Here is a 72089-nt window from a genome sequence, read left to right as displayed (position 1 = left end):
AAAAAAGTAGATCCCCATGGAATGGGGAATGGTTAGTAAATTGTAGCATATTAATGTAATGAAGTATTACTATGCCATAAGAAACAACAGATAATAAGAACTCAAAGAATTACGAGAAGACCTATATGAATGGATGCAGAAAGATGCAAGCAGAACCAGAAAACATTATAGACAATGACAAAACAACATAAATGAAAAGAATATCAAGAAAAAGTCAATAACCTAGATACTGAGTAATTATAATGACCAAGTGCCAGAGAAGAGTTGAAAAATGTACTTCTCTCCTTCCCAGAGCCAGGGCTATGAGTGTAGAATATTTTATGTACTGTCAGACACAGTCAATGTATTCATTTTGCTGAACTGACTTTTTTCTTTCTTTTTTAATTTTTTTAAATAAAGGATGTCTCCATGAGTGGGGGAGGAGAGATATATTTGGAACAGATATGATTTTTTATCTTTTGTAAAGCAAAAGACATCAATAATAATAAGAAAATTTTTTTAAAACTTGCTGTGGAGTCTCTACTATGTCAAATTACTTATCTAGGACAGCTAGATTATGCAGTGAATAGAGTACTGCCCCTGAAGTCAGAAGGACTTGAGTTTAAAAACAGCCTCAGACACATCACAAAAACTAGCTGTGTGACCTCGGGCGAGTCATTTAACCCCAACTACCCTCCAAAAAGCAAAAAAAAAATTTACTTATCTAGTCTGTACACGTGTTCTCATAAGAGGGTCTTCAGATTTCTGATCACATATTAGATCCAAAGTTGGTCCCTTGAGACCACATTCAATAACCTCATCTGTATCTCTACTTCAGCTACCTGCCACTGCTGTGCGATGGCTCTGTACAGCATGTCCTATTTAGGAATCAAATGTTTTTTCACCAGGTATATATAGCAACTCTCACCAAAATGATTGCAATTTGTCATATTGAAAGCCTTGATCTGCACCTACACATGTCAACTTTTTCTCATATACACATTGGACACTAACTTCAAACTGTCCTTTCCTTTGTAAGACAGTCTAGAATTTTCTCTCTCTTCTTCAGTGACGTGTTTCGTCATTAGTTAACAGGTATTCTCTCTGACTTTTAACCAGAAGGTACCCCTTATTCATTTAGTTTACAGAGGACAAAGAGGGCTCCTCATGTTTACTAAGTGCTTCACATCTTCCCAGATGATTCATCTGCCCATTCAAGGATGTACTTTTGTCTTCAGGCCCATTAGGCACTCCTAGTGTCAAAAAGCTTTGGTGAGCACTTAGCTCAATGGCCTAATACCAATGCTGTGAAGTTTCAACATTTCTGTAGCTTAAACTGCAAATCAACAAATAGCAATCTTTAAGTAAACAATAAGAAAGTTATGTAGCTGTATTGTAAAATAAGAATATTAAATCTTACTCAGCGTAAATTCAAGGTACCATGCCCCTTGTAAATTAAACAGCAAACTTCTATCCTAGCAGACTAGACTGTTAGAATAAATTCCAGGTATATAGTTGTAAAACTAAACAGTAAATAGTGAAACTGGTCTTATTGATTTAAAATTTATTTTAAAATAATTATAATTACAGTGTTCCTAAACTATTGGTGCTGATTAATAAAAGAATAAATGATTTCTAATTATAGAAGTAATATATAAAATTATTTTAATCATTTTAAGATTATCTTTTTACTTTACTATAAACATGAATAGTGATATGAAAGGTTAATAACAAATCCAAATTTATAAGGAGTTGATTGCACAAGCTGGCTTCATTTACCCAATAACTTATTTAAGAAAGCAGTAATCTAGGCTAATAACCATATTAAGTCCTATATTGCAGACACTGGGGTGAAAAAATTGTAATCTCTCTCCCCTAATTCAAAATATATCATCCATGAATTGTTTAATATTGGTTAGTATTTTGATCCCAGGAGACTATTTAGCATCCCTTTAGATCTACATTTGATGCAACCATCTGTCTATCACATGTCTCTATTCAGCCTAAAAATAGAAACAAAACAATACAGTGAATGATTTAGCTAGTAAAACAAAAACTAAAAAAGGGTCACTCAGTGTTTACTATGTAGCATCAACATTTTGCATAAGAATTGCATAAGAAACCAGTCCGGATAAGAATAAACCACCAGATTAATTATGGATACTGCTTTAAAGATTTAAAATAAATCAGCATTGTTAAGCACATGGTCTGTCTAATGGAAATCAGAGAAAAACGAGATTCCTCACAGTTAAAAACCAGCAGACTTCTGCCAAACAGTATCAAATGTCCCAAGTGATTTCTGATAAAGTATTTGTTAACAGCCTTAAGGGGAGGTAGAGAAATCAGGGAGCTATCTGTCATGGAATAATAAAAGAAAAAAAATTATTTATTATGGAAAGGTAGAAACTGAAGAAAGCATCAGGTCAAGATAAGTGACTACAATTTTAAAACCTCACTTTAATTTTCCTTTACTACAAAGATGGGAGCTAGAGACCAGATGGAATGCTTTAAAGTAGAGGAATGTCAAAACTAATTAAATGACAAACTCATCTGGATTAGTTAAAAGTCCAAATTGTAGGATAAATTATGAATTAAATAAATAAAAGGAATACAGTATGTATTACAACACATGGACAAATGGTTCTTAAGTAAAGTTTCTATGTCTGCTTCAATAAACACATAAAATTTATTTGTAATAAGCAAGATTTAAGGAGGAACAAATTAATGAAAAGACCAATCCCCAACCCTAAATCAGTGGATCCCATGGACAATTCTTTTTTTAATTAACTAATTAATTTTTAGTTTTCAACATTCACTTTCTTTTTCTGTTTTTTGTTTTGTTTTTTTTTGCTTTTTGGAGGGCAATTGGGGTTAAGTGACTTGTCCAAGATCACATGGCTAGTTTTGTATGTGTGTTAAGTGTCTGAGACCAAATTTGAATGCAGGTCCTCCTGACTCCAGGGCCGGTGCTCTATTCACTGCGCCAGCTAGCTGCCCCCTCAACATTCACTTTCATAAGATTTTGAGTTCTACATTTTCTCCCCTTCCCTCTCCCAATCCTACCCCAAACAGCATGCATTGTGACATAGACTAGACATATATATTCAAATTAAACATATTTTCACATTAGTCATATTGTAAAGAAGAATTAGAACCAATGGGAAAAACCAGACTGTTCTTTCTGTAAGCAAATATTCTCATTTTTGAACAGCAGAATTACCCACAGATGTGTCGCTTTGCTATTGAGATAACACTTGCTTTCTTGTCATTCTCTCTGGGTTACTGTTTCACCAGATGCTGTTCTTCAAATAGTCCACTTGGAATTCTGGATTGGCTAATGATACAAATTAGTATTGTCAACATGCTATGCCAGTCTATCCCAATCATTTTGATTCTCCAATCCTAGCCATCCAGTACCACCAAGTTAGATGCAACCTACTTGCTTCTACTGGGCAGCTAGATAGTAGATTGGATAGAACACTGGGCTTGGAATCAGGAAGACTCATCTTCACGAGTTCAAATCTAGCCTTAGACACTTAGTAGCTATGTGGCCCCAGGCAAGTCACTTAAACCTGTTTACCTCAGTTCCCCATCTTCAAAATGAGCTGGAGAAGGAAACAGCAAACCACTCCAGTATCTCTGCCAAGAAAACTCCAAAACATGCTCACAAAGAGGAGGACATGATTGAAATGACTCAACTACAATTGGTTTCTACTATCTTCTGAAACTTCATCCCTATTTGGATCAGGCCTCCTTTTCCTCAGACCCGCTCCAACATGGTCCATTCCTCTTCTAGCCCATTGCTCACTCCCCTGTGCCATTTTGAATGCAACTCTTTATTGAACAAACTCCCCTTAACAACATCAGATTATTAACTCCAAAACTCCTTTGACCTCCTTGATTTAACTGAAACATAGCTTTCTCCAGAGGCTACCACAACCTTTACACTCCTCTCACTCCACCAATAGGATATATTTGAGATTCTTCCTCCTCTAATCTGTTTTATTCTTATTCCTCCTATAAAGTCCAACTCAAAATTCACCTCCTCCAGGAAGCCTTCCTTTACTCCCCTATTTTGTAATGACCTTCCCTGCTTCCCCCAGTTCTCCCATAATACTTACGTCTCTTGTGTTATTTTGTATAATACTTATCCGTGTGTCATATTTTTCTACCAGACTGAAGGCAAGGGCAATGTCTTAACAAGATTTTGTATTATTTTGTATTTCCCTCGTTCAGTTGTTTTAGTTATGTCTGACTCTTTGTGACCCCATATGGAATTTTCTTGGCAGAGATACTGAGGAAAACAGAGTTAAGTGACTTGCTCAGGGTCACATAGCTACTAAGTGTCTGGGGTCAAATTTGAACTCAGGAAGATGAGTCTTCCTGACTCCAGGCCCTGCACTCTATCTACTGTGCCACCTAACTGCCTAATAATCAAGGCTAAATTATGGTATATTCCATGAGGAAGACATTTTTGCTATTTGGTCTCATTCCTGAAAGGCAGATATTAAATGTCCTTCATCTTATTTAAGAAGATTTTCTTCAACACATTTTGTACTTTTCTCTCAGAAATCTAACAATACTAAAATCAATTGTGGAACAGGAGCAGCACAGTCAAATTTCTTAAAATAATGAAGGCTAGGTGTGGCAGTATGTGCCTGCAATCCCTGCTACTGCAGAAGGCTGAGGCCAATGGATCACTTGAGTTCAGGGGTTTTAAACTACAGTATGTTAAACCAATTGGGTGCACACTCTAAGTCCAGCACTAATATGGTGAGCTCTCAGAGGAGGACTACCAGGCTGCCTAAAGATGGGTAAACTGGCCCATATCAGAACCAGAGCAGATTGAATTTCAAGACAATCAGCATTGGGAGCAGGCTGGGAATAGCCACTGCATTTCCAGCCCGGGTGAGATAGTGAGACTCAGGAAAAAAAAAAAAGAAAAATCACGAGGCACCATTGCATTTCTAAAGCACTGGCATCATAGGAACCTTGCCCTGCTATTTCAGTGTGTTGTTTAGCACAGGCAACATGTATGAAATAGGTGAAGCCTCCTAATGCAACAGCAGTACAAAGTCCACATCTCACAGACACTTACCAGAGTGGTAAGCACCACAGCAAGATTCATTGTGTTATTCATTGTGTTATTGATCTGACCTTATAAAGACCTTCCACCAACATTTTGTTTTTCAGTGTCCAAATACAGCATTGGCCTTTTGCCATTTTCATACAGCGGTAGTAAAATTTGTTCTCTTGAGTAAGCAAAACATACTCTCTTTAAACCAGCTTATTATTTGCACAGAAAGCCCTTTCATCATAAATGGTGCAAGGGTAAATTTCAGCAATGCACAGCAACAGGGCAAATTTTCATAAATAATGATGGCTAGCACTTATATGGCACTTCGAGGTTCATAAAAGGCTTTACAAATATCATCTCATTCGAGCCTCACAACAACCGAGGGAGGTGGGTGCTATTATTATCTTCATTTTACACAAGAAGAAACACACTGAGGGAAGGAGAAATTAAGTGATTAAGAACTAAGTGTCTGTGGTCATAGCTGACCCCAGGTCTTCCTAATTCTAGCTGAAGCACTGTATCCACTGAACCACCTAGGTGCCAAATTCCAAGTTAGTGGGCTATGAATAAATAAAAATCAACCATAATATGTTCAATATTGCAACTTTAGGAGTGGTCCATGCACATTATTTTAGCATTTAAGTAAAACAATGTTATAATGTAAATCTTTTTACCTAAAAATGATATTTTCTTTAGGGCATTTAGCTGATTTTTTTCTATTCAGTAATCAAATGAAATAATATATACATATGAATATACATATATATGTATATATACATGCACATATATGGAAAATGTTTTATAAACCTTATAGTGTTATATAAATATTAGATATTATTATTGTTGTGGTGGTTGTTATTGTTGTTTTCCACTCATCAAGTTTAAAACCTTGATTATAAAGTAGGTGTTTTGTGAGTTGGATTATTTCAAGTCAGCATTGTTATATATAATAATGTGTGCTTAAATAATATTAATAAGTTCCATAACAAGATGTTGAAAACTGACTCAAAAAATTAATGCATTTTCCATAGATGCTTGCTTTACAAGGGCATGAATATAGTGACCACTCATAGAATCATAAAATCATACAAGTCTAGAGTTGGAAGAGATCTCAGCAATCATCCAGTTCAATCCCCTCATTTTTGCAAATGAAGAACTTGGGGTCCCAAGGAGTTGAATGATTTTCCCCCAATCACACAAGTGGGCGATTGAAAGTATTCTATACATTAGAAATATACAACATTGTTATTTATTAAAACTGTCTTAAAAATTACATGATCTTTGTTTTATTGAGTTTCTTTACCCCTAGGGAAAATCAACAAGTTGTAAGGACGACTTCTCACTCCGTGTAACTGGAGTGAAGAAAAACAAAATTTTGAAAAAAAAATAATGGTCCTCTTGGAGAATTAAGGACAAACAATAACAACTATTGTGAAACTTTGTTTCATCATTTTTGTTCTATTGGAATATTCTGAAGTATATATTTGTAGTTATTATTTAACATTATTACACCATACTATGCTGATTCTCTTCCCACCTCTCTGACTTCAATGATTTATCTTCCTTTTCTTATCCCTAAACTGTGGGCATTCTCCCAGATTCGGTCTTCTGTTTTTGGCTCTTTTTTTTGTATGCTTACTCTCCCATATCTTTACATCTATGCTGATGGTTTGAAAATATATCTCCTGTCCCACCAAAAACTGAAAACCATCCAGCCCCTCCAGCTAATTTCCTTACTTCTATCAAGAGTACATTCTCCCAATTATGGAGGCCAGAAATTCCTGGATCATTCTTGGCTTTTTACTTCATCCTGTATACCAATTTTTTTGTGCATTTAAAAAATATACATCAAGTTCTTGTATATTTTTAAAAATTCAAAATAACTCTTTTATCTAAATCTTTCCATCTCTACCCCATTCTTGATCTGATGTTCACATTTTGACTACATATTTATTCATTCAACAACCATGTATTAAGTGCCTATTATTACTGTGTGTACACAAAATTCTCTGGTTTTGTTTTGTTTTGTTTTTCCCAAAAGCTTTCAAGAGGAACTATTCTTGCTTCTGGTCTTTCTTTACCATTAATTCATCCTGCACATTGATTAATGATTAATCTTTCTAAAATACCACATTCCTCACCACTTTCATCTTGTTATGAATTGATTTTAAGGAACTATAAACTCCTCAGCCTGTCAAAGTCTTACTTTGCATCATTATTTCTCACTATTCTCCAGCATAAATCATTCTGCCAATAAAGCTGGTGTCCACGTGGCCTCTGAAATCACTACATGCTTATTCTAGCTTTCCTGAGTCTGTTCATGCCAGCCCTGTACAACCTGTGGCCTGACAAAGGATTTCTTCTACATACAAAGGATGTTCTCCTCTATGTTTGCCTGAAATCCTTTGGCGTGCCACCAGCTGGCAGCCTGGTTCATGCTGTCCTCCTCTTGTTCTGTCAATACACGTCCTACACTTGCATGAAATTGTAGAATCTCAAGAGAAGGAAGAAACCTCAGAGGTATCCAGTTCAGTCTGTACCTCCCCAAAAAAGCTCCCTCTGTAACTCAGCCAATAAGTGATTAGAAGACTTTCTTGCAAGAGGGAAACCACTAATTCATGAGGTAATCCATGCCACTTGAGGATGATTTTAGTTGTTAGGAAAATTGTCCTGTCATCCGGCCTGAATTCACCACTGCATCTTCCACCTGTTAATTATAGTTCCATTGGCTCCCTCTAGGGCCATACAGAACAAGTCTTTCCTCTTCCACACCTGCCTTTCAGGTACTTGAAGATGGCTATCAAATCTTTATTTCTAGTGAGACTGAAAAACAATTTCCCCCACAAGAACCACTGCTTTTTTTCACTTTATTATTAATAAGCTTAAGTCCTACTTTTTAATGAAGTTTTACTTGAATAATCCCAGACCACAATTTGACTTGTTTGAGTAACTATAACAATCTATTCTGTACTAATTTAACATTTAATTATAGATTGTTGTCTATTGCCCTCTGGTTATTCCACATATTTAAGTCTTGTCTCCCCTGTGGGATTATAACTTTGTGGGCAGGACCAATATTTCCTATTTCTTTTTGTTCACAGTGCTGGACCCCTAAGAGATAGGTGTTCAATAAATATTTATTGACTTTTGATTGAGGAGGAAGCTTTCTTCTACTGACTATTAATGCCATTTACAGTCACACACAGGACTTCATATGATATCATCTTTCATCTTAGAAAACAATTAAAATACTTCACTCCTTAGTGAGACTATATTTGTGAATTTTAATTGTGCAGGTGTAAAACATTAACTACAGCAATGGTGCCAATTAGTTCACAGGAATTAGAAATTTGATAGAACAAATGCACCCATGTAAAGAGAAAGTTTATTTTGAATGAATTATATGAATATATCTGCATCAAAGATTACTTTTTTAAAACTTAAGACTTAAAACAATTCATAAACTATATCATAGCTTGCCTTGCCTCTCTAAATCCTATTAAGAATAGGGCTTGGAAGTTATTTTACATTAATTCATTTGGACTGCAGTGGATTTCATCTACAGTATTGCAATAAGCACCCAAATTAAGACTGAAAACATTTTGAATGTTTTTTACTTCTGTTGTTAGAATAACACTTCAAGGGGCCGCCAGGTAGCACAGCAAGTAAGAGCACCGGCTCCAACTCAGACACTTAGTACCCACCCAGAAACACCTGGCCATGTAACCTTGAGCAAGTTACTTAACCCCAATTGCTTTACAAAGAATAACACTTCACAATTTACCTTTTAAAAAATTAAGGCACGCTACTCGTTTTTTAAAAAAATTTCTAATAGAAAGGCCCACCTATTTAAAATCTTCATCTGGTTATAATAATTATTGGAAAATCTTGACTATAATCAAAATCTTTTACATATGATTTTGCTAATCAGTGGATTTGTCTATGATAAACAGAACTGTATTTTTAATGCCACCTCCCTTTGACTTTGCTCAAGTGAGAACCTTGTTTCATACTTTACTGAAAAATAGGTCTATTCACCCAGAGCTCTCTTTTTTTCCTTCCTCGTCTCACATCACTCAGTTGTCTTCTCTCATTCACCCCTGCCTGCTTCACTCAAAAAAAGTGACTGTTCTCTGTACCCAGGAAAATTCTTCTACATTCACTAGTCATCCACTACATCCTGTCTGGGGCAATGCAGAATAAGTCTGTTTCCTCTTCTGTGTAACAGCTCTTCAAGTACTTGAAGAAAGCTATCAAGTCTTTATTTCTAGTGAAACTAAAAACCAATTTTTCCGCCAAAGAACTACCTTGCCAAGACAAATTCTTTTCCCTCTATCCAATGCCATTCCATCTTCTCCAGTAGACTGCCTTCTCTCTCATGCCCACTCTCTCACTAATCTTCAGTCTCTCCCTTTCTACTGGCTGCTTCCCTATCCTTTAAAAATCCTCACTTGTTCATCCCCTTTAGGTATTTGTCTCATACCTCTCCTTCCTTTAGTGGCTAAACCTCTTAAGAAGACTAACTACAAAAACCTGGAAAGAAATGATATGGACTGATGCAAAGTGAAGTGAACAGAACCAGGAGAATACTGTACATAGTAACAGCCATACTGTACAATGAAGAATTGTAAATTATTTAGCAATTCATAGCAAAACAATGATCTAAGACAATCCCAAAGGACTAATAACGAAGCATACTATCCACCTCCACAGAAAGAACTGGTATTGTCTGAATAAAGACTGAAGTATGCTATTTTTCACTTTCATTCTTTTTTTTATTCAAGTATTCTTATAAAAATGACTAATGTGGAAATGTTTTACAAGATTGCACATGTATAACATATATCTGATTGCTTATAGTCTCATGGAGGGGGAAGAAGAGGAAGGGAGGGAGGGGTAGAATTTGGAATTCAAACTTTTTTTTTTTTGCTTTTTTGGAAGGGGGAAGGCAGGGCAATTGGGGTTAAGTGACTTGCCCAAGGTCACATGGCTAGTAAGTGTTAAGTGTCTGAGGCCGGATTAAAACTTAAAAAAAATTTTTTTAACTGTTTTAACATGTAAATTGAGGAAAAATAAAATATATATAAAAAAGACTATCTACAATCTGTACCTCCACTTTCTCTCTCCCTACTCTCTTTTAAGCCCTCTGTGGTCTGGTTTCCAAAATCAGCATTCATCTGAAACTGCTTTCTCTAAAGTTACCAATGATCTCTTAATTGCCAAATCTTTAGATTTTTGTGACCCCACCTTCTTTCTTTTTTCTCCTTTTATCTGTGTGACTGATCCTTCTCTTTACCTAAGTACCACCCAATAACTCTGGTGATCCAACACAGTTTCGTCTTGGATCCTCTTCTCTTTCTATAATATTTGGTGATCTCATCAACTCCCATGGATTCAATGATCAATTCCTTGTGAATGATGTTAAAATCTACTTATCCATTCCTGAAATCTCTATTCACCTCCAGTCACCCACTGCTTATAGGGTATCTCAAACTGAATATCCCATAAACATCTCAAACTCAACATGTTAAAAACAGAACTCATTATCTTTTTCCCAAAACCTCCCCTCTTCCAAACCTTCCTATTACTATCTAGGACACTACCATTCTCCCAGTTGCCAAGGCTAACAACCTAGGCATCATTTTCAACGTCTCACTTTCTGTCAAACCAAATATCCAATTTGTCATTATTGTCATATCTAACTTTACAACATCTCTACCTGCCCTCCATATACTCTACCTATACTGGTATTCTTCTTGTGCCCTGGACATGACCATGTCCATCTTCTGTCTGTGACTTTTCACTGACTGTTCCCTATGAACAGTTTTCCCTCCTCCTACCTCCTGAATTCCTTTAAGATTCAGCTTAAATTTTTTAAGAGGATTTATCCCCTGCCTGCTTCCCCTCCCTACCCCACTCCCCACAGTACCCTCCCCATAAGATTACCTTCCATCTACTCTACATATATCTTTTTCGTGCATAGTGATCGGCATATTGTCTTCCCCTTTAGAATATAAGTTCCTCAAGTATAGGGATATTTTTTTTTATATCTCCAGAACCAGGAATATTGTTAAGCACTTAATAATGCTTGTTGGCAATTATACGGCTATTATTCAGTAGTTTATATAATTGCTACTTTAAAACTTTATAGAGAGATAACAAGGGGTGGGAGTCAGATAACTGAAGGAAATTACAGGTAGCCCTTTATTGGCACTAGATGCTGTTGTCACTGATTAACGACTCTATTGCCCATAAACACTTCTGGGTTGCAGTTCAGGGCAGAGAGGGTAAGTTTGTGGTTGGTGACAGGGGAGAGGGAGGACTTGATCACAGTTCCAAGGAAGAGAGGAGCACTTGCACTTGTGGTTCTAGGAGAGGAGGGGACCTGGTCATAGTTCCTGGGCCAAGAGGAATACTAGTGCTTGTGGCTGTAAGGGACCAGGAGCCCTTCCTGGGGAAAGATCAGAGCACAGACAAGGACAGCAATGACTATACCTCTCCCAGGATCACACCACCTTGGAAGTACCAAAAACTTCTTAATACTAGCTCTGAGAACAGCAGCAGCAAAAAGCCTGAGGCTTGGGATAGTTCCTACTCACCCTAGTATGAGCAGAGCCCAACTTTAGCAAAGCTCAAGGTCAAGAAATAAGCTGGAAAAATGAGCAAAACAGAATCAAAATCAGAAATTGATCATAAAAAGCTATGACGGTGGCAGGGAAGACGAAGCCATAAACTCAGAAGATGACAATAATGTAAAAACAGCTACCCAAAAAAACCTTAAAGAAAAATGCTAATTGCACACAAGTCTAACAAGAATTCCCAGAAACATTAAAGAAAAAGAGTAGTAGAGGAGAAATTGGGAAAAGAAATGAGAGTGATGTAAAAACAGCATGAAAAGAGAAATAACAGCTTAGCAAAAGAGGCACAAAAAATACTGAAAAAAATAACATCTTACAAAACATAATTGAGTTAATGGTAAAAGAAGCAGAAAAATGAGTTGAAGAAAAACTCCTTAAAAAAGGCAGAACTGGTCAAATGGGGGGAATAAAGGTACAAAAAATCATTGAGGAAAATAATTCCTTAAAAATTAGAGTTCAACAGCTAGAAGCTAAGGACTCCACAAGACATCAAGAAACAATAAAACAAAGTCAAAAAGAATGAAAAAAAAATAGAAGAAAATTTGAAATATAACATAGGAAAAACAACTGACCTGGAAAATAGATTAAGGAGAGACAATTTAAGAATTATTGGATCACCTGAAAGCCACAATCAAAAAAAGGGTCAAGACATCAAATTTCAAAAAATTATAAAGGAAAGTTGCCCCAATGTCTTAGATCCAAAAGGTAAAAAGAAATTGTTGAATTCACCAGTCACTTTCTGAAACAGTGCTCAAAATGAAAACTCCCAGGAATACTATAATAGAATTCCGGAGCTCCCAGGTCAAGGAGAAAATATATGATGCAGCCAGAAAGAAATAATTAAAATATGGAGTCACAATGATCACACATGGAGTCATGAGAACATAAGATTTAGTGGCTCCCACATTAAAGAAATCTAGGGCTAGAATATGATATTCTGGCAGGCAAAGGAGCTTGGATTACAATGAAGAATAACCTCCCCAACAAAACTGAGTATAATGTCTCAAAAAAATGAATATTTAATGAAATAGAGAACTTTCAAGCATTCCTAATGAAAAGACCAGAGCTAAATCAAAAATTTGACATTCAAACAAAAGACTTAAGAGAAGCAAAAAAAAAAAAGGTAAACTTGAAAGAAAAATCATAAGGGACTTAAAATGTTTAAACAGTTTAGATTCCTATACGGGAAGGTGATAGTTATAAATCCTGAGAACTTTATCATTTAATAGGGGTCTACACAGACATAGAGTATAAGTCAATTATGTTGAGATGATCTCCAAACCAAAAAAATTTAAAAATGAAAGAAGGATGCACTGAGAGAAGAGGGGAGAGGTAGAATGGGCAAAATGATCTCACATAAAAGATGTGCATAAGGAAAAGTTTTTACAGTGGAAAAGAAAAAGGGAGGTAATGCTTGAACTTCACTCTCATTGGAATTGGTTCAAAGAGGGAAGAACACACACACTCAATTGGATATAGAAATCTATTGACTCAATATGGAAACAAGAGGAGAGGGGATAAGAAATATAAGTGGGGGATGATGAAGTGAAAGATGAATTAAGGAAGGCAGTGGTCAGAAGCAAAACATACTTTTGAGGCAAAACAGGATAAAAAGAGTAAAAAAAAGGGTAAACAAGAAAATCAGGTGGAGAGAAATTCACATTTAGCCATCATAACTGTAAATGTGAATGGGATAAGCTCATCCATAAAATGGAAACGGCAAAATGCATCAGAAACCAAAATCCAACAACATGTTGTTTATGACAGGCACACTTGAAAAGACATACACAATTAAAATAAAGGGCTGGAGCAGAATCTATTAGGCTTCAGCTGAAGTCAAAAATGGCAGAGGTAGTAGTCATGATCTCAGACAAAGCAAAAGCAAAAGTAGACCTAATTAAAAGGGATAATCAGGAAAGCTACATTTTGCTAAAAGATAACATAGACAATGAAGTAATAAAGTTTTTTTACAGAAAGTTTCTCTGATAAAGGCCTCATTTCTCAAATGTATAGGGAAATGGGTCAAATTTATAGAAACAAGAACCATTCTCCAATGGATAAATGTTCAAAGGATATAAACAGGAAGTTTTCAGAAGGAGAAATCAAAGCTATCTACAATCATGTGAAAAAAAATACTCCAAATCACTGTAGCTTAGAAAAATGCAAATTAAAACAACTCTGAGGTACCACTTCACACCTATCAGAAACGACACTGGAGGGGATGAGGGAAAAAATAGCTACACTAATTAACTGCTGGTGGAATAGTGAGAATTCTGAAGAATAATCTGGAACTATGCCCAAAGGGCTATAAAACTGTGTATACCCTTTGATCCAGCAATACAAATACTAGGTCTGTATCCCAAAGAGATCAAAGGAAAATGATCTATATGTACAAAAATATTTATAGCAGCTCTTTTTGTTGTGAAAAAGAATTAGAAATTGAGATGTTCATCAATTGTGGAATGGCTGAACAAAGCTGTGGCCTATGATTGTGATGAAATACAACTGTACTATGTGAAAGGACAAAGGGAGTAGTTTCAGAAAAAATGTGGAAAGACCTATATGAAATGATGCAAAAGGAAGCAAGAAGAATGGGGAGGTCATTATGCACAGTAATAGCAATGTTGTAATGGTGATCAACAGTGAAAGACCTGGCTACTCTGATAAACACAGTGATCCAAGACTATTTCAAAGGACTTACATATGAAAAAATGCTACCCTCCTCCAGAGATCGAACTGAAGAACTCTGAATGCATATTGAATTATAACTTCCTAGCTCTCATTTGTTGTTGTTGTTGTTGTTGCTTTTTGGGGGAGGGGGAAATGATTAATACGGAAACGTTTTGCATTATTTCACATGTATAATTGATATCACTTTGCTTGTCTTCTCAATGGGTAGGGGAGGAGCAAGAGGGAGGGAGAGAATTTGGTATGCAAAATTTAAAAAGAAAAGAATGTTAAAAATAAATAACAAATTCATTTAAAAATAAATGAAACAAAATAAAAGTCATCTTGAGACATTCCTAAGGTTATAGTCACTCTAGGCCCTGTGCTTTTAATTTAGAGAATGCTCTGAATTGGAGACCACATAGCCAAGGGGGTATGTCTAGCTGATGTTAAAAATACCTTAGACAGTCTGCCCATAATTGCCACCCCTCTTCTCAACATAAGATTTAGTATTTAAAAGACTCTTGGGTATAATCCAGCCCTGGGGTTCTTAAACATTTTATGTATGTGGTGGACACCTTTGTTAGTCTGGTGAGGCCTATGGACCTCTTTCTTTGAATAATGATTTTTAATCATTAATTGAAAAGAATGCTAAATTTTAAAATAAAAAATATACTTTTTTCATCCAAGTTCAATGACCTGTAGAAATGTATGTATGGATCCCAAGCTCTGAATACCTGATCTAAGTAAACTTTATAATTTTACAAAAGAGAAAAGTGGGACCCAAAGAAGTTAAACAATTTTCCCACTCTCACAGAAGTATAAAGAAGTTGAGCCAAGATTAGTGCCCAAATCATCTGACTCTCAATGCAGTGCTTTATTTATTTATTCATTCATTCATTTGTTCATTCATTCATTTGTTCATTTATTTATATAAATCATACTCTCTCATCAATGCAGAGGGTATGAATTGCCCTTCCCCTCTTGCATATACCCCTCTGGCTTCCTTTTTTGTGACTCTTCCTCTCCAAGGCTGCCCTTGACTTCTTGTTATGATTTTATGTTTACAAATAATCTGTATTAAAAATTGGGGGTATAACGTAGTAAACACAAAATGTGAGATGCTCTTGACCCCCTCACTTCAGTAAAGGAGGCACTGAGGTATGTTTTCTTCCTTAGATGTTTAAGAAGATTTTAGTAAAGGTCAAAGGAATCCAATTTCTTAAAATTCCTACTAAGAGAAACAGATAATAGAAATACAAAGGCAATGACAATAATAACTTATATTGATGTAAAATTTAAGGTTCATAAAGCAACAAGAGTAAGCCAGTTACTCTGTTGAGAGGATTCAGGAAGAGAAGTCCTACACCAAAACTGTAAGAACTAAGCCTTATTCAGTATTCAGTGAATGAAAATGATTTTCACATCACAGAAAAGAGATGATGTGATGGAGGAAACAGCCCTGAATAGTGTAGATTTTTTCTCTTCTTGTTGGCCTATATGTTGTTCTTGTCTCTCAAAGCATAAATTTCATTCTATGCATAGACATGTGTCTGATTAACGCAGAAGCGTCTCAAATCCAGGGATCCCTTTTTGGCTTAATACATACTGAAGGAATCAACCAGATTCCTTATATCTGTTCTGACTTGTATAGTAGGGACTGGAATTCACTTCAGAAGGCTTTATAGTTTGTAGAGGACCACAGGCCAGTGGGACTGTGACCCTGATGGCTGAATACGCCCTCTCAGCTAGAGCCTGCTACCGGGTCTGGATTGGTTCCCCATCCCCCAGGAAGGAGCTTGAACACACAGGTGTGAGGATTATGTCCTAGAGATAACTGTGGTTTACACCCAGGGCCTGAGAACAAAGAAGTTCGAAATGTCCTCAGGGGAACACAATTAGGAAGCATCCCATAAAAGCAGGGTAATGAAATGGGCTCTCCCCGAGTCCCCTCTCCTTTTATGCACCCTCTCACAACCTCTGGGTGAGCGATTCTTTCTCAGCCTCGCTGCGGGATGGGACAGCAGGGCTCCCCACAATAGTTAGAGAGAATCAATAGGTAAGAAGCAGGCAAATCATGGTAAATACGATTTTAATAGATGAAGAGATCAGGGCAATAATAGTTTCATTAGGAGATGGGGAGAAATTTCTCTTTAGAGTTAATTTTGTATTTAGTCAAGAGATGAATAGGTGAGCTGAAGATTAGGAGTAAAACAGTGATATGTTAATAACCTGAGATTGCATAATAAAAAAAAATTCATAGTATCCATTACTTTTCCAGTAACGTTATTATAATATTGAGTGAAATACAAAAAAATTCAAACTATGTAAACGGTATGCACATGGTACATATTGCATATATGTATACAATATATGTACATATGTACACAAGACCACTCTAAAAGATATGCAGACAGAAATCAGCTTGTTACTCCCTCAATCTTTTCTTTCTCCAGACTAAAACATCCCTAATTGTTGTTGTTGTTCCCTCTCCTCCTCCTCCTCCCCCTTTTCCTTCTTTTCCTCTTCCTCCTCCTTCCCCTCATCCTCCTCTTCCTCCTCCTCTTCTTTTCTTTCCTTTCCCCTCCTTGTCTTCCTTCTCCTCCTCCTCCCTCTCTTCCTTCTTTTTCTCTTCCTCCTCCTTCCCCTCCTCCTCCTCTTCCTCCTTTTCCCCCTTGTCTTTCCTTTCCCCTCCTTGTCTTCCTTCTCCTCTTTCTTACCAATTTTGAGAAATGAGAAATAAGATCTGGTTTCTCATCACCATGGCTGTTTTCATCTGAACCTACTCTAACTTTTCAGTGTCTTTCATAAAATAAGGAATTCAGAACTGAACAGTTCTCTAGAAGTAGTTGGATGAGGGCAAAGACCTCTGAACATTCTGAGCTAAGTAATAATGATGAGGTTCTTTTGGTAGCAGGACCCTCTCTGGAAGAAGAAGCTGCTTATGCCTTAAAGGATCATGTGGATACACAGGAGGCCCTGGAAAAGAGATCATTAAATTGGATCAAAGGAAGAAGAGAAAAGGAGTGGTGGTTGATGATTTCCTATTGAGAAGTCCCAAGGTAACTATTTATTGACCTTAAATTCACAATAAAGAGGTCTGCTGTCCTTCTGGGGCACACATAAAGCCCATGATAAATAACCTCCCAAGATTTGTCAAAGCTGATAATTACTCCTCATTTCCTGTGATTAATTTTAGAACAAATGGTACTGCCTAAGAAACTAAGAAGGCATTACTAGGAATTATGATATCTTAGGCAACAAATTAAAAGCTCAAGGGGCACTGATGATGTTTACGTTACTGTTATAGTTGAAGACATATGCTTTTGGAAGAAAAAAACAGATCTGGAGAGTGAGTAACTGGTTGAGAAGAAGGTATCTGATGATGAAAATGTACCTTACTTCTTTCAGCAGGGAGGTCATGGCCTGTCATGGAATGAGTCCTATGTTGTTATACATGGTCAATATGGTAGATAGTTTAGCTTAACTAAACATCTTTGCTACAAGGAAGGGTTCTTTTGGGAAAGAAGGTACTCAGAAGTGACAGTGACATTTAAAAAAAACATAAATTTTTTAAAAAGATGATGGCTGAGAATAAGTTTTTATTTCTGGACTTACTGTCAAAAATATAAGAATGACAGGCTCATAGGCAGGAATATACTGAACTTAACAAGAGCTGACAAAAAACGAAATATGAAATATAGATATATTAGCCTGGAGTCTTGTAAATTTAATCAAGAATCTCACCAACTACAAGAGGAAGGAAAGGAGAAAAAGAGAAAAAAACTTCCTTCCCCTACTTTTCTCTCACAATTATCTCCCTCTCCCATTCCTCTCTTGCTATATCCATATATATGTATATTACAAGATAGATATCATAGAAAGCAATACAATGTTCTCATTCCACTAAACAAAAGATGGGTCAAAAACTAAAATAAACTTAAGATCCTAAGGCAAGGAGGCAAATTTGATTACATAGACATCACTGATATTTGGTAGGAGAGGACTAAATGGGTAGATTCCTTAATAAAAGGAAAAAATAAAGGGGAGGAATTGTATTAACTACTAAGACAATCTACTCATAAAAAGAATTTTTGGAACTAGAGGAGGAAGCATAGTAGAGTTCAAGTGAGGAAGAAATAAAATATGTGCCATGGGAGTGTAATGCAGATGATTTGGACAGGAGGAAACAAAGAATTAGAGAAATAGGTCAGAAGCCTTCCATGATGATACAAACTAGTAATAATGAAGTCAGAAAAGCTGATATATTACTTTTATGGCATCCCGCTAAAAAGAAAGATTTGTCAGAAAAAATTTCCAGAAGTTACCACATCTATGTTTCAGCATACAGGTCTCCTGGATTCTCTATTTCCATAGTCTGGCTCAACTCAATGCATACAATGCAATGTGCTGTATTGTTGCTGCTGTTGTTTGGTCATTTTTCAGTTTTGTCTGACCCTTCGTGACCCCTTTTGGGGTATTCTTGGCAAGGATACTGGAGGAGTTTGCTATTTTCTTCTCCAGCTCATTTTACAGATGAAGAAACTGAGGTAAACAGGGTTAAATGACTTGTCCAGGATCACACAGCTAGTCCGTGTCTGAGGCCAGATTTGAACTCAGGAAGAGAAGTCTTCCTGACTTCGGACCCCATACTCTATTCACTGTATCATCAAACTGTCCAAAGTTTGTTCTAGACAGAGTATATGGGGAAATGATGGAAAATTACTCCTATTACCCCCTTGATACAGTTAAACAAAGGAGTTTATATTTGATTCACTAGACTAGAGCCTAGAGATACTTTTACTCTTTCCCTCCCCCCTCCTCTCCTTCCAATCATCTTCCTTCCCCTGTTCCCTCCAACCATCTCTCCTTGATCACTATTTCAGAAAAACCCCAGCTGTGACTCACTTCACTTCCTACTCAGACTCTCCTTTCTTCTCCTCTACCTTCTCATCCTTTCTTCCCTTTCTCCTTCCTCATCCTTTCTTCCTCTTTTCTCCTCACTTTTTTCTCCCCTTTCCCACCTCAGAAGTTCTGGAACTGTGAACCAAGACTAAATCAACTCTGCCACTGTTCCTGCATTCACCATCCCAAAAACTTTTTAAACCAGAAAGCCTTACTTGGTCACTAGTCCCTTTGGTGTGTAGTCTCTCCCATTAGAATATAAAATTCTTGAAGGCAGAGACTGTCTTGGCTTTTAGTATCTGTATCCCTACCTCTTAGCCCAATGTTTAACAAATGCTTTTTAAAATCATTCATTCCTAGGAAGCCACTGAGTCTGTTGAGTTGAGTGGTAGAAATATCAGATGTAGTCTTTTTGGAAATCACTTTGGCAGTTGTAGATGAGGATGGGAGTGAGGAAAGGTTTGAGGCAAGGAGACCATAGAGGAGGGTAAAACGGCACTCCCAGGGAGAGGTGATAAGGGCTTGAAGTAGAGTAGTAGCTTTTTGGGTAGAGGGAAGAAAAGGTATAAAAGAAGTATTATGCAGAGAAAAATGACAGGATTTGGCATGTGACTAGATAAGTATGTGGGGAGAGGGATGAGAGTAAGAAATTATGTATAACATTGAGGTTGTAAAGCTGTGTGAATAGAACAATGATGATGTTTTGGGACAGTAATAAGGAAAGTTCAAAGGGGAACTTTGAACATAATGAGTTCAGTTTTAGAAATGTTGAGCTAGAGAAATCCAGTATGGATTTCTGGGAAATCCAGTATGGATTTCTGGGAAATCCAGTATGAAATGTCAAACTGCCACTTGGTAATGTGTGACTAGAGTTTAGGAGAGAGTCTAGGACTGTATATAATATATATGATGAACAGCTAAGAGTCATCTGCAAAGAGATGATAAATGAACTTGTGGGAGTTGATGAGGTCACCAAGACAGGGTGTGTGTAGAGGGAAAAAAGAGAAGAGAATCCCAGAACCTTGAGATATACCTGTCTAGCAGGTGTGACATGGATGACAGAGCAGCAAAGGAGAGGGAGAAGGAACAGTTGTACAGTTAAGAGGAGAACCATAAGAAAGAAGTGTCCTAAAAGCACAGAGAGCAGAGCAGCCAGGAAGGGGGAGTCAATGGTATCAAATGCAGGGACGGGGAACCTTTGGCCTTGAGGATTTGTTCTGTAAAATTTGGATTCAGTCCCAAGGCTGAATTAAGGATCTAGAAGGCCACATGTTATCTCAAAGCTACAAGTTCCCCAACCCTGGTCAAATGCAAAGACCATTACATCTGGCAATTAGAAGATTCTGGATAACTTTGGAGAAAGGAATGCCAGTACAGGAGAGAGTGAGAAGCCAACCCAGTATACACAGGTTTTGCAAGGGGTCTGGATGAGAAAGGGAAGAGAGATATAAGATGATAGTTGTGGAGGCAGCTAGGTGGTACAGTGGATAAAAACCCCGCCTGAAGTCTGACTCATCTTCCTGAGTTAAAATCTGGCTTCAGACATGGACAAGCTACGTAACCCTAGGCAAGTCACTTAACCCTGTTTGCCTCAGTTTCTTCATCTGCAAAGTGAGCTGGAGAAGGAAACGACATTCTAACATCTTTGCCACAAAAACCCAAAAGGAGTCACAAAGAGCTGGACATGACTGAAACAAGTGAACAACAAAAAGAGATAATGAGACCTGGACTGGGCAATAAATTTGGATGGAGTGAATCTTGAAGGAGGAGAGATTGATAAGCAACAGTGACAGAGAAAGAATCTGAAAGTGGCAATAGGGAGCAACTCCTTACCATGACCAGTGAATCTATTATTAATATACTAAAGTTCTATAAATGTAAGGAAGGCAGAAAGGAGCCAATCAGGGCTGCTCATACCACTGCAGTGTTCCAAGTGTCTCATAGTGTGCATGCTGCAGAATCCACACATAGCCGAAAGTATTACAAGTGTACACACACCCACTGGCATCCCATGGGAATTCAATTATCCAAACATCTGCTGGAATTCTCACTATCTAAAGCAGAGCAAACAATAAATATTTGGCTTGCTATAATAATTTAATTCTCTAAAATGTAAAGGAAGTCACAAGAGGAACTATTGTACTAGATCCAATTCTGATTAAAAAGGAGAAATTGATTAGTAGAGTAGAATTGATAGGAAAATTGGGGGTTATGGAGTAGCTACAACCCTGGGAGGTTGGAACTATTATTATCTCCATTTTACAGATGATAAAACTGAGGCTGAGAGAGATTAAGTGATTTGGCCACGTCACAGAACTAGCAAGTGTCTGGGGTAGTATCTAAACTCTGACTCTGTTGCTGACTCTGTGCACTGTGCCTAGCTACTTACCTGATCTGGATCAATGGGACATGATTGCAGATGATAAAAATAAAGAATTACTCAACTTTTACATTACTTCTGCTTTTTTTTCTACCAAGGAGATTAATCTTTGTATTGGAAAAGACAAAACAAAATCAATTAATAAACAGCTGAAACACAAGACAAGTAAGGAGGTAGTAAGAGAACACCTAGCCTCCTTCAATGAATCAGTCACCAGGCCTGGACAAACACATCCTAGGGTGATGAAATTGCTGTTAGATGAGACTGCTGAGCACAATGGGTTGGTGACATTTGAAAAATTCCCTGGGCAAATGGAAGAAGTAGCATAGGATAGGTCTGGAGAAGACAAATGTCTTCCTGATTTTCAAAACAGGGGAAGAGCAGAGAATTTTTCAATATAGACTAGTGAGTTTGATTTTGATTACTGGCAAAAATTCTGGACCTGATTTCTCAGCAAGAGTTGCTTGGGTGGAAACTGATGGAATTATAAATAATATAATTATATTATATATAACATAATATATAATTATAATAAAGCATGTCCCAATCCCAATATTCTAACTTCTAACTTCCTCATAGGCCCCACTGCCCATACCTAGCTACTTACCCCACTCCCACTCAATATCCTATCTCACTGTGCTCATTGGAACAACAAGTGTGTCCATGAACTCATTTCTCACAGAAACAGCAGGGTTGTCCATGTGATGAGAGCCCAGTCCCTGCCTCTAGTTAACCACTGTCCCCAGACCCATTCCTCATGTTCACAGAGAAAACAGGTGTGTCCATGCACTCAACCATAACCATCTAGTCAATACTCAGCCAGTTAGAAAGCAGAACTACCAGGATGCCCAAGTAGGATGTGGAACCCATAACAACAGAAGAGACTGTCCCCAAGTAGACACCTGTGCAGTAATAGTAAAGAACTGACCTAGAGTGAACTTTTGACATAGAGAGGCTTATTATATAATATCATTATCATACACTTGCACCCCCCTCCAATGGGCTTTTCTGTATGCATTATGGGTACTTGTATGCACAGTTCCACTGTGGCTGGGACCCCCTCCTCCATTACTTAATCCCTTAACAAACCCCTCTTTCCTTCTTAATATTAATAATTTCTGTTATATAATTGCATCTTTACCCTATAAAAATCTATCTTGCTTTCTCTGGAGTTGCTTGGAATTTAACTTACTTCAAGAGAGGTGTCAATCCCAACAAATGCCTATACTTGGATTAGAGGTGGTCTGACTGAATTCTTTGAAATGGTTCCACCACAACACATCATGAAACCACAACAGTTTTTGGTGTCCCTAGGTGGGCAGAGCCTAAACCAAAACAGAAATGATGGTAATATTGGAAGGAAGTAATCACTCCCCTGCTAGAAGTTGTTATAGGGAAGGAGAATAAAGTCCTAAATTGTGTGACATATACCCTAGATTTTTGATGAACAGATTTTGAGAAGGTTTTGAGGAAGGACAGGTAGGGCTAAGATTGTCCTCAAGAGATCTGGGAAGCAATTCAGAATGAAAATGTGAAGGCAAAAAGAGAAACAATATCACTGAAAAGAAACAGGAAAGTTGTCTAAAGAGATCAATTGTGGATGAACAAAGAACTCACATACCTACTTATAATTATATAAGATCTTTTAGGATCCCTTCCAGCTCAAAATTTTTAAGCCTAAAATATTCTATGTCCTCAATACTTCAAGGATTTCTAATTTGTTATGGATCCTGAAATCCTAGCTACTAGTTCCTTCCCCTTATTTTGCATATACTTACATATATAAATGTTTTCTCCCCCAATAGACCGAAAATTGAGAGCAGGGACTATTTTGTCTTAGTATTCTAACACGCTAATTCTTCAGATGGGAAAACAGAAATCCAAAGAGGGGAAGTGGCTTAACTAAGGTCACAGAAGTGGTGTGTGGCCTGAGATTTGAACCTGGCTACTGGGTCCTGGGTCTTCCAATTCTTCCTATTGTGTTTATTATTAACTTCTCAAGGTAAGACAAGGGATTAGTGGCAGGATAGGTCTCCAGGTCCAATTCAGTGCTTTTTTTTTTTTTTTAACTGCCTCACTATACTTTCTGTGGAATTTTCCAAAAACAATGGCTGGTAAAATATGACACAATCCCAGGTCCGATATTTCTGTGTGGTGTAGTTGGGGGGATGAGGGGGGGGGTGGAAGGGGAGTGTGGAGAGAAGGGGGTTTTACACTGAAATTGAGAAATTAGAGATTTGGGGCTAACAAAAGAAAGGTATATTTTCTATTTCTAATTAAAGTTCTAATATCCTATAGCCTGGGTCCCAGGGCCTTATTCCTAATCTTGACTTTTTCTGTACAAGGCTGATTTGTTACCATCCTGTCTGTCCCCTTAACAGATTTCACCATCCATAAACTGGGCACATTTACATAATTTGTTCCCTAGTATTGGCACAGTTCCAACTTCCCCGTATGTGCAGGGAAGAAGCAGAAAACTAGCTGGTTAGTTATAGTGACATTAGTACCTGAGTAGGTCACATTTTAAAAAGAATCTAAGTCTTCACACTTGGAGCTGAATCAGGAAGGAAGTATTTGAACCAAAGTGGGGGGTAGGGTGGGAGAGAGCCTGGGCATGGGAAGGGGAGGAAAGGAGAAACAATCCTCCAAAATGCAAGTTATAGCATCAAGTTTTGGAAATAATAGTAAGTTATGAAGGAATTGTAAAAAAGAAAATATTTTTAATATATTTGTAACAATGCTCAGCTTGAAATATTTAAAGGTAAATTAAAAAAAATTCTAGTGGCTGAAACTTCCCAGCTGCTCTCGGTTATTAGACTGTGAGCTAGAGGGATGTGGCCTTCCCACAGCTTCTCATGTTCTTACTCCACACACACAGGCAAGCACACGCACACACACACACACTTTTTAAAAATTCTAAGTGTATGTCACTTTTCTGGGTTTCTGAAAGGTCACCTGGATCCTAAAAAGATAATTACCCTTATGTATAGTGTGCCCCCCCCCACAAGATCACCTGGACCCTATACAGCTAGCATCCCTTGTGCACACTCTGCCCCACATATCCCCCCACACGCTATGAGCGTGCATATATACGCACCCCACCTACAGACGCAGCCGCCCCCAGGCGCCCCCTCCACCCCGCTCTCTCTCCCCCTCCCTAACCCTTCCCCTCGCCCTCCCAACACCTCTGCCCGGCCCAAGCGCGCCTGCGCGGCCCAAGCACGCGCCGCGGAGCCCGCGCGGCCCCCCTACCGAGGAGAGGCGGGACTCGGGTGGTCCAACCGTCAGGCCAGCAGCGGCGTGTCCCGGTGCGGCCTCCGGGGAGCCTGTGTCCATCCCTCGGCTTTGGGGCCCACCCCTTCCGAGGTGGGGGCCTTGGGCCGCCGGCGCAGCCGCGGGATGCTCCGTTTGAAAGGCCTGGGGGCACGGTGCTGGCGGCTCCGGCAGCCCGAGGGCTGGGGGAGGGTGTGGTCGCTGGCCAGGGCGGGGGCCGGGGCGGGCGCAGCACGTGAGTACTGGCGCTCCACGGACCACGGGCTCGTGTCCTCCACCTGGGACCTGGACCATCACTTCGTGCACCGCAGCATCATCCCCACGCTGCACTTCCAGCAGAGCCTGCCCAGGTGAGCCCCCGGCCCCCATGAGGGACGGGACGCCGACGTCGCGAGCCCAAGAGCTGGCCAGCCTGGCGGAGGGGCCGCCACTGACCCGCGGACAGACGGACGGGCGGCCGGACCCGCGGATGGGAGGCCGAGCAGCCTGCTAGCGTAACCTCCGACGGGGCGGCAGGAAGCGAAGTGGAGGCTGCAAGAGCAAAGGAAGGAACGGGGCCGCCGGCCAAAGCCAGACCCGAGGATTTTAGGGACGGAGGCAGAATAAACCCACTTGGAAGAACACAGGGAGTTTTCATTTAAATTCCTACTGAGTAGGAAAGGCTTTAAGTGAGGGGGGTGCAGCCTGGGGACTGTGTGTGCGGGGCAAGATTTGCCCCCCAAAGTGGGACTGACGACTTTAAAAAAAATATCTCAGCAATTCAGTAAGACTGCCAAAATTAGGCTTAGGCATAGATTTATGTGTGTATACATACACACATATTTTATATATTTTGGTAGTTTTTATTCATAATCTAGGGAAATACATTTATTAATATTGAAAAGTACACCCCCAAAACATCGCAAATACACTAGCATGACAAATAGAACCTTTGGATGGTCTTCATTGAATTTTTTCAGCATTTCAGATGCTGGGGATCATCATTCTCATATTTCTATCCCCCCCACCCCAAAAAAAAGACTTGGGAAAAACTTTAAACCTTTATCATACCTTTTCTTACCAACATTATTTCTGTATCTTTTAATGAATCACTGTTTTCCCATTTCATTGTTCCATCTCAATATGAACTATACTTTCTAATTGTTGATTACTCCTATGCTTTATCTGCCTAGGTGGCAAGATTTATAGATTAATACTTGCTGACTAGTTGGATTCAAATCCTTTCTCTAATCTCAATGTTATATGCATTGATAGGTAATAGAAAGTCTGATTATAAGTAATGAATATGTTTCCATGTCACCATGTGAAAATTAGTTTCCTTGCTGAACAGTTATACTTGACTTGATAGTGTAGCAATACATAGCTGAATATGGAGTGAAATCTGAATTCGAAGGTTTTTTCCCCCCAGTTATGAATTTACAGACATAAAATTCTGTCCCAGTACCTAAACATACTTAATTTGCTTTCTTAAAAATCACACAATTCCAGATTACCAATTCCAGATTTGGAGGATTCCATCAAGCGATACATGGCTGCACAGAAACCTCTACTGGGAGAAAGTGAATACAGGTTGGACCCCTGAAATGTGATAGAAAGGTTTCCCACATTAATGATAAATTTATAAATTATTTACAAGTTCTTAAAAGTCTGAAATCAAGTTCAAAGCAAATAAACATAAATCTTTTCTATCCATATTTTTCTTGGTGTGATGTAATGGAACATTTACCCCCAAGTCTGAGTTAAAGCATTCATGAAAGAAACTATCTAGCTACGGTTCAGAAACAAAGCCTGACTCATCTTCATATAATACTTTTATTTAAATTGCTTTCACATATTCATTATGATAACCTTTGTTGACAATTTTCCAAGAATAACTTAATTTTATTTCTGTCTACCCTGCCAATTTTCCTTCCAGTCTAAAGAATTTCTTTCTAATGTTAGACACACAGGGCTTGGAAAATTAGAACTGTGTAGCAAGATGCTAGAATTGACTCTTAGAACAGGAGTTGACTATCCCTTGCCCCTGTCCCTTCCTTCTTTGAATTTCAATCAGTAATTCCTAGATAACCTGCATGCTGTTTTTCCCCATCCTTTTCTGCTCCATTCATGGCTGCAAATGAAACATCATCTTCCATATTCCTTCTCTTTTAATGTGAGGTGGGATATTATAGAGCTGAATTAATCATTGTGATCTTCAATTCGAAGTTGTATGCCCTCTGACTTTAATGTATTGTTCTAGCCATTAAGCAGAGATTCACACAAAAAAAATTCTGACCTTGAGAAATTTGAATATATGCTAAGGAGAAAGCTCCATTGACAACAAAAAGAAACAGGTCTCCAGTGATGCTTTGGTGACCTTGGTATTTGAGCCCTGCTATCTACTTAGGCTGAACATCTACTTAGGCTGCACAGAAAAAGAAATTGGCTTTACGGACATTTAATTGCTTCAAGAGAAAATTAAAATTAAAAGTCCACTTATACAGTTAAGACAAAATAAGAGCTGAATATGTTTGTGCCCTTTAACTTATCAGTAAAAATGCTCACATAATCACAAGGTATCTATCTTCCTCAAGCCAGTGTTAGGGAATCAGAATTTAGAGGTAGGAAAAAATAAAAAAAATATTTTGGTGGGGCGGCTACGTGGCACAGTGAGTAAGAGCACCAGCCGGGAGTCAGGAGGACCCAGATCAATTCTGTCCTCAGAGACTTAACACCCACACACACACACACACACAAACTGCCCGTGTAACCTTGGGCAAGTTACTTAACCCCAATTGCTTAAAAAAAAAGTATTTAGAGGTAAAAGAGACTGTCAAATTAAACTATCTCATTTTATGGATGAGAAAGAGGTATTGCCAAAGATTACATAGTTGATCAGTGGCAGAAGTAGTATTTAGATTCCAGGTTTCTTGGCTACTAATTTAGTGAATTTTTTTTTAATTAATTTCTGAGGCAAGCAATTCCTGTAGAGAATATAACGATTTAGGGGAACAAGATTGTTCAAAAATTAATTAAATAAAACCTGACTCAGGGACAGCTATAGGAACTAGATAAAATTATGTGTGGTAGTGACAAAGAGGGTGTTGTGCTAGAATTTCTTTTTAGCAGTTGGAGATATTTTAAGGCTATTATCTAACTATCCCTTTATATGATTTCTAGTAAGCTCTTAAAGTTAAGATATTTTTGTTACCTTTCATCTGAGTCTTTAGGTCTGAGATAAAAAATCAAAAGCCACATGAGAATTTTTATTAGATTTTGAATCAAAAGAGAGTTTAAAGAAATGGAAATTCCAAAAGTGCAAATGTGGTTGTTGAGATAATATATGCTGAGTAGATAGAGTTAGTTTTTGAAGTTTTTCCATGAAAGTTTAAAGGTTTTTTGTGCTACTAAAACTTTTTCTTTTACAAACTAGAAATACTGAAAAACTTGCAATGGCTTTTAAAAATGGAGTTGGAAAAGAGTTACACAGAAATCTCATTGAGCTTGATAAAAAGAACTTTCATACAAGCTACATAACAGGTTTGCTTGCTTATCCTTTTTTTTTTTAAATGTTAGACATTTTATTTTTAACATACTTTAATTTTTAAACTCTGTTGTCTGTGGTGGTTTACTTCTAGATACTTCTGGAAACCTCTATGTTAACTAGCTTATTGCTGGAATGAGAACTCTAAAAAAAAAAAAGGGGAATGGAGTTTCCTTTCCCTCCCCCTTCCCCCACTTAGATGATTTATTTTATTACTTCCTTAATTTATTTCTGTTACAATTATACATCATATTCTTTGTAATTATTTATCTGGAAGATACATATTTTTACAATGAGATACTTGCATTGTGTTCTTTTGGTTTTCTTCTTTCTACATCTACCTCCTTTTATTTGTCCTAAAATGTAGACATTCCCCAAGTTCTGTCCTAGGCTCTTTTTTCTTTATACTCCTTTGAGTTATATACATCTCTGCTTGATGATTTTATCTACTACTAGACACATATTTGTAACACAGTTGATTTGGAAATAGATAAGTAATAACAGAAATTATTAAATGTATGCTGAGGTGGAAATCTGTCCCAAGATCAAGGGACTTGATTTTTAACAAATCTTAATTAGGTAAAAAGTAAACTTTTGGAAGCAAAGTTGAACTATTGATATAAGCTAATTCATTACTGAGGGAGAAAAAAAAATTGGTGTGATTATTTTTAGGTGTTGATTCTTGAAACCCCCATTGGTTAAAATTAGGATTTTGTTCTAGATTATGCAGTTCATTATTCAATAATAAAGTCATTAAAAAATTTCATGGAACTTAGAACTGGAAGGGACCTGTTTCTCTCAAGAGTTCTCTGTCTTTTCAGTCACTTTGGTTTGCAACCTCCAAATCACTCTTAACTCCTCCCTCTTCCTCTACCCTTTTATTAAATTTGTTGCCAAGACTTCTTGATTCTACCTCTACAACATCTTATCCATTCTTTCTCATTCTTTCCCCTCCCTCCACTCACATGACTGCCTTTCTAGTTCAAGCCCTTATATGTACCTGGACCAGTACAGGTGACACCTAATTGGTCTCCCTGCCTCAAGCCTCCCTTCTTCTCCCCTCTCCCCACAGCTGCCAGTGTGACATTCCTAATGTACAAAGTCTGACTCAAAAAAACTCCAGTAGCTCCCTTTTGCCTCTAAGTTTAAATATAAGCTCCATGGACATTTAAAGCCATTCACAACCTGTTTTCAGCCATTCTTTCCATATTTATATGTAACTCCCATTCATACTCTGGGGTCTGGCCTAATTGGGCTTCTTCCTTGCACATGAGCATTAGTCTCCTCATCATAAAGCACATACTGTTCCCTAAACTTAAAATGCCGCCCTTTCTCACTTCTGCCCGAGAGTCCCTAGTTTCCTTCAAAGCTGAGCTTATTTATATACTAGTTCCTGATGAGGCCCTTCCTAATCTTCCTAACTATTGGTGCATTATTTGCCAAAATTATTTTATATTTATTTTGTATACATTTTTATAAATACTTAAATATGTGCATGCTGTCTCCCCCAAAAGAATAAGTGTTGTTTTACTTTTGTCTATGTCTAGCATGTGCCTGGCTATAATAAGTATTTAATAAATGTTTATTTGTCTGACCTTAGAAGTCATCTAGTCCAATAAATATTTGTTGAATTAAATCTAAATTTACAAATGAGAAAACTGAGCCTAAGAAAGATAAAAATGGTTTACCCAAATTCACAGAGAAAGTTCATGGCAGAGTCAAGATTCAAACCCAGATCCTGTGAACATGAGGCTTTTGTGGCATAGGGAAAAAAGTGATAGATTTGTAGCTAGCAGCTTTAGTTACAATCCCAGCTCCTCTATTTTCTGCTTGTATGACCTGAGCAAGTCACTTCAGCAATCTGGGCCTAGGTTTCTCATATGTATAATGAAGGAATTAGCAGTATCATAGGAGCATAGATCCCTTAGGACTGGAAAGGACCTTAGAGGCCATTGCTTCCAACATTTTACAGAAGAGGAAATTGAGTTACAGAAAGGCTAAGCATGTTGCTCAGGGTCACATAGGCAAGTGTATGAAGAATGGTTTGAACTTGGGTCTTCCTGACTCCAAGTCCCATGCTCTGTCAAGATCTAAGGTTTTTCCCAAATTGATATCTATAATCCCATACTGCCAAATTCAATGTTCTTTTCATTATATCTAATAATACTGATTTAAAAAAAAATTTTACAGATTGACACAAATGTCACATACTTGTGAAATTAGTTTCTACTTTGTCTACCTGATACTCTATCATTTAATAGGTGCACAATAAATGTTTAATAGTGACATTTTATACTTCAAAAGAGCTATAATTTCATCAGTGAAAGGTCGTTGCTCCACTGACGCAAATTGTAACCTTATTGTGCCTTAGGAGACAATATTCATGAACTACTGTGACTAAAAAAATTAGTCTCCTGGTGGTCAATCTTCTACAAATGATCTTTCTCTCTGAATTTCATAGCCAGGCTGTTTTTTGCATAGCAAACACAGTATTAGGTTCCTATATCAAAACAGCTTGATATTGGCCAGAACTTATTCTCTGTTAGTGCTGCTTTGTGTTCTAGAGTCACCTTTGTGTCATGATGAGGGCTCAGAGTAGGACTTTGGTAGAGGATGATATATATATATATGTTTTTTATTTTTTGCTTTTTGGAGGGGGAAGGGCAGGGCAATTGGGGTTGGCTTGCCTAAGGTCACACGGCTAGTAAGTGTGTCAAGTGTCTGAGGTTGGATTTGAACTCAGGTCCTCCTGACTCCAGGGCCAGTGCTCTATTCACTGCACCATCTAGCCACTGCAGAGGGTGATATTTTATGTTAATTTTATTTTCTCCAAGTACAAATGAGTTTGATGTTTACCTATTAGTTCTTCATTAAAAGTCTTATTCCAATCCCTTATCTTGGTATGGAAGTGACCTTGGGTTTTCAAAGGCTGCTTGTGCAGAGTATAAGCACTCAAGGTCCTGTCATGCTAGAAAGACTTCATTTAGAGGTTGTAGAATGAGGCCTGTCTGTTGTTTTAGGACCAGCCTTGATTAGTCCAGAGAGGCTTATGGGCCTCAAGAAAATGAAAACAATGTTAATTCTCAGAGAGGGGTTTCACTTTGTGTTAATGGAGGGAAGTACTCATACCAATGAAATGACATGTCTTTTATAGATTAGTCTACTTTGTATATATTTAAGGCAATTTCAAATTCATGTAAATAATTAATTATGAAGGACTCCAGATTTACATATCTAAATGGTACAAATAAGTGTTTTTCACATCCTATAAATTCTGGCTTAACAGAAGCCAAAAACTTTTAAAATTTAATTTATTTATCTTTAGTTTTCAGCATTCACTTTCACAAGAATTTGAGTTCTAGATTTTCTACCCATCTCTTCCCACCCCCCCACCTCAAGTTAGGGTGTATTCTGATTATTCTCTCCCCTTCTCCCAGTCTGCTCTCCCTTCTGTCACCCCCCCCCCATCATCCCCTTCCCTTATATTTTCCTGTAGGGCAAGATAGTTTTCCTTACCATATTGCCTATATACCTTATTTCCCAGTTGAGTGTAAAAACAATTTTTAACATTCCTTTTAAATCTTTGAGTTCCAAATTCTCTTCCTTCCTCCCCATCCATCCTCCTTTAGAAGGCAAGCAATTGGATATAGGTTCTACATGTGTAGTGATACAAAAAACATGATAGTCATGTTGTAAAAGACTATATATTTCCTTCCATCCTATCCCACCCCCAATTTATTCTATTCTTTTGACCTGCCCCTCAAAGGTATTTACTTCTGATTACCCCCTCCCCCAATCTGCCCTCTTTTATCCCCTTCCCCCCTACTTTCCTGTAGGGTAAGAGAGTTCCATACCCAATTGAGTGTTTTTGTTATTCCCTCCTTAAGTCAAATCTGATGAGAGTAAGTTTCACTCATTCCTTCTCACCTTCCCCCTCTTCACCTCTACTGTAAAAACTTTTCCTTGCCTCTTTTAAATGAGATAATTTACCCCATTCTACCTCTCCTTTCTCCCTCTCCAATTACATTTCTCTCTCACCTATTATTTTAGATATCATCCCTTCATATTCAACTCACCCTGTACCCTCTGTCTAGACATACACACACATACATATGTACACACATATACATATATACATATATGCATACACATGTATGTATGTGTGTATGTATGTATACACATACATATATTCCCTCCAACTACCCTAATACTGAGAAAGGTCTCATGAGTTACAAAAATCTTTCTACGTAGGAATGTAAATAGTTCAGCTTAAATAAGTAACTTATGATTTCTCTTTCCTGTTTACCTTTTCATGCTTCTCTTGAGTTTTGTATATGAAAGTCAAATTTTCTATTCAGCTCTGGGCTTTTCATTAAGAATGCTTGAAAAGGGAGTAGCTAGGTGGCACAGTGAATAGAGAACTGACCCTAGATTCAGTAGGACCTGAGTTCAAATCTGGCCTCAGCCACTTGACACTTAACTAGCTGTGTGACCGTGGGCAAGTCACTTAACCCCAAATGCCTTCCCTTCCCCCTTCAAAGAACCCCCATAAAAAAAAAGAATGCTTGAAAGTCCTCTGTTTCATTGAATATATATTTTCTCCCCTGAAGCATTATACTAGTTTTGCTGGGTGATTCTTGGTTTTAATCCTAGTTCCTTTGACCTCCAGAATATCATATTCCAAGCTATCTGATCCCTTAATGTAGAAGCTGCTAGATCTTGTGTTATCCTGATTGTGTTTCCACAATACTTGAATTGTTTCTTTCTGGATGCTTGCAATATTTTCTCCTTAACCTAAGAACTCTGGAATTTGGCTACAATATTCCTAGGAGTTTTACTTCTGGGATCTCTTTCAGGAGGTGATCGGTGGACTCCCTCAATTTCTATTTTATCCTATGGTTCTAGAATAGCAGGGCAGTTTTCCTTGATAATTACTTGGAAAATTATGTCCAGGCTCTTCTTTTTTTTTGTTTTTGGAGGAGGGAAGGCAAGGCATTTGGGGTTAAGTGACTTGCCCAACGTCACACAGCTAGTTAAGTGTCAAGTGTTGGAGGCCAGATTTGAACTCAGGTCCCCTTGACTTTAAGGCTGGTGCTGTATTCACTATACCACCTAGCTGCCCCAGGCTCTTTTTTTATCATGGCTTTCAAGTAGTCCATTAATTTTTAAATTATCTCCCCTAGATCTGTTTTCTAGGTCAATTGTATTTCCAGTGAGTTATTTTACATTGTCTTCTATTTTTTCATTCTTTTGGTTTTGTTTTATAATTTCTTGATTTCTCATGGAGCCATTAGTTTCCATTTGGTCCTTTCTAATTTTTAAGGAATTATTTTTCTTCATTGAGCTTTTGATCTTCCTTTTCCATTTGACCAATTCTGCTTTTTAAGGCATTCTTCTCCTCTCTTTTGCTATTTGGGTTAGTCTATTTTTAGGGTGTTATTTTCTTTCATATTTTGGGGGGTCTCCTTTAGCAAGCTGTTGACTTATTTTTTCATGATTTTCTCGCATCATTCTCATTTCTCTTCCAAGTTTTTCCTCCACTTCTCTTACTTGATTTTCAAAATCCTTTTTGAGCTCTTCCATGGCCTGACATCAATTTATATTTTTCTGAGAGGCTTTGGATGTAGGAGCTTTGACTTTGTTGTCTTCTGGTTGTAGGTTTTGATCTTTTTTGTCACCGAAGTAAGATTCTATAGTTTGATTTTTTTTCCACTGTTTGGTCATTTTCCCAGCCAACTACTTGACTATTTAACTTTTTGTTAAGGTAGGGCTCTGCTTCCAGTGAGGAGGGTGTACTGTTCCAAGCTTCAGGGATATGATGCAGCTGTTTTCAGAGATACTTCTAGGGACCTGTAAATTTTCAGTTCTTCCAAGGTGGTATGATCAAAGGAGAGTTGTTTACTCCTCTCCTGGCCTGTGAGTGACCAAAAACACTTTTTTCTGCCTTGGAATTGTGAGGAAGATTCCCTCTCCACTGCTGCCACAAGCTGTGCCTTGCCAGCACTCCTACTTGCCCCAGGACTACAACCCAGATTCAAGCATGGGCAAAGCAAGAGAATCCTACCTCAGTGCCAGCAAAGAGATACCTGCAATCACCCTCTCATCAGTTGCTTGATTCTACCACTATCTGTGGTCCTTGAGCTCCAGAAGCAGCTGCTGCTGCTGCTGCAACCACTGCCACCACCCCCACCACCCTGGGGCTGGGGCCTGACCACATTCTTCTCTCACCCAGCTCCTACAGACGTTTCCTGCTGACCTTCTAAGTTGTCTTTGGTGTTTGTGGGTTGACAAGTCTGGAGACTGTCACAGCTACCAGTGATTCAGTCTCCTGAGGTCTGCTCCAGCTTTGCTATGGGCCGGTCTGTGCCAGCACGACCCACACTGACTATGCTCCTCTCCTAACCTGGTGCAACAGACCTTTTTTGTTGACCTTCCAGGTTGTCTTGGTCTGGAAATTTGTTTCACTCTGCTATTTTGTGGGTTCTGCTGCTCTAGAATTTGTTTAGAGTAATTTTTAACAGGTATTTAAAGGGGTTTGGGGGAGAGCTCAAGCAAGTCCCTGCTTTTACTCCGCTATCTTGGCTTTGCCCACAGAAGCCAAAAACTTCTATTGAAATTTCCTAATTCAGTATTTAACTGCTACCAAGGATTTTTATCAGAGTATCTGGTAAATAAATAATGTTTTCAGAATATAAATATTGATTTATTTCTTTGACTGCCTACTATCCTTCTTGTTTCCAGTGAGTGAGTAGAATTCAATTTATTTCATAGGAAAGGCCTATTTATTTTGTCTAAACATGATTTTTATAAAGTTGGTAATATGATTTCCCTACTGACAAAATTAGAAGCATGTTAGAGAGAGAATGATAGACATTGTGATATAGAGAGTTGACCTCGAAACTGGGAAGACATGGATTCAAGTCCCAGTTCTGCTATTATTAGTTGTGTGACCTTTTGTCCCTCTTTATCTTCTGTAAGTCTCATTTTCCTTGTTTGTAAAATGGCAGCGTTTGCACTACCTTCTTTAGAACTTTTTTGGAAGGCTCAAATAAAGTAACGTATGTAAAGTACTTTGTAAATTTTAAAGCACTACATAACTACATTCTTTTTATTATTTTTGGATAATTCCTGCTTCCCCATTAATGCCATATAAATATGAGCTTACTGGAACTGAATTTTTCTTTGACATAATAGTTGCTTTATGTAAATATACCATATCTATAACATTTACGCTGTCTTATAAAAAACTATTTCATTTTTATTTGTCTGGTTTTATTTTTTGTTTTTACAGGTCCATGGCTTGATATGTATCTTTCTTCAAGAGACCCTATTGTTTTAAACTTTAATCCTTTCATCTCACTTAAACGAGATCCACAAGAATCGTATAATAACCAACTTGTGAGAGCAACAAATCTGACTGTATCAGCAATAAAATTTCTTAACTCTCTGAGGAGTCTTATCTTAGAGCCAGACATTTATTATGTCAACCCCCAATGGAGCAAAAGCAAGGCCTTTAAAAGGTTTCTCAGCCTTCTCCCAACTTCAATGTCTTGGTATGGAGCTTATTTTGCAGAAGCTTATCCTTTAGATATGTCACAGTATGTTCATCTGTTTAACAGTTCCAGAGTTCCTAAACAAGGTAAAGATGAACTGTTTTCAGATCATAGTGCACGCCATTTGCTGGTGATGAGAAATGGACATTTTTATGTATTTGACATACTGGATCCTATTGGAAATATTCTACATCCATATGAAATACAAGCACATTTAATTAATATTTTACAGGATGGGGAAACAATAGCTGAGTATCCTCTGGGCTACCTAACCACTGAAGACAGAGATACCTGGGCAGCAGTAAGAGAACAACTTCTGCAAGCTGGCAATGAAGAAAGCGTGTACAAAATTGATAGTGCAATATTTTGCTTGTGTTTAGATAGTTTTAGAATACAGGACAGTTCACACCTCTCACACTGTATGCTTCATGGATATGGGTATAATCGCTGGTTTGACAAATCTTTCAGCTTAATTATCACTGTTGATGGGAGTGCAGGGATAAATTTTGAACATTCTTGGGGAGATGGAGTTGCAATTCTCCGTTTTATTAATGATGTATATGCAGACAGCACAAAGCATCCTGCAGTTGTGCCAAGAAGTACTGCTACTGTATTATGTCCTACAAATGTAGAAAAGCTGCATTTTCATTTGAATGAATCAATTCAGTCAGCTGTGACTGTTGCACGTCAAAAATTTGACAAACTGAGGCATAAAATGACAGTGAAACCATTTGAGTTCAGAAAGTTTGGGAAACAATATGTAATTCAAGAAAGGATGAGTCCAGATGCTATATTTCAACTTGCATTTCAGGTTGCTGCTTATCGTCACTTTGGGAAAATGGTTCCTACATATGAATCATGTAGTACTGCTGGCTTTAAACATGGTCGCACAGAAACTATTAGATCTGCAACAGTTTACACAAAACGATGTGCTCAGGCATTTATCAGAGACCGGAAAAAATACAGTGCGCAAGAGCTAAGAAAACTTATTGATAGCTCTTCAAAATACCACAAGTTTTTACAGATGGAAGCTGCACTAGGTTAGTTCACGTTGTAATATTCAGAATTAGAACAGACCTTTGTTAATGTTTTTTAGTAGCCCCAAATTAGTAATTTCTTAAAACTTTGTGTACTATGTTCATTAGAATGTTTTTTATATTATTGATTCAGGGTGAAATTTTAATGTATTCTATTGTTCTTACAAAAAGAAACCTAAAATTTATATGGAATTTAATATTTATAAAGCACTTTATTTGTGGCAATCCAGTGTGTAGAAAGTGTAAGTATTATTATCTCCATTTTATAGTTGAAGAAATCAAAGTTCAAAATCATAGATGCTTGTCCATGGTTACATGACTAGTAAATACAAGAGCCCAGACACAAGCCCAGGTTTCTTAATATGAAGCCTATCGCTCTTTCCATTACTCTAGCTTAATAAGAAAAATGTGCCAGTACTTTCTCCTTGAAGTTAGAACACTAAATTTAGAAAATCTAGATGCCCAAAATAGTTTGGGATATTTATTCCCAATGTGGTGATATACTATAAATGAAGGATTCCTGATACAAAGCATATGGATAAGATACAGGATTCTAGCCAGATCCATGAACAGACTGAGGATTTTCCTGGTATTTTTAGGTGCATCTTCAAATTCTGTAGAAGTGATAAGTTCATGCTACGTGTTTTACTTTCTGGATAACCAGCTGGAACTCTTGAACATGTCAGCAATTTGATCCATTTCACAGTAGCTCTATGACTAGCCAAGTTATTTAACTTCCATGTGATGTTTTCTCATCTGTAAAACACAAGAAATAATATTTACACCTTATACCTTGAACTTCTGAGAACTAAAAAATTAAAGAATATATAAGCATGCTTATTTAACCATTGTTTCAAGTGTAATTTTAAAAACTAACAATAAGATAGCTTAATTTTACTCAAAAAAGTCATTGAAAAAATGTAAACTACAAGATTTATGTGAAGGGAAATACATCATGAAACAGAGCCCTATACAAATCTTAGACTAGTCTAGAAGTTTACTGTCCTGTTTATGTTTGGAGTTCAGACTTTTAAGATTGAATGTAATGAGGGATTTGGAGAAAGTAAAAGAAAAAATTTGTTCCAGGAGTATAAGACAAAGGAAGGATATAAAGGTAGGTATAAGTATCAGATAGATTGTTATGGGGAAGGAAGTGGGGGACTTTTGGGGGGTTTGTTTTGGGGGTTTTGTTGCTTTTTATGTAGTAGGTCTTTTGAAAATTAACAGATCTGTCACCACTCAGAAAAGCCTTATCCTTGCTGGTCCCCAAAGAGTTGTACCATAACTGAAGACTTCCCAAGACAAAAAACAGACAAGTTACAGCATTCTAGCCAGATCCATGGGGTGATTGAGAATTTTCCTGGTGATTTGGGGTACATCTTCAAACTCTACATGAGTAATCAGTCTGCGCTATATGTTTTACTTCTTGTATGACCAGCTGGAGCTCTTGAGCATGACAGTGATTTGACCCATTTCAGAAAACTCAGTGACCAGATACTATTACTCAAGGCATATGATCAAAGTTTTAAGTAAAAATTATCTGAACCTCTGAACTATATGTTGATTTTCACTGCAGGGCTTGTTATGAGTAGGATAGGAGGAAAGAAGAAGTGGACAAATAGTTTGGGGTTTTTTTTTTCTGCTGGCATTCAAACAATTAGGAAAAAAATGGATTTGGGAAGAATAGAATAGGTATATGGTCACCATCTTGTTTAGTTTGAGGACGTACTATGACTTCAAATTTAAAGTATTTGTTAATAATACAGAAAGTCTTGTCATTGTTCTACTTCCATGGTCCAAAACTCATTTTTCATAGCATCTTATCATTCTTATCTCCCTGTGTCCCACTCTTCCTAACCCTATTCTACATCCTTACTGTGACCTTCAGTACATGTATTCCTCATTCTTTTTGCTGGCATTGACCCTGCTGACTTCACTTCCCAGACTTTAGTTAACTGATTTGACTCAACATGATCCTTTACTCTTGAGTCACTTGTTTTCTTTTTCATATTATCACTCATGCCTTTCCTATCACCAACTCTGGATTATTCCCACTACTCATCTCCTCTATTTCCACTCAGGTAATAGAAGTGAAACTGGAAAAATCCCTACTATGTTGATTAGCTGCATTACAAATTTATGGTATCTAATCTCAAATGAGCCCTCACTTTAGCAAGGCAATACTTTTATTCTTCCCTAATTGATTCCCTGTTGCACTCTCCACAGTGACTATTTAAAATGTCCATCTTCCTCAAGTCTTTTGCACCAGTTTCCTCAAAACCTCATAGCTAAGAACTATCCTTCATACTTCACCAAAAAGATAAGTCATTCACTGTGAGCTCCCTCTTCCCTTTTCTGCATCTCAAAACCCTCATCCCTCATTCCCTCCTTTACTCCAAGGCTAAACCCTCCATATGTACCCTTAATCATTTCCTCTCCTGGCTCCACCAGATTGCCCTCACAATCATCCCTTCTCTTTATTCTTACATCACTTCCTAATCAAATGCTCCTCACTACTGCCTATCATTGCCTAAGTCTCTCTCATATTTTTAAAGATTAATTTCAACATTCCTTTAGAATTCTAAGTTCCAAATTCTCGCCACCCTATACCCACTGAGAAGGAAAGTTACATTTCTATACACAACTGAGTGTATATATACTGTCTTTGAACCAATTCTGAAGAGAGTGAGATTGAAGTATTTCCCTCCCCCCCACTCTCACCTTCCCCCCACTCCTACCCTCCCCATTTTCTCCTCCATTGTAAAAGCTCTTCCTATGTCTTTTTTTTAATGTGAGAAAATTTCCCCCATTCTACTCTTCCCTTCTCCCTTCTCTCATTGCATCCTTCTTTCTAACTCCCCCCCTTTTTTGGCAGATCATTGCAACATAATTGACTCATACTTTCTCTGTGTAGACCCCTAATAACAATAAAGTTCTTAGGAGTTATAAACACCATCTTCCCATATAGTGATATAAACAATTTAAATATTCTAAGTCCCTTGATTGTTCTTTCACATTTACCTTTTTATGTTTTTATTTTTTACATTTTTATGTTGAGTCTTGTGTTTGTCAAATTTTCTATTCAGCTCTGGTCTTTTTATCAAGAATGCTTGAAAGTCTTCTATTTCATTAAACATCTATTTTTCCTTTTGAAGGATTACACTCAGTTTTACTGGGTAGGTGATTTTGGGTTGTAATTCTAACTCCTTTGCCTTCCAGAATATCATATTGTAAACCCTTTTCTCCTTTAATCTTGAAGTTGTTAAATCTTGTGTGATCCTGACTGTTTCCATGATATTTGAACTGGATGCTTGGAGTATTTTCTCTTTGATATGGGAGCTCTGGAATGCCACTATAATATTTCTGTAGTTTTCATTTTGGGTTCTTTTTTAGAAGGTGGATTCTGTCAATGTCTTTCACCCTCTAGATGTAAGATATTGGGCATTTTCTTTGATAATTTCTTGAAATATGGTATTTAGGCTCTTTATCTTATCATGGTTTTCCAATAGTCCATTATTTCTTTTGGATCTCTTTTCCAGGTTATTTAGTTTATCTTATGAGATGTTTCACATTTTCTCCCTTTTTTATTCTTTTTTTTTTTTGAGGGAGGAAAGCAAGGCAATTGGGGTTAAATGACTTGTCATAGGCCACACAGCTAGTGTGTCAAGTGTCTGAGGCTGTATTTGAACTCAGGTCCTCCTGACTCCAGGGCTGGAGCCCTGTGACACCTAGCTTTTAAATTTGTTTTGTTGTTTCTTCATGTCTCATGGAGTCCTTAGCTTACAGTTGCCCAATTCTAATTTTTAAGGACTTATTTTTTAAATATTTATTTTACTTTTAGTTTTCAACATTCACTTTTATAAGATTTTGAGTTTTAAATTTTTTCCTTCCTCTCCCCCTCCCCAAGATAGCATGCAGTCTAATATAAGCCATAGTTATACAATCATACTAAACATATTTTTACATTAGTCATATTGTAAAGAAGAATTATAACCAAAGGAAAAAACCACAAGAAAGAAAAATAGTATACTTCAATCTTGCATTCAGATTCCATAGTGTTTTCTCTGGATGTAAATAGCATTTTCCATCATGAGTCTTTTGGAATTGTCTTAGGTCATTGCATTGCTGAAAAAAAACTAAGTCTCCCAACATTGGTCATTGTATAATGTTACTGTGTATAATGTAGCTGATACTGTGTACAATGTTTTCTTGGTTCTGCTCACTTAGCATCAATTCATACAAGTTTTTTCAGGTTTTTCTGAAATCCATCTGTTTGTCCTTTATTATGGAATAATAGTATTCTGTTACATTCATATACTACAACTTGTTCAGCCATTCTCCAATTGATGGGCATCTCCTTAATTTCCAATTCTTGGTCACCACAAAAAGAGCTGCTATAAATGTTTTTGTATATGTGGTTCCTTTTCCCATTTTTATGATCTCTTTGGGATACAGACCTAAAAGTGATATTGCTGGGTCAAAGGGTATGCACAGTTTTATAGCCCTTTGGGCATAGTTCCAAATTGTTCAAGGAATTATTTTCTTTGGTGATATTTTGTACCTCCTTTTCTGTTTGGTCAATTCTGCTTTTTAAGGAGTTCTTCTCTTAGGTGGATTTTTCTGCCTCTTTTTACCTTTTGGCCAGTTTTGTTATTTAAAGTTATTTTCTTCAGTATTTTTTTTGTTCCTCTTTTACCAAACTGTTAATTTTCTTTTCTTATATATTTTACATCATTCTCATTTTTTTTTCAAAATTTTTTCTTGTACTATTCTTATCTCTTTAATTCTTTTAGAAATTCTTATTGGGTTTGGGTACAATTATCATTTTTCTTTGAGGCTTTTTGGGGTAGCTGTTTTCACATTGTTGTTGTCTTCTGAGTTTATGTCTTGTCTTTTCTCTGTCACTGTAGTAGCTTTTTATGGTCAGTTTCTGTTTTTGCTGTTTGCTCATTTTTCCAGCTTATTTCTTGACTTTGAACCTTTATGCTAAAGTTGGGCTCTTCTCACCTTGGGGTGAGTAGGCATTGTCTCAATCTTCAGTCTTTTTCCTGCTACTGTTCTCAGCATTGGTTTTGGGAGTTTGCAAGTTTTTGATTCTTCCAGGGTGGTGGGATCCTGGGAGAGGTATGGTCACTGCTATCTGGATCTGTTCTCTGGTCTTTACCAAGGAAGGACCCCTGGTCCTGTGCAGCCACAGTTACTAGCATTCCTCTTTGCTTTGGAATTGTAACCAGGATCCCTGTTTCCTTTTGATTGACCACCAGTGCCCCTCTCTGCCCTGGAAAGGTGACCCAGAACTACATGTGGAGAGTAGAATTGCCAATCGATGCCAGCTGTACCCAATTCCAGCAAAAGGTCCTTCTCTATAATCTCTTTCTGACAGTCTGACAGCCTTACCATTTCTGGTCTGAGAGCTCCTACAGCTGTTGGAGTCACTCTTGCCATTGATTTTGTGTGTGTGTGTGTTTTCCAGATAGGCCTCCACCCAGGTGTCACAGACTTCTGCCAACTTCCTGAGTTTCCTTAGACCAGAAAAATGTGTCATCCTAATCTTTTGTTGACTCTGCCCTTCCAAAATTGGATTTGAAGTAGTATTTTAAAGTTGTTTGGAGGAGAATGCTGAGAGAGTTAAGCTGAATGCCCCTAATCTGCAATCTTGACTCAGGCCCCTTTCTCATCTTTAAAAAACTATTGCTAGACCCTATTATTCCTTCAAACTATTGTCCTCTCCTCCCATTCTCATCCAAATTCCTAGTAAAAGCTGTCCAGTTTCATGGTCTCTGCTTTCTCATTTCTCATCCATCTGTAATCTCTCTTCTAACTTCTTCAAATGAGATGTGTGTAAAGCATTTAGTACAGTGCCTGCCTCATAATAAGCACTCAATAAATTATGACATTCCCTTTCGTCATTCAGTAAAACCAGTTTTCCAAAGTCACCAAGGATTTTTTAATTTCCATATCCAGTGCAATTTTCTCAGTCCTTATCCTTTTTGTCCTCTGCAGCATTTGACATTGTTGACCTTGTCCTCCTCTCTTTATTTTCCTCCTATATGTCTGGCCACTCCTCATTTATTGAATCATCATCACACCCCCTAATGATATATGTTCCACAAGGCCTGTTCTGGGCCTTCTTCCTTTTATTTTCTTAATTCTCATCAACTCACATGTGTTTAATTATGTCTATAAGGATGCATCTAATAATGTACATCCAGCTGTAGTCTGTTGAGCTGTAGTCCCATATGGAAGCTTCATACTAAAAATGGAGGCATTGCAAACTCATCATGAACAAAATTATGCAAGTTCAGTATCATCCTCAATTCCTCAAACTTGCCCCTGATAGCTAATACTTTTCCGAATTTTATCATTTCTGCCTCTATAATATCTCTTGAATCTAACCTCTTCTCTCTACCCACATGGCCACCATTCTGATTCAGGCCCTCTTTGCTTCCTACCTGGACTATTAGGCTTTTTTCTTCTAGTCTTTCCCACATCTGAATCCATCCTCCAAAAAGTTGTTGAAGTGATTTTCCTAAATTCAAATCTAGTCCTTTCCCCACTTTACTTAGACTCAATTGGGTCTCTATTACTTTATCTCTCCTTTATAGCCTTTCATCACAATCTGCCCCCATCTTGTCTTTCCATCCATAAAAAGCATTATGCCACACATTATGCACAGCCAAAATGACTTTCTGACCATTCCTGTATGTATATACTCTCTCACCTGATAAAATTTAAGCTCTTCACGAGCAAGAATTTTCACTTTTGTATTTGTATCCTGCCACTTGGAATCCTTCATTTCCTTCATTACCTTGTAATTATTGCATGTGTGTACAGATATATAAAGTAGTCTTCTATAATGGTATGTAAGTTCCTGAAGAGCAAGGACTTTCACTTTTGTATTTATATTCCTACTGCTTAGTACAGTATCTGGCACACAGTAGATGTTTAATTAATGCTTACTGATTGATGCAGATTTACAGAATTATTTATATCTATGTTCTCCCATAGATTCTCCAGTGAAGATTCTAGAGGTCTTTCTCAAAGTCTTTTAACATTTCATGGGAACCAGTGTAGTATTTGGGTTATCCATATGTGACCAAAGTATCTTCTATATTTATTGGATAATATATCTGTCATTTCATTGTTGGTGTATACTTCATTGTATACAACTACTTCATCCATCAACTTTCAATTGCTCTCTGGGCCACCTTCAACTTATTTGGAAATTGGTGTTCTAAGATTCACAAGCATGCAAAATCACTAGATCACTGGGAGAACATTGGTATTGAAAAAATGTGGTTTTGTGTTCAGTGACTTATTAAGAGGACTGCACAATTTATAGAATAACACTCTAGCACCATTCCTTTCTCCTATTGAATTCTGGACCTATCTCCTTATCTAGCTGCATTGTCTATCATAGATAGATACCGGTTCAATGAATTAGCCATTTACTTACAGTTTATAGTCTGGACAATAGACATTTTCATTCAATTGTCTTTTCCTGTGTAGATATTTAGGTCACTTTTCTGAGTAATCAGAGATTTCATCTCAAGAGGCCTCATTCTTTTGGTTAACGTTAAAATACAAGGAAGAGGGAAAGACTTTCTTTAATGTTTGCTTTTTATAAAGCATACAAAAGTTGATAAAATTATTAACTGGCACAGTAAGGAATGATGAAGAAAATAAATAATCTATCATATCATCATAAAGAAAAAACAGAACTTAATGAATAATGTACCAAGAGATGAGAATAAAGCCTGAGAGAAACAGATCTTTGAAAGTGTGTATAAACATCCACCTTGCAAGGTTGATCTGGAAAAACACAGTGAAAGAATTAAGTGTCAATATGATAGCTTAAGATTTAGGTCACTCTATATTTGTCTTTTTCCCCCCTCTCAGAATATTTTTTGTATTCTGTACAGAGTCCATTTTAAGAGAGTGAATGGTGCTACAGAGGAGCCAAAAAAACCTGCCAGATAATGAAAAGAGTATAGAAAAACATCTGCACAGTCAAACACTAATAAGGTGTTGGCAAGGACAAGGCAGTCTTTAAAGGACAGTAAAACACAGAGGAAATATTATAAACTGAAGGAAGCTACTGAGAGGCAAAGGCAAAATTTAGTGAAAATTTCAATGAATCATATTGTAAATTAAAGGCCCTTTCAATAACTCCCTTTTTGCTTACTGTTAAAATAAAATGTATTTGGTTTTTATGTTCCACCTTCTCAGTTAAGCATTTCCAAACTCCTCATACTTGTTACATAGTCCTTTGCACTAATTACATTCTCCTTGTTTTGTAATTACTTGTATACTTGTTCTGTGTCTCCTATTGGACTGAGATCCTGAGATCAATGACTATGGCATGTTTTGCCAAATCAGTTGGTCTTAATCCCCATCTTTGAGTTCTCCACAGTTTTTGATACTTGACTACTCCTTCTTACTTGGGTCTCTTTGCTCCTACAGCTTCAGAAGGACTACATTGTTTCTTTCTCCTTTTGAATGACTCATCCATTGGTCTTACTTGCTAGATATTTATCCTCTTCCTGATCATTTAATCTGAATCTTTTTTAATAACACATGTTTGGGGGTGGCTAGGTGGCACAGTGAATAGAGCACCTGCCCTGGAGTCAGGAGGACCTGAGTTCAAATCCGGTCTCAGACGCTTAACACACACATAAAAAAACTAGCCCTGTGACCTTGGGCAAGTTACTTAACCCCAATTGCCCTCCAAAAAAAAAAGAAAGACGCAAATTTGGCCCTGTCACACCCTTACTAGCTAACTGTGAAACCCTGGGCAACTCCTTTGAGGAGGTTAGGTGGCACAGTGAATAGAGCACCGGCCCTGAAGTCAGGAGGACCTGAGTTCAAATTCGACCTCAGACACTTAACACACTTACTAGCTGGGTGACTTTGGGCAAGTCACTTAACCCCAATTGCCCTCCAAAAAAAAAAGCAAAAAAAAATGACCCATGTTTGACTCTTTTCTGTCTCTACATCCTTTTCCTTAGCATCTCATTTACTCCACTAACTTCAGCTACCATCTGTATCCAAATATCTTCCTAGTCTGTATCAAGCACTGACATCTCTTCTGAGCTCCAGAGCTTTATCATGTTTCTCATAGGACATCTCTACCTGTATGCCACTGACATCTTCCTCAAACTCATATCCAAAATCAAGAATGGTGGTTTTTTTATGTTTTTGAATAAAATGACTTTTTTTTATGTTTATGAATAAACTATTTCTACCTGTCCTACCACCATTTATCCTGTCTTTCATGTTTGAAATCTTAGGACTAATTTTGACTCTTTTTCCTCTCTCATCTCTCATATCTAATCAGTTTCAAAGCCCATTCCACAACTGCAGCATTTGTCATTTTGTTCCCATTGCCACCATCCTAATGTGGGCTCTTCTTACTAACAATACCTTAGTCTACTGTACTAACTACATTTTTTAAATGTCTTCCTGGGAATGGTTTTCTATCCTTCAGATTTTTGAAGTAGTAATCTTTTGCAAGATTCATGGCATTTGGAGCTGGAAGAATTTAAATATCACTTAATCCAATCCTTTAATTTTATAATGAAACTGAGTGTTTCATTTGCTGGTAACATCACTTTGTTCTTCAATAATGTTTAGTGGCTCCCAGTTGCCTACTAAATAAATTTCAAATTCTTCAGCATTCAAAGTCCTCTACAGTCTGGTACCATGCTTTTCTAGCCTTACTGTCCAGTCTAATAGAGCTCCTGTTTCCCAAATATACTTTGCCTCAATGCTTCTTGTCATATTGTTTCTTTTCCATGGAATACCCTCTTTAATTTCTCTTTAATTATTGAATTCCTACCCATCCTTTTAAGTTCAGACACTCAAGTACAATCTCTGTGAAGCCTTTCTTGATCTCCTAGTTGCTAACAACCTTTTCCTTTTGACCTCAAATAGTTCTTAATTTTGCAACACTGAAGCACTTTTCATGTGATGCTGTGTATTATAGTTATTTGTACTTTATAACTCCCTGTTTCTATTAGATTGTAGTCTCTATCAGAACAGGGCCATGTCTTTTATAAATTTTATATTCTAGCAGTGTGCTTTGAGCACAGTAAGTGCTTAAATGTTGAATGAATGTTAGGAATTATTTCACTCGTGGATATTCAGTACCTAATAAGGTGTCTGGCAAATAAATATTTGTTCATTTAAAAAACATAATTCAGTTATAGTTTTCCTTCAGTTTAGGCTAATCTGATATATAAACATTAGGATTTACTGAAGAAAATTAATTAGATTATTTTTAAGTGGTATTTCCTGTCAGAATGTTGGAGAAGAGAGTCACATTTCAGGTGGTTGGTGGGCTATTGTCCTTTATTCTTGAAGAGGACCAAAATGACATTACTATGTTGGAGTCAAGGTCCAGTGTGTCTGACTGTGACTGATCAGACCAATATGAGCTTGGAAGACTCTACCACAGGTCAGGCACAAATAGTCCACGTGAACATTTGGAGAGAAGATTTCTCTAAATTTGCACATCTCATGTTTCTTTTGAGCTACTGCTTTGCTTGTAGAGTATAGCTCCTTCTTTGGTGTGGGCACACCATGCTGGGGATTCCTTTGTCAGTGTCTCCCATGCTGCAAATCAATTCCAGAGTTCTTCAGAGAAACCTTTAGAGTGCCCTTACATCACTTTTTCTGACCTCCAGGTGAGTACTTGTCTTATATGGGTTGTCCATAGAATAGTCTTTTAGGCAAATATACATTTGGCATTCAAACAATGTGGTCAGCCCATTGGAGTTGTATTCTCTGCAGTAGAGTTTGAATGCTTGGCAGTTTAACTTGAGAAAGGACTTCAGTGTCCAGTATCTTATCTTGTCAGGTGATCTTCAGAATCTTCCTAAGACAATTCAAACGGAAGTGATTCCTTTTCCTGGCATGGTACTGGTAGAGTATTCAAGTTTCACAGGCATGTAACAATGAGATCAGCACAGTGGCTCTATAGACCTTCAGTTTGGTAGGCAGTCTAAGGCGTCTTCTCTCCCACGCTTTTTTTGGAGCCTCCCAAATGCTGACCTAGCTCTGACAATGGTGCATCAACCTCATCATCTGTATGTAAGTCCCTGGAAAGTGTACTGTCAAGGTTAATGAAATTAGCCACAGTATTCAAAATTTGCTGTAACCAATGGTTCAATGTATGGATGGTGTGGTGTTGGTTCGTGAAGAACCTGTGTTTTCTTCACAGTGTTGGTTCATGGAGAAGCTGTGTTTTCTTGGTGTTAGTTCTTAGGCCAAAATTAGCACAAGTAGCAGACAGCCAATCCATATTTTGTTGCAATTCAGCTTCAGAGACTGCATTGACAGCATAATCATCTCTGAACAAAAAAATCATGCCCCAACTCTCCCTCTACTTTAGTCTTGGCTTGTAGATTTTTCAAATTAAATAATTTACCATCAGTGCACTAGCTGACCTTTAAGCTATTTTTGTTCTTGTTGAAGGAGTCTAACAACACTGTTGAAAACATCATGCTAAAAATTAGCATGGGAGCAAGCACACAGCCTTCACTCCATTGGTGACTGGGAAAGTTTGAGAACATGGTCTATTAACCAGAACCTGGGCAAGCATGCCATCATGAAATTGACATATAATACTGATTAGCAACCAGATTTTGACATAATTTTTCACAAACCTTCATGACTCACAGTATCAAAGGAGCAGCAAATGTTGTATACATACCTCTGTTATGCTCCTGGCATTTCTCCTAGAGTTATTGGACAACAAATACCATACGGACCATTCTTTGGCCCTTTCTGAAGCTACACTGGCAAGAATCTTGCCATCATTGTCTTAAGAGAGAGGATACCCCTCTCCCTCCATGACTGTCAAAGGACAATCTATTTCCTTTACCTTTATAGATATGGACAATGGAGGCATCCTTGAACTCCTTGGAGATAACCTCTTTCTTTATAACCTGGAAAATTTCAGTCAAATTTCTTTTTTATTATTATTAATTTGTTTACTTTTAGTGTACAAGATTCAATTCCACAATTCCTTGAGTTTCACATTCTGTCCCCCTCCCTCCTTTCCCACCCCCCCCCCATGGCAGCATACAGTCAAGTATAGGATCTATAAATGTTTTCACATTAGACATTAGTCAGGTTATAAAGACGGCTTGTATCAGATGGCATGAAAAATGGTAAAGAGGAAATAAAACCAAACAAGAAAAGGAAAAAGATCAGGTAGTTTGCTTCAATCTGGATACAAACACAGTTCTTTCTAGTTCTTTCTCTAGATGTAGACATCTCTCTCCATCATGAGTCTTTGGGGATTGATTTATATCACTGCATTGCTGAGAAGAGTCCAGTCTATCAAAGTTGGTCATCACACATATGTTGTATCTGTAATTGTGTACAAATTTCTCCTAGTTCTACTCTTCTCACTCAGCATCACTTCGTATAAGCCTCTCCAGGTAAATATGAAGTCCATCTGCTCCTCGTTTCTTATAGCAAAATAGTATTCCATAACATGCATATACCACAACTTGTTCAGCCATTCCCCAATTGATGGGCACCCCCTTAATTTCCAATTCTTTGCTACCACAAAAAGAGCTGCTATAAATATTTTTGTACATATGGGTCTATCTCCCACTTCTATGACCTCTTTGGGATATAACACTAGAAGTGGTATTGCTGAGTCAAAGGTTATGAAATTATTTATAGCCCTTTGGGCATAATTCCAGATTGCTCTCCAGAAAGGTTGAATGAGTTCACAACTCCACCAGCAATGCATTAGTGTTCCAATTTGCCCACATCCTCTCCAACATTTGTCATTTTTCTGTTTTGTCATCTTAGCCAATCTGACTGTGAGATGTAGTACCTCAGGGATGTTTTGATTTGCATTTCTCTAATCAGTAGTGATTTAGAGCATTTCTTCATGTGCTTATAGATATCCTTAATTTTTTTCTCTGAAAACTGCCTGTTCATATCCTTTGACCATTTATCAATTGGGGAATGACTTGTATTCTAATAGATTTGACCCAATTCTCTGTATATTTTAGAAATGAGTCCTTTATCAGAGACATAGGTTGTAAAAATTCTTCCCCAATTTCCCACCTCCCTCTTAATCTTGGTTACATTGGCTTTGTTTGCAGAAGCTTTTCAATTTAATGTAATCAAAATTATCCATTTTGCATTTTATAATGCTCTCTAATTCTTGTTTATTCATAAAGTCTTTCCCTCTCCACAAATCTGACAGGTAAACTATTCCTTGTCTTCCGAGATTGCTTACAGTATCAACCTTTATACCTAGATCATGCACCCATTTAGACTTGATTTTGGTATATGGTGTTAGGTAATGGTCTATGCCCAGTTTCTGCCATACTATATTCCAGTTTTCTCAGCAGTTTTTGTCAAATAGTGAGTTCTTATCCCAAAAACTGGGGTCTTGGAGTTTATCAAACAATAGATTACTACAGTCGTGGACTTCTGAATCTCATGTGCCTAATCTATTCCATTGATCCACTACTCTATTCCTCAGCCAGTACCAAGTACTTTTGATGACTGCTGCTTTATAATACAGATTGAAATCTGGTATAGCTAGTCCACCTTCCCTAGCATTTCTTTTCATTAATTCCCTTGATATTCTGGACCGTTTATTCTTCCAAATGAATTTTGTTACTATTTTTTCTAGCTCTATAAAGTAGTTTTTTTGAAAATTGATTGGTATGGCACTAAATATATAATTTAATGTATGTAAAATTGTCATTTTTATTATATTAGCTTGACCCAGTCACGAGCAATTGATATTTTTCCAATTAGTTAGATCTGACTTTATTTGTGTGAAAAGTGTTTTATAGTTGTGATCATATAGATCCTGGGTTTGTTTTGGCAGGTAGATTCCCAAATATTTTATAATGTCTACAGTAACTTTAAATGGGATTTCTCTTTCTATCTCTTGCTGTTGAATTTCATTGGAAATATATAGGTATGCTGAGGATTTATGTGGGTTTATTTTCTATCCTGCAACTTTGCCAAATTTATTGTCTCAAATAGTTTTTTACTTGATTCTCTAGGATTCTCTAAGTATATCATCATATCATCTGCAAAGAGTGATAGCTTGGTCTCTTCTTTGCCTAATTTGATTCTTTGAGTTCTTTTTCTTCTCTAATGTCTACTGCTAAAATTTCTAGTACCAGATTGAATAAGAGGGGTGATAGTGGACACCCTTGTTTCACCCCTGATCTTATTTGAAATGCTTCTAGCTTATCCCCATTATATATAATTTTTGCTGATGGTTTTAAATAGATGCTAACTATTATTTTAAGTAAGGCTCCATTTGTTCCTATACTTTCTAATAGGAATATTCTATATTCCTATACTTTTTAATAGGAATGGATGTTGCATTTTGTCAAAAGCCTTTTCTGCATCTATTGAGATAATCATGTGTTTCCTGCTAGTTTTATTGTTGATATGATCAATTATACTGATGGTTTTCCTAATAGTAAGCCATCCTTGCATTCCTGGAATAAATCCTACCTGATCAAAGTGTATTATTCTTGAGATAAGTTGCTTTAATCTTATTGCTAATATTTTATTTAAAATTTTTGCATCTATATTCATGAGGGAGATTGGTCTGTAATTTTCTTTCTCTGTTTTATCTCTTCCTGATTTAGGTATAAGTACCATATTAATGTCATAAAAAGAATTTGGTAGGACTCCTTCACTAATTTTCCCAAATAGTTTGTAGAGTATTAGAATCAATTGTTCTTTAAATGTTTGATAGAATTCACTAGTAAATCCATCTGGCCCTGGAGATTTTTTCCTATTAATTTATGTGCATACAAATTTATGTGCATACAATTGGGAAAAATAATTCCTAATTATTGTTTTGATTTCCTCTTCATTGGAGGTAGATTCACCCTCTTCATTTTTGATACTCATAATATCGTTTTCTTCTTTCCTTTTTTTTTTATCATATTGACTAAGGGTCTATCAATTTTATTGGTTTTTTCATAAAACCAGCTCTTAGTTTTATTTATTAATTCAATAGTTTTCTTAATTTCAATTTTATTAATCTCTACTTTGGTTTTCAATATTTCTAATTTAGTATTTAATTGGGGATTTTGAATTTGTTCTTTTTCTAGGTTTTTCAATTGCATGCCCAATTCATTGACCTCCCTTTTCTCTAATTTAATCATGTATGCATTCAGGGATATAAAACTTCCCCTAGAACTGCCTTTAATGCATCCCACAAATTTTGGTATGTTGTCTCATCATTATCATTCTCTTGAATGAAATTACTGATTGTTTCTATAATTTCTTGTTTGACCCACTCATTCTTTAAGATTAAATTGTTTAATTTCCAATTAGTTTTTAGTCCATCTTTCCATGGCCCTTTATTGCATATAATTTTTATTGCATCATGATCTGAGAAGGATGCATTTAATATTTCTGCCTTACTGCACAGAATTGTGAGGTTTTTATGTCCTAGAACATGGTTTATTTTTGAGTATGTGCCATGAACCGCTGAGAAGAAAGTATATTCCTTTTATCTCCATTCTGTTTTCTCTGGAGATCTATCATACCTACCCTCTCTAAAATTCTGTTCACCTCCTTAACTTCTTTCTTGTTTATTTTGAGGTTGGATTTATCAAGTTCAGAGAGGGGGAGATTAAGGTCTCCCACTCTTATAGTTTTGCTATCTATTTGTTCCTCTAATTCTTTTACCTTCTCCTCTAGGAATTTGGATGCTATAGTACTTGGTTTATATATGTTAAGTAATGATATTGCTTCATTGTCGATGGTGCCTTTTAGCAGGATATAGTTTCCTTCCTTATCTCTTTTAATTAGATCAATTTTTGCTTTTGCTTTATCTGAGATAAGGATTGCTACCCCTGCTTTTTTTACTTTAGCTGAGGCATGATATATTTTACCAGCCTTTTACCTTTACCCTGTGTGTATGCCTCTGTTTCAGATGTGTTTCTTGTAAACAGCATATTGTAGGATTATGATTTTTAATCCATTCTGCTATCCACCTCCGTTTTATGGGAGAGTTCATTCCATTCACATTTACTGTTATGATTATCTGTTTCTTTCCCTCCATCCTATTCCCTCCCTTGTTAATGCTTATATTTTTTCTCCCCTTCTCCCTTCCCCTCCTTAATAGTTTTCCTTTTGACCACCGCCTCCCTCAGTATTCCCTTATCAGCCCCCTTCCCTTTTCCTCCCCTTCCCCCTTACTTCCACCCCACCCCTTTCGTAGCCCTTTGCCCCTTCTACTGCCTGTAGGATATTTTTATAATTAATGAAGTATGTTATTTCTTCTTTGTACCAAGAGTGACAGGAACAAATCTCATGAGAAACTCCTCTCCCTTGCCTCTTTCCCTCTAATATGATACGTTTTGTGTCTCTTCTCCATAGAGTCCTATGCTTAACTGGCTGTTATTCCCTCCCTATAATACTCATCTCCCTCCTTTCTTTTCCTCTGCTATATTGTTTTTATGCCTCTTTGTGTGGAATAATTTACCCATTTCCACTTCATTCCTGTTCTTCCATTGTAGTAATTTTGTAGCCCTTAATAAGATTTTTTTTTAATCTTCATTTTGTGTATTTTATAGTCATACCCTCTACTTGTTTATAAATGGTTTGCTCTTATTAAATAACAGGGTGTGTGTGTGTGTGTGTTTTCCTTGTTTACATTTCTATGTCACTCTTGTGTCTCATAATTGAAGGTTCAATTTTCCATTGAGCTTTTTCATCAGGAAGGTCTGGAAATCTGTTATATCATTGAATTACCATCTCTTTGCCTGGAAGAATATGCTCAGTCTCGCTGGGTAGGTTATCCTTGGTTGTAACCCAAACTCTTTTGCCTTCTGGAAAATTGTATTCCACTGCCTCCGATCTTTCAGTGTAGAGGCTGCCAAATCCTGTGCGATCCTCACTGTGGTTCCTTGACATTTGAATTGTTTCTTTCTGGCCACTTGAAGTATTTTCTCTTTTACCTGTGTAATGTAATGCCAAAAGAAAGGCAACTTCCCAAGGTTCAGAATACCAGCATAGGTGCTCTCTATTTTATTCAGTGACAAACCAAGAACAGAGAAGATCAAAACATGACATCATTCCAAATTACAGCATTTACTAAGTGTGATTAAATAATCTCCAAGTACTACCCCACCCCAGGACCTTCCAATCATTCAATCAATTACAAAGTCCCTGTTCTAAATACTCCACCCCTAGGCTATACCTTAATTAAGTTCACCACAAAGCCCCTCTTCTCAAATGGAGATTAGTTTCCAAACATAAGGTCAAAAGTTCCCCACCCCTGGATCACAATTGAATCTACCCCAGAGTTACATCAAGTTTAAACACAGCACTTAATACCCAAATGGAGGTCTTTTCTTCATCTTGACTCGAGGCAAGTTCTCAGCAATCTTAGTTCCTGGGGAGACAAGGCTTAGCAAGGCCATAAGATACATTGCCAGTCCCTCCATGAATTTATCCTCTGTCTGTAGAACAGTCCTAGAACCCCTGAACACATTAGCAAAGCCCTCTCCCAAGATTTCTGTAAACATACAACAAGAAAATCCTTCTTCAGGGCTTCTGAACCAACAGAAAGGCTCCCAGACCCCTGCAACAACAGCACTGTCCTTCACCAGTGGACAGTATTCATTCTGTCTGCAGGACAGTCTCCAGACCCCTGCAACAACAGCACTGTCCCTCACCAGTGGACAGTATTCACTCTCTGTCTGCAGGACAGTCTCAGGCCTTCTTAACCAAATGCCAGGTTCCAGGACTTCTTCAACAGGACAGTCTTTCACCAGTGGACAAATCTGGCAAAATAATATCAAAACAGACAGACAAAGTACCAGCAAAACAGCCATGTCTCCTCAGTCCTTGGCAGCTCAGGGGGCAGGTCTCAAAAGTCCAGGGCAATTCAAAGCGGCCACCAGCAATTCTCTTAGTCTCTCTCTCTCTCTCCACGAGGTGCTGCTTCCAAAAAGATCTTCCGCCTCTCTCTTGTCTCTCTCCAAATCTACCTCACCAGCTCCTCCCAGTTCAGGACTTTCTTTTCACATCAACAAGCCCATCCCACAGGTGGGATTAACAAACTCTGGGTTTTAACACAATCAATTTGAAAACCAAGCCAATACAGGGGAATCTTTAATTGCCATTACTATCACAACCTGATAGTTCTTGAGTTTGGCCACAACATTTTGAGGACTTTTCAGTTTGGGATCTCTTTCAGGTGTCCAGTAGATTGTCTTGATTTCTATTTTACCCTCAGGTTCTAGTATCTCAGGGCAGTTTTCCTTAATGAGCTCTTAGAGAATGTTGTCCAGGCTCATTTTTTCATCATGATTTTCTAGTAGGCCTATGATTCTCAGATTATCTCTCCTGGATCTGTTTTCCAGGTCAGTTTATTTTTCCATTGAGATATTTTACCTCTTTTTCTAATTTTTCATTCTTGTTGTTTTGTTTGACTAATTCTTGGTTCCTCATAGAGTTATTTGTTTCAATTTGGTTGATTCTAGTTTTTAGCAAATTATTTTCCTTGGTTAGTTTTTGGAGCTCCTTTTCCATATCATACACTTTTCTTTTTAAGGAGCTGTTTTCTTCATTATAATGTTTTTCTAATTCTGCAATTTTGATTTTAAAAGAATTATTCAGGGGCCAGTTAGCACAGTGAGTAAGAACACCAGCCCTAGTAACGGGATGACCTGGGGGATCGAATCCAGGCTCAGACACCTAGCATCTACCCAGAAACACCTGGCCTTGTAACCTTGAGCAAGTTACATAACCTCAATTACTTAAAAAAAAAAGAATTATTCATTTTGTCTTCTATCTCTCTCATTTGGTTTTCAAAGTTCCTTTTGAGCTCATCTAGGAGAGCTTTCTGTGCTTGGGACAGGTTCCCTGTTGATGTTTCAGCTGTGGGTGTGGAGTCCACATTGTCTCCCTCTGAGCTTGGTTCCTCCCACTGAGGATAGTAGGACTCCAGAGTCTTTGTAGTCTGCTTTCTGCCCATTTTGAGGCAGGGCCCTAGCCACGCCCTTCCTCTAGGTTTTCCAAGCCTTTACTGTTGAGGATTTTGCCCTAGGGCAATAGTTACTATATTTTGGGGGGGGGGGAGTTGGAGCAGACTGGGTTCACTCTGCCATCCTGGTCCTTGGAGGTCCTGATAGGGGCTTTTTTTTTAAATTTCTGGGCTATGGAGTGGTAGTCTCAGGATGTCCCAGACAGGGGCCCTACATTTGGTTCTTACCTTGCTCTTTCCAGTCCCAGCCCTTTGGTGATAAGCCTGATAGTGGCCCTTGTGGTTGGTGGGAAGACTTGTCCCCCCCCCCACCCCCGAGCTGATCAGGCCTCCTCCTGGCCTGCCTCTGCTAGTCAACTTTCATATGAGCAGTAGACCCCCTGCCTTGTAAATCTCAGCTGGAATAGAATCATTACCAGGTGTTTTTCCACATGAGAGGAGTCTGTTGACATTCAAAACCTCTTTTTCATTTGGAAATTGTGCTAGAGAGGAATTGATTTCAACCTGAGGTAAACAGTCATTGACTTCAGCATTATTGATGATGGTCTGTTAAGAATACTATGGAAATGTTCAGCCCATCTCTCCAGAATCATGTCCTTATCACTAATCAATGTGGCTCCATCAGCACATGAGTAGTTGTAATATACCATAGGCTTTCACCCATAAATGACCCTCAGGACATCATTAAAAAAAACACTTTGGATTATTACTATCAGCATAAGACTGAATTTCATCTACTTTCTTCCTGAGCCAAGAATCCTGCATCTCTCTGAGCTTCACTTGCACTTTACTTTTTTTTTTTTTTTAAGCAATCGGGAGCAATAACTTGCTCAAGGTTACACAGCCAGTTATTTCTGGGTGTGGTGCTGAGTGTCTGAGCCTGGGGTTCGATCTCCAGGTTGTCCCAACACTGGAGCCGGTGCTCTTACTCTCTGAGCCACCTGGCTGCCCCTTTGCACTTTACTTTTGATAAACACTGCCTTAGAAATGGATGAAATATCCTGCTGGCACAGTACCCTGTGGAGTTTTCTGGTTTCAGAATTTCCCCATCATTTTCATCAGACAAATCTTGATGTTTGCCAATGTTCTTGCCTGGATTATTAGTAAATGTGGTGCTACACACCAAATGACTGAAAGCTTCCCCCTCCTCTTCTGCTTCACTGTTGTCAGTTGTGTGTTGGCTCAACTCTCCATCCAAGTTAGCAACAAACTGTTCCCACTCAGAGAAGTGCTTTAATCTGTTGACACTGAGTCTTTTTTTTTTTTTAAGCAATCGGGGTTAAGTAACTTGCTCAAGGTTACACAGCCTGTTATTTCTGGGTGTGGTGCTGAGTGTCTGAGCCCGGGATTCAATCTCCAGGTTGTCCCAACACTGGAGCCGGTGCTCTTACTCGCTGAGCCACCTGGCCGCCCCTGACACTGAGTCTTGTGGTAGTCATCTCTCCTTGCGGCCATCACTTCTGTTGAATGTGGATATTTAGCTTGGAAAGGATAAGTCTGTGATCAACCCAGCACTCTGAGCCACACATCACCTTTGTCACTCTCACATACTGTCTTGTTACGTTGTCATGAGCCTGTCCTTTTGGTAGGCAAACAAGCTTGTTGATTTGATTACAAGACTTATGTCAGTTTCACAGTGCTACCCTTCACTGAGGTGCTCCAGGAATCCATCTCTGGCACTAGTAAACTGGCCTTCGTTTGCTAGCCTTCTTCCACTTAGGGCTGCTATTTGAATGTGATTCTTGCTGAGTTCTCTTGCAATAAGAGTTGTTCATCTTTCAGGTCTACTGGTTTCACGTTGTCCATAAGCATGAGATGATCTTTGCAAAAGTTTTTGTACATTTTTTTGTTTTGACCACAGGGTAGGATCCCTACCTGCCTCACTAGGCAAGTTAGGTTTGGGTGAAGCAGACGATTTTTAGGACACCTTTTCTAGCCCCTTTTTCACACCAGGAGGGGAGCAGTGTGGTTCTTTAAAAAGGCTGCTCAGACTCCAGGGCTGCCAAATCCCATTGCTGCTTCAGTTTAGTGAGAAGATGACCTTATGGCCTGGGCTGCCTGTGTGCAAAGTTGCCGACTACAGTTTTTACGGTATCCACACCTGCTGCTTTGAGATTGGCAAAATGGTAGGGATGATGTGTTCTGAAATTGGATTTAAGTGAGGTAGAGTTGCATGAAGTCATTGGCTTCACTCTCTTTTCCAGAGTTATCCAAGTCCAGTAACAAGTCAAAGTCAAGATGATGGCTCAGCATGCAGTGGATGACCTCAGCATCTTAGATTTCTAACCAAGCTCTAAGTGCTCCAAAGGACATGCTTCAGCTGCCTTCATGGCCACTGGAATAGATTGTTCTCATCCAATAGGGGAAGTCTCTACATGTTTGGCATAGACACCCCACTAACTCACCAAAGGGTTTGAGATCCCTTAGTTTTGCTCAACTTAGTTTAGCCTGACTGCCAAAATGGTTTACCAGGATGTGACCACTGTGCATGCTACAGCTTCTTGGAGCCACAGACAAGAGCTGGGTGAATTAGGTGGACACCAAAGGTGGAAAGCAGGCCTCACACAAGAGGTACTAGTCTTCCCTGAGCACACCCCATGCCCAACACATTTCAGGTAGGATTGGGCTAGATGATTCCTGAGATTCATTTTAACTTTAAAGATAAGATTCTAAGTCACAATCCTTGCCATCATGGAGTTTACAATTTACAATGATACAAATATGTTATATATAAGTATATAGTTAATAGTGCAGAGAAGACAACATGGAATTGGTGTTGTGTTGTTTAAGGTCACAAGAAGAAATCATTTCCAAGGGTTGATCAAGGAAGATTTTCTTGAGGGGATAGCATTTGAGCTGGTTCTTGAAGGATAGGCAGGATTTCAGAAGTCACAGCTGGGGGAAGGGAAGAGCATTCCAGGCATAAGGATTGGCATGAGACCAAAGGCACAAAAATGAGAAAAACTTGAATGTGACAAGGGAGAAGCAAATAAGACAGTTTGACAAGAGTAATAGTATCCAAACTTACTTGATCATGAAATTTTTGAAATTTTGAGCACATACCCTCACTATGTATATATCATATATGTAAATATATGTGTATATCTACATATGAAATGTTTCAGACATATAGTTAAGCAAAACCACAAAAATTGTTCTTTTGTTTTTGTTCACTCTGCATCAATTCACATATGTCTTTTCAGGTTTCTCTGAAACCATTTCCTTCATCATTTCTTATAGCACAATAGTATTCCATCCCCTTTACATACCATAACTTGTTCAGCCATTTCTTAATTTATGGGTACCCCCTCAGATTCTCATTCTTTTCCCCCTCAAAAAAGAGGAATAGTTTTGTACATCCTTAGTCAATTTGCTTGAGACTAATCCCTCCCTTAATTTATTCTCCCTCTACTTCCCTCTTCTCTCCTTTCACTCCTATTGTCCTATTGAGTAAAATATATTTCTGCACCAATGCATGTGTATTCTTCCCTCCTTTGATCAATTTGGATGGATATAAGGTTTAAGCATCATCTGCTGCCCTGCCCCCTACCATCTTCCTCTTTGTTTGTGTAACTGTCTGCTTGTGCTGATTATCTGAAATAATTTTCCCTAACCTTTCTTTCTCTTCCTGCTTCCCCTCTCCACCCACCCCCATTTCCCTCTCATTCCAGTCTTAAGGACATCAAGATACTTCCAGGCTTTGTTTAATTAGATTCCCTCTTTGACCCCTAATGATGATAAGAGTTCAGAGAATTCATCTGTATCCATTCTCCATCTTTGAATGTAAGCAGTTAATCCTCATTCAGTCCATTATAATTATTCCTTCATGCTTACCTTTTTATCTTTTTCTTAACTTTCATTTTTTAACTTCTTAATTTCTATGCACATTTTGTACATAGAATGCTTGGAAGTTCTCTATTTCATTTAAAAGTCTTTGTTTCCCCTATAGGATAATACTCAATTTGGTTAGATAAGTTATTCTTGTTTGGAAGCCTTTGCCTTCTAGAATACAGAATTCTAAGCTCTTCACTTCTTTATAGAGGTGTCTGCTAAGTCTTGTGTGATTCTAACTGTGGCTCATTGGAACTTGAATTCTTTCTTTTTGACTGCTTGCAGCATTTCTTTTTTTTTTTTCTTTGACTTGGAAGCTCTAGATTTTGACTGTAATGTTCCTTAAAATTTTTATTTTGGAGTTTCTTTTAGGAGGTGATGAGTAGATTCTTTCTTTATCCACTTTCACCTCGGGTTCTAAACAGAATCAGTTTTCCTTTAAAATTTCTTAAAATACAATGTCTAGACATAATTTTTTGGTCATAGCATTTAGATAGTCCAATGATTATTAATTTTTTTCTCCTTAATCTCTTTTCTAGGTCAGTTTTTTATGAGATACCTTACATTTTCTTATATATTTTCAGTCTTTTGATTTTAATTTTTCTTTTTGTCTCATGGAATATTGACTTCTACTTGGTCCATTACAATTTTTAGAATTTGTTGTTTAGATGAGGTTTTGTACTTCTTTTGCCAAGCCATTAATTCCCTTTCCAATTTTTTCTTCCATAGTTCTCATTTCTTTTCCCATTTTTTCCTCAAGAGCTTTTATTTCATTGGTTAAAAAATATTAAAACTTACCCAAAAGATGACCTCTTGTCTCTTTCAGGAATTCTACTTGAGTTTATGCCTGAGCTGTTTTTTTCTTCGAGGTGTTACTTGTAAATACTTGAGACTTCTAGAGTTTGTGTCTTGAGCATTCCTGTCACCATAATCATTGGAACTAAGATCCCACTCTGCTTCTGGGGTCTGAGCCACCACTGCTGCTTGTTTCTGTATTTCCTCCTTTCTCTGTGCACTGCCTAGGGCCTCCAACAACTCTTTACCTCTCCTGAGTCCACTCTGGATCTGTGATCTAGAAAAGGGTAGTAGTCCACAAAGCCACCAGTTGTCACCTCTTCTTGTTGCAGTGCCCTGGTATGGGACTGGACCTCTTCTTGCCCAGCTACAGAGCCTCTGTTTGGGTGCTAGTGTTGACTCCTGTCCAAACCCCTTCTCCAGTGTGTACAGACTTCTCTGTAAGTCTCTTAAAGCCAACCTGGGCTGGGAAAATGACCCACTGTGACTTCCTCTTGAATTTCCCCATCAGGATTATAGCTAGTGCTTTTTCTTGGTCTGTTTGGAGGAGTTTTGAAGAGGGAGTCTGCTGTACTTCTTCCTGCTACTCTGCCATCTTGGCTCTATCTCCATGAGTATATCACTTTAAAATTATATACATTTGCTACTCAACAATGCACATTATAAAGCTGAAAGTAAAATAGGATGGGATAAAGAGAAAATAACATTTGAGTCCAGGTTCAATAGGGAGCCACTGGGATTTATTGAGTAGGGAAGTGACTTATGTTTTAGGATAATGACTGGGGCAATTATAGAGGATGATTTGGAGAGGGGAAAACTTCAGGCAGGTGGGCTTAGGAGACAATAATCCAGGTGAGAGGTGATGAAGGCCTAAGGTGGTGACTGTGTGAGTGAAGAAAGGCCTCAGATGTGATAAGTGTTATGGAGGCAGAAATGGCAAAATTTTCCAACTTAATGGATATGTGGTGAGAGTAAGACTTGAGGTTGTAAACCTGGATGACTGAGAAGATGGTAGATCCTTCAACAGACATTGGGAGGTTTAGAATAGTGGTTGACTTGGAAGGCAAGATAATGAATTCTCTGTTAGATTTCAAAGTTGATAATTATTACAAAGTCAAGGACTGTCTATAGATGCTTTTTGTTTGCATCTTTGTTTAAGTTGACTAGATAATTACTCATTTTAAAAACAAGTGATTTATCTTAAATATGACATTTCTTATTTGAATGTGTTTTGTTTTTTGATTTAGGACAAGGATTTGATCGACATTTATTTGCCTTGAGGTATCTTGCAACATCCAGAGGTGACCCTATGCCTGAATTTTACCAGGACCCAGCCTACCAATACATTAACTATAACATCCTTTCAACCAGTACATTAAGTAGTCCTTCAGTTTTCCTTGGTGGATTTGGACCAGTTGTACCAGATGGCTTTGGAATTGGATATAATATCTATGACTACTGGTTAGGGTGTAACATTACTTCATATACAGAAAGAGATTTGGATGAGTTTCTATTAGATCTTGAAGGTAGTTTAAATGATTTTTTTGAAGTTTTTGAAGGGAGGTCACTTAAATAACAGTGACTATTTAAGGGAACAGTTAGTGTATACTTTAAAAGTATTTTCTTGGTCCATAAATAGAGATATAAAAATAACTAATGTAGTATTTTTACCCTAAAGTTATCTTACATACTATATTCTCTCATTCAGTTTGTATAGCATTATCTAGTGTGAGAATATGGCCTTCCTTGAATGCTGATTCCTGAAAACATTCACTGTTTAGAAAGCAACAGGTAAAATAAAATTCTTGGAACCAAGAATTAATAATCCTATGTATAAGAGACTTTTAATCAGTGAAATAAAATGTCATTAATATCTTGTCCTAGGTTTTCCTCATTCTGTTAACTTTGTTATAATTCCATAAATGTCTATAGTTCTTCTAAAAACAAACATTCCTGTGCTGAAATCTGTTTTTAGTGTAGTTGCAGTTTTATTTTTAAATGCTCTATTTTACCTTCACATTACTTTTTCTCTAAGATATATTCTTTGAACATAGGACAGTTTTTAAAACTTAGATTGAAAAAGTGTTAATTGCTCTCTCCAAAACTGGTACATCATCACAGGCAAAAATAAATGCCTAAGAAATATTTTTAAAATGACTCCACTCCTCAGTTTGGTTTAGTATGCTCAATATGGATTTGATGGTATCCACATTTACTTTTATCACCTCTCAGTTACTGATACCTTTACCTATTATTTCCTGTATCATTAACAGACATATGTAGACAGTTGAAAGAAATGAAAAAGGAAAGGCAGAATATAATTTTAGTTAGCTGCCTACCTGATTCTCATCAATCTCATAAGTTTTTCAAAGTTCAAGTCATGGGAGTCAGTGTTTATTTTAGATTAGTCACATTTAGTGCATTATAATGACTTATGCAAGTGAGAAGTAGCCTATTGCTGCATGACAGAGAGTTATGTTTCACCCACATTGAAATGACATATCCATCACTTGGTTTCTGCACAGAAGCCATGACATGCTAATATGTTTGGATTTAAGTTGTTTGTTTATGTGTATGTGCGCGTGTGTGTGTTTGTTAACCTCAATTATTAATTTGCTTTTTCATCTTTTTCCAGTAACTATATTCAGTTACATCCCTATCTTCATACCCCCCTCTCTTCTTTTCTTCCCCAGTGTTCCATAACTTCTCCATTCCCTTTCTCTCCTCTCTCTGCTTTAACCCTTTGATCCATTCCCCTTTACCTCCAGTTTCCAACCCCCTTTCCTTCTCCTTTTGTCTTGCTTTCTCTTCCCTCTTTTCACCTATACTGTATTTCTCTGCAATTTGTGTACTTTTTCCTTTTCCCTCTCTTCTGCTTCTTGTTCTCCAGTCCTTACTCTAATTCCTCATGTCTTAAATATGTCCAACTCTGTTTCTCACATTCTAATTGTTCTTACTAATTAGTAGCAAGATCAAAAATTACAGCAAGATTGGGAAGGAGCAAAATAGCTCTCCACACGTTTGTGTCTATCATTTAATGAGCAAGGTTGTAAGTGTTTACTATCTATGTAAATATATTCTGGTGATTCAAGGATCTTATTTCTTCAGTGTAGGTATTTCTTCCACTGTTAAAGATTTCAGCATTTCTATGACTTAGTAGGTAAACTTCAAAAGTTACTATGCCTGAAAAATTCATCCCCCTTTGGTCAACCTGGTTTTGGTATTGAACCTCTTAAAAGTTAATTACATTTGTCTGCAACAACAAGTAGACAGTTTGTCACTGGACTTGATAAGTCTTTCCAATTTGTACTTATCATGAGCCTTCAAAAGCCCAGAATGATCTTTGCCCCATGAAGGAGCATCAGAGTAAAGCTGCAGTGGCAGTATACAAATGTGATGTAATGTAGTGGAGAGAGACAGCCTTAAGGGTTATTTAGGAAAGCCTGAGTTCAAGTTGCACCATTGACATGATAGCTGTATTACCCTGGACATGTAACCTTACAGTGCTTCCTAAGCAGCTCTTAAGACTAAGCTGTAGAGTAGTTGCTGATCTGTATTGATAAAGGAGGTTTTCTTACAGCAGTGAACTTACAGATCCAGGCAATCTTTTTTATGCAATTATATATGTCGTAAAGCCTCACTACTTCCAAATAATTTGTCCTGGTTCCTGGAAGGGTGAAATCCCAGAGTCTGTCTCAGTTCTGTATATGAGCACTGATAATGATTGGAAAAGCAGCTTCACAAAAGTGGTAACAAGACTGAAAACATTGTTTTCCTCCTTTAGCCACCAACCAGGTTAATCAGGCTTATCATTCAGCTTAGATATAATGAAGACATTGAATGAAATGGCAAGGTTTTTTTTCCAAAATGAAAAACTAGGCCCAGAAAAATACTGCAAGGTCAATTTTCAACTTCCAGAACAAAACTTAGAGTAACTACTCAAAAGATTTTCCTCTCCCTTGCTTCCACAGACTATCCTTTAAGATATCTAATTGAAATCTTTTGTCCACCTCCCCAAATTGTGTATGAATAAAAGACATGCTTAAATGATAGAACAAAGAACACTTCTACACATCTCTAGTCAGTGAAAGTGGAGAGTTCTATTTATGTATAATAGTGATTATCCTGGGTTCCATGGCCTGAAGGCTGTGTGCTACATTTTATCCTTCCCTTGAGGTTCTCTAGGAAAAACTTTTTTTCTATAACGAGCATTTATTAAATGCCAGCAGAATATCAGGCACAGTGCCAAGAACAAAGTGTGTAGAAAAGGACCCAAACAAAACGAAACACTCATCTTTGCCCTCCTGGATCCCACAGTCCAGTAGGGGAGACAACAAACAAACCACAGTGGGCAAATGAGTTAGAGACAGGATAAATTGGAGATGATAATAGAGGGAAAGCACTAGAATTAAGGGAGGTGAGAAAAAACTTATTGCAAGAGGTGGAGTTTTGGTTGAGACTTGAAGCAAGCCAGAGAAGGCAGGAAGCAGAGATGGCTTCAAATGCCAAATACAGTATTCTATATTTAGTCTTAAAGGTAATAGGGAATCACTGATGTTTATTGAATAGGAGGGTGCCAGGGAAAATCACTTTGGCAGCTGAGCAAAAAGATAGGTTGGAATGGAGAGAGAAAGGAATGGTGGTGATGCCATCTGTGTCATGGCATGCTGGGGGCTATAGAAGGAGCCTTATCAACCTTAAAGCATCAGGAAAATAGAAGTTATCATTGTTGTCATCTACACTGTAGGACAGAGGCCCTCCTGTGCTGAGAGAAAGGGGTTGGAACTGGGGATATCAGAGTCCTCCAACATTTCCCATAACACCTCTCCTCTGAGGCCACTCTTTCAGGAGAAACTCTTAATGAGTTTGGGGTGTCTGTTCTCTGTCATTGTAGTCCTTACCAATAGTGTTTTCCCAATTTTAGAGGTCCCCAACCCTAAATCTGTTTAAGGAATTAACAGATTAGCTTTTACTAAGGAATATATTTACTTCAAATGTATAGCAAGAATAAACATATAAACATCCCTCTAATACCTGGAGGCATAATCCCCTCACTGTATCACTTAGTTTCTGGGAAGGGGTAGGGGATTAGGTTCATATCTTAGCTCATTTCCAATATAACACAGTCCTGATATGTTCCAAGGCCAAAGTCCCCATTGTGTTCAAGTTCCTGACACACTTGGCTTCTCAGGGTTCCTTCACTAGACCATTAGCAACATCTGGCTTGTAATCCTGCCTCCTAGGTCACCATGGACTAGTCCAGAGATTCTACTGTTTATATCTAGACCTGAAAAGGATTAGCAAAACAAACTAAAAAAAAAAAAAACAAAACCAAGATAAACAAATAAACAAACAAAAAACTCTAAGCCTTATTTTCTGGGCCACAGGGCCTAATGGGGTGGTGGGAAGGGGGAAGGGAGAAAGTAGTCCTTCTCCCCCTCCCTACCACCACCAGTTCAGTTTCTGGTTCCCTTGCTGTGGGTGACCATGGACCTTTACCTTTCTAGACATTGCCAGAAAAGGAAAGAAAATATCCCATGCCTATTTATAAGCTACACAGAATGTCTTCTCCCAGAAGCTGGTCTCTAGCATCTCCCATCTGGGTTCTTCCACATTAGGTGATATGAGCATACACAAAGCCTAGCTACATGTCCATTCTGCTATAGGTAGATAGATAGATAGATAGATAGATGATAGATAGATAGATAGATAGATAGATAGATAGATAGATAGATAGATAGATAGATAGATAGATATAGATAGATATGGATATAGATATGCTGAAGAGTAGAGATTCAGACATTTTCTTGTTTTTGCTCGACCCAAGCACCTAGAAACACTAGTCCACTGGAAGTCATCGGAAGATGCCAGAAAGCTTTCCTGAGTTAGCCCTACCTGATGATACCAAATATTCTAAGTAAATAATAAAAGTAAAAACTTCAAAATTCAGAAAAAAATCAGTGGAAAGAAGTGAAAGAACTTTGCCTAAGGTATTTCTCAGAATAATAAAAAAAAAGAGACCCTGGAAGACTGGACCACCTTGTTGTTTTGGATGCCATCTTCATTGATCCTTCCCCTTCCTGATTCCACAGCCCTCTTAACTTATGGACCCAAGGGAGTTGTGCATTCCTTTTGGATCTAGATTTTGGAGTTGACTTGTTGGCAATTTCATAGGGGCATTCCCCACTCTCAGGGCAGGTGATAATCCATCCTTCAGGGCCCCTCCTGTTCTCACTATATGTGATTCAGCCCTAGAAGGCCCCCAGATCAGGTGTGTATGCTACAATTTTAGGATTTTAAGCTTTGGGATTTTAAAATCCTTTAAGGATTTAAGTTTTGGGACATGACAGTGTCCCAGGGATGGGGGGGGGGGGTGGGGAGTGAAGGGTTAGAATGAGGGGTACAATCCCACGAGCAGGGGGAGTTGAAACCCATGAATCAAATTATCCCTCAATCTTTTTATTTTTTAATTTATTTATTTACTTTTAGTTCACAACATTCAATTCCACAATTCCTTGAGTTCCAAATTTTCTCCCTCTCCCTCCTTCCCCCCTACCCCCCTGGCAGCATGCAATTCAATATAGGTTCTACAAATACCTTCACATTAAACATTAGTCAAGTTGTAAAGAAGAGTTATGACCAATGTTTTCCCTCAATCTTAAGAAAGGAAAGGGAGCAGCTATGGAGGAATATGGAGCCTAGGAAACAAACAAAAAACATGTTGCTGACAAAAATTAATGGAACCTAAGATGAAATAACCAGTAGCAGGAAAGAGTTAAGGTATATAAGAAACTCAACTACAAAGATTTCTTAAAGTATTACTCAGCAGTGTCCAAGGTTGCCCCTCTCCTGACTCCTTTGAGATTTCCCTCCATCACCACCACCCTTCTCCCACCCCTGTCTCCTCTCCCTCCCCCTTCCCCCAACTCCCCCCTTCCCCCCCCCCCTGCCCCCTCCCTCTCCCCCCCCCCCCAGTGACTGAAGAAAATCATTTTGAGGATTGTAGAGAAGTGAAGAAAACAGATTGTACTAGAGTGGGCATGAAGTCTCCCTGATACAGTATCCCTACTTGCCAAACACCCTATTATTTAAGTCTTGATGTTTTGAAGTCTAAGAGAACAGAGACCAAAAGGCTGGAGGCTGTGTTAGGATCACAGCAACACTGGACCTTGTAACAGGAAAGGATAACCCAATAATTACACTTTCAGCAGTAACACCATAGATAAATCAGCAGAGACACGAAAACAGACAAAAGCTGACTGAAGAGAAACATTCTAAGCAACTCCAGCATAGCACAAATCCTGCTTAATGAAGGAACTTGAATCTAAAATCTCCTGAGGGGAAAGATAGGACAGTAAATGGTTCAGGGCTCCCTGCAATGACAATGGAGCAATTGCAATAATCATCATAATAATTCAGAAGAGCCATAAAAAAATTAATTGAAAATATAAAAGGAATAAAGACATTAATTAGATACAGCCCTCTGGGAAGAAACAAAACAATCAACTTGTATTTATTAAGTGCCTATTCCAACAGACATGTTGCTGGGTTCTGGAAATATAAGCACAAAGAATGAAACAATTCATATTGACAAGGAGCTTATATTTCAATAGTAAAAAAAAAAAAGTACTTGTAAAAACAAATGTAATAAATACAAATATATACAAAGAAGTTACAAGGTAGTTTGAGAGGGAGGATACTAGCAAGTGGAGGGAATTAGGGAAGACTTCATACAGATGATGCCTTAGCTGAGCCTTAAAGAAAGAAGCTATGAGGGGCAGGTAGGCAGTGCAGTGAATGGAGCACTGGCCCTGGAGTCAGGAGGACCTGAGTTCAAATTCGGCTTCAGACACTTAACACAAAAACTTAGCTGTGTGACTGTAATATCATGCACAAGCAGCTTTCCAGAAGAATGCTACTGTGAACAGCTTTTAAGGTTCTGATTACATAGTATAGTGATCACTCTATTTATTCCATAACAAATCAAAGCAAAATTTTCACAGAAAATCAAGGTACAGCATTCATAATATTACAACTTATCACAGAAAATCACAATATAATATTCACAACATAGTCTCAAAGTACAATAGTCAAAGTTATAAGTTAACTCAATCAGTCACTTATCAGTAACAATCATACAATAATCAAAGTCTTCCACTTATGGGGCACACTTGATTAACTCAATCAGTCACTTATTCAGCAATCAATTACTAAGTATCTTACTCAAAACCTTCCACCCCTTAGGTCACTAGTAAACTATAATTCCATAATTAGTACCCAAGGAGAGGTGTTTTCATCTTGACTTGGGTCCTGTTCTCAGATTCTTTGGATCCTCTTCCATGGTCCCAGATTCTACCTGGATTCAACAGACTGTCACCTGGGTTCAATGGCAGACAGCTCCCAGTTCCTTGTCCAGCTCTCTGGGTAAGTCCTGCTCTACACTGACGTTCACATAGTCTGGTCCATGTCAGCTTCTTCACCATTTCTGCTCCAGGGAATTCAAGGCTCAACCAAGCCACAAACAAAGTCTCAGCATCCCACTCATGCTTCCTCAGTTACCTGGGCTCTTTGCTCCAGGCTCCTGGATCCTGGCTCCTGGCTCCTGGGCTCCTGGCTCCTGGGCTCCTGGCTCCTGGGCTCCTGGCTCTGGGCTCTGGGCTCCAAGCTCCTGGCTCTGGGCTCTGGGCTCCTGGGCTCCTGTTCAGAAGAAGCTCCACCACCATAAGTTCTCAGGAAATTCTGGCTCAGTTCTCCATTCTGTAGCTGCTCTGCCACCCGATCCTGGTCTCAAAAAGTTCTGACTGTGCCTCTCTGGAGCTTTTCTTATATACACATAGCATTAGCTTCCTGTTTCAGCCAACCCCTTCCTGTTACATCAGTAACAGGAGACAGGAATTCATACCTTCTGTTTCCCCAACAGATCCTTGATCAGTTATTAAGTGCTAAGTACCTGCTACCTTTGCCAACACAAAAGGATCTTCAGATTCAAATTACATTACCATTGGGGCGGCTAGGTGGCCCAGTGAATAAAGCACCGGCCCTGAAGTCAGGAGGACCTGGGTTTGGATCCAGCCTCAGACATTTAACACAAAAAATAGCTGTGTGACCTTGGGCAATTGCCCTCCAAAAAAGAAAAGATCAGATTTTAAAATTAAGAGATCATTGTTAACTATGGTGAGAACAGTTTCAGAAGTCAGAGTCCTGATTTCAAAGGATTGATGAGTGAAAGGAAGTGGGGGCAGTTATCATAGACAGCTTTTGCAAGGTGTTTGGATGAGAAGGGGGGAGAGATATAGAACAATAGCTTGAAAGGATGGTAGAGTTTAGTGAAGATTTTTTTCAAGAATGGGAAGACAAGCATGTTTGAAGGCAGTAGGAAAGAAATAAGCTAATAGGGAAATGTCAAGGATCCAAGGGGATGAAATCTACTGGAGAAAATGAGAAAAGAAGGGATAAGAGCACATGTGCACATGCTCAGCAAGAATTGGCCTTGGCAAGGAGAAGGGTCAATTCATTGTCAAAGACTTGAAGAGAAAAGGAGAGTGGGAGATGATATTAAGAGATTTTGAGGTAATGAGAATGGAAGAAGAGGAAACACATCAAATGGCCTCAGTTTTCTCAGTAAAGTAAGAGACAAAATCTTCAGCTGAAGTAAGGTGGTGGGGAAGCAGGGGGTGGGGAGAGTGGAGGTTAGGAAAGGAGAGGTGTGAGGCTTGAGGAATGAAGTAAATATTTGGAATAGTTTCAATGGAGTAGGGAATCAATTAGAATAAAAGGACTGTCTAGCTACACAGAAGGCCCAGTTGAGGTTGGATAACATGAATTTGTAATGTGCCCAGACACATTTGAAATGTGCCCAGTTACATTAAGCAGCTGGTGAGTAGGAGCAGAGAAGCTAGATAGTGGGAGTAATCCAGGGCTGAAGTTTATGCCAAGAGAAGAGTGGCAATAGTACAAGAGGCAAGGGATTCAAGAGCAAAGAACAGTGTAGAGGTGAAATGTCAAACTAAGGGTTGAGAGTAAGAGAGAGATCTAAGTACAGTCAGAGAAGGGATAAATGGTCCAAAAAAGTAATGGGGAACAGAGGGATGGAAGAATATGTTCAGGAGTGATGAGGCATAGAGAGAGATAGTCAGATAGGAAAATGTCAGAGTTTATCATTAGAAAATTGGAACACTTGTGGGTAATGCCAAAATGTAGTGTGTGACCATTCTTAGTATTATAGCCAGAAAGAACATATTTGCAGTCAGCAAAGGGGGAAAGCTCTTTGAATCCCAAGGAGGGAACAATCAGAATAGTACAGGATTAGTCCATAGTTACAAAAAAAAAAGGAAAAATTATAATATGATATTATAAAGAGCAAATGAGATTGACTAGCACCCAAAAGTAATATATCCTGCAAAGCTGAATATAAACATAAAAGCAAACAATTTGACTTCAGTAAAAGGAAAGGGTTTAAATTATTTCTTTATGTAGCACATGTAAACTAACTAAATAATAGAAAGCCAAATATTTTAGTAATGAAAGGCTAAAAATTTAAATTTTTCATTTGTTCACAGCTAGAAATGGACATAAATGTGGAGTAAGGAAATATTTCTGCTTGCTGTATTTTTTCTTTTTAAAAAAATCTCAAACTTGAGTGACAGTGAGGAAACAAAATTTCAGTTGGTTAAAGAACAAAAGAGGAAAATGGATATAAAACAACAATAAGAACTTGAAAAGCTTAGAGGATACTTGATGGAGGAAAAACTTTCATCTTCCTCATTAATAAGTTATAGAATTCACAGAATTTCACAGTTGGCAGGTACCTTTGGAGGCCATGTAGTCCAACCTGTACCTGAATAAGAATCCCCTCTACCTCATACTCAAGGTGTCATCTAACCTCTGTTTAAAGATCTCCAACACAGAAAACACATTATCTCCTGAGAGAGCCCATTTCTCTTCCAAAAACCTTCAATTATTGATCAACAATTATTTATTAAGCACCTGAAAAAATACTGAGGGATAGAGGAAATCATGGTTACATTGAAGATGAAGAACAGAGATAGAAAGAATAAGCCATAAGGAGAGGAGGAATGAGAGGAGGTTATGGCTGGATAGGAGAATATCAGAATTTCTAATTAGGAATGTGGAACATGTTAGTAGTGGCAAAATCTAGTGTGTAATCATCCCTAATTGTGGCTGAGATGGAGTGAAAGAGTAGGTCATAGGACTAAAGGGGTTGAGGAAATGGGAGGTTAGAGAGTTTGAGGGGTATTATAATTATATGTAAATGTGTATAAATTTATATAAAATAAAAATTATATAAAAATATAATTATCATACATGGGTATTAAAGTCTCCTAGTGGAAGGGCAGGAATTGGTGAGGAGAATGAGATGGTGAGTCAGGTACTTAACTCCTTGAGAAAGGAATTAACCTTA

The 72089-nt window shown here is 37.9% G+C and overlaps 1 protein-coding gene across 1 annotated transcript; it reads left to right on the top strand.

The window, feature by feature from the left end:
- Positions 1-25020: 25020 nt before the first annotated feature.
- Positions 25021-62243, top strand: LOC138159126 (carnitine O-palmitoyltransferase 2, mitochondrial-like). The gene is made up of 5 exons (XM_069085416.1): positions 25021-25269; positions 26408-26488; positions 28332-28438; positions 35734-37035; positions 61915-62243. Exons 1-5 carry the CDS (start codon positions 25046-25048, stop codon positions 62241-62243), a joined length of 2043 nt encoding a protein of 680 aa, XP_068941517.1. The 5' UTR covers positions 25021-25045.
- Positions 62244-72089: the final 9846 nt, after the last annotated feature.

The sequence above is a fragment of the Petaurus breviceps genome, unplaced genomic scaffold, assembly GCF_028583685.1.
Source record: "Petaurus breviceps papuanus isolate PSGF00001 unplaced genomic scaffold, PetGlider_PUasm1.0 175, whole genome shotgun sequence".
Lineage (NCBI taxonomy): Eukaryota > Metazoa > Chordata > Mammalia > Diprotodontia > Petauridae > Petaurus > Petaurus breviceps.
Note: the sequence above shows the minus strand (reverse complement) of the source record. Positions and strands in the feature narration are given on the sequence as shown.

Excerpts from the sequence above, each read along its gene's own strand:
- LOC138159126 (XM_069085416.1), top strand. The coding sequence starts at position 25,046 with ATGCTCCGTTTGAAAGGCCTGGGGGCACGGTGCTGGCGGCTCCGGCAG. Across the intron at positions 26,489-28,331 it reads CTGGGAGAAAGTGAATACAG|AAATACTGAAAAACTTGCAA; the intron begins GTTGGACCCCTG and ends TTTACAAACTAG. Across the intron at positions 37,036-61,914 it reads ACAGATGGAAGCTGCACTAG|GACAAGGATTTGATCGACAT; the intron begins GTTAGTTCACGT and ends TTTTTGATTTAG.